At 40.4% G+C, this 72089-nt stretch overlaps 3 protein-coding genes across 4 annotated transcripts; 2 read left to right on the top strand and 1 right to left on the bottom strand.

Moving 5' to 3' along the window:
* The first annotated feature begins 32360 nt into the window (after positions 1–32360).
* On the top strand, positions 32361–43485 carry exoc1 (exocyst complex component 1). Of its 2 annotated transcripts, XM_030772500.1 has the most exons (19): positions 32361–32434; positions 33018–33149; positions 33415–33545; positions 33707–33866; positions 34581–34768; positions 34885–35112; positions 35365–35497; positions 35761–35870; positions 37475–37624; positions 38108–38216; positions 39158–39202; positions 40179–40342; positions 40454–40555; positions 40814–40890; positions 41021–41249; positions 41488–41671; positions 42064–42263; positions 42519–42713; positions 42956–43485. In XM_030772500.1, exons 2-19 carry the CDS (start codon positions 33026–33028, stop codon positions 43106–43108), a joined length of 2682 nt encoding a protein of 893 aa, XP_030628360.1. In that variant the 5' UTR covers positions 32361–32434; positions 33018–33025; the 3' UTR covers positions 43109–43485. The 2 variants fall into 2 exon arrangements, with proteins under 2 accessions (XP_030628360.1, XP_030628361.1); XM_030772501.1 differs by lacking the exon at positions 39158–39202.
* A 667-nt stretch (positions 43486–44152) lies between these two features.
* On the top strand, positions 44153–46499 carry chst14 (carbohydrate (N-acetylgalactosamine 4-0) sulfotransferase 14). The gene is made up of 2 exons (XM_030772916.1): positions 44153–44437; positions 45672–46499. The coding sequence occupies exons 1-2, from the start codon at positions 44153–44155 to the stop codon at positions 46497–46499; spliced, it is 1113 nt and encodes a 370-aa protein (XP_030628776.1).
* A 2495-nt stretch (positions 46500–48994) lies between these two features.
* cep135 (centrosomal protein 135) lies at positions 48995–58699 on the bottom strand. Its single transcript, XM_030772770.1, has 24 exons — positions 58587–58699; positions 58028–58218; positions 57784–57951; positions 57288–57432; positions 57074–57158; positions 56759–56887; positions 56270–56485; positions 56012–56077; positions 55391–55541; positions 55001–55233; positions 54717–54872; positions 54231–54374; positions 53961–54038; positions 53593–53744; positions 53317–53432; positions 53066–53220; positions 52819–52874; positions 52458–52626; positions 52135–52245; positions 51146–51331; positions 50702–50911; positions 50271–50473; positions 49502–49606; positions 48995–49154 (listed from the first exon to the last, which is right to left on the bottom strand). The coding sequence occupies exons 1-24, from the start codon at positions 58697–58699 to the stop codon at positions 48995–48997; spliced, it is 3498 nt and encodes a 1165-aa protein (XP_030628630.1).
* Positions 58700–72089: the final 13390 nt, after the last annotated feature.

Genomic DNA, 72089 nt, shown 5'->3' with positions numbered 1-72089 from the left:
CTTTACAGCCAGAGAGCAGCATGTTAAGAAGTCAAGAAAAATCGGATAAAGAAATAACACAAATTCCACGTTAGCGTGCCGAGCAATTCCACCGAGAGATATGTGAAAACATCAAGCTGTTTATATCTTACGAGCATTTATCAGTAAGCCAACTAGCCCTTGACCTTTTCAATTAATAAAAGTCTAAATAGTTCTCATTCTTGACTTTAAGGTCAGCTGCCACACAGGAGAGTGCATAAGAGCTAAGTGTACACAACTGCTAAAAATCAGTTAGTTGAAACACTTTACAAAATGCAAACAGTCATGGTCCCTATAATCATCCTGTACAAAAAGGAGACTCTTCCTCAATCTGTGATGTGGTTTTTTTTTCCCTTAAAATATCTTTTAATTTTTTCTGTGCAAACCAACAGATATTGTTGTTTGTTTGTCCAGAAAAACTCAAGCAACACAATCATCGTATCCAATGAACAACTGTCAACTCTGCTTGTTCTGACAGATCACCAGTGGTCACAGTACATTTAAACTGAGGAATCAGATTGTACTGGGTCTTATGCACTTCCAGTATGCTAGAACTGAATGCCAGTATGTCCTAAAAAGGTACAAGCAAAGCCAACAGTGAGACACTGAATAAATTACTAAAGGATGTCAGGAAACCTTGTCATACATAATATTAACTTAGCAAGTACAAGCAGAGGGCATTAAAAACTCTTGTACATTAATCCAATGTCTCAAGAGCAGAAATTTGTGAAACAAAGCAGGACCTCTGTAGAATAAGGATTTGTTTAGCTCTGTAAGACCATGACAAAGACATTACAGCAGAAGCTAGCAGCAAAACTGTGTTACTCTGATGTCTCTCTAACTATAATACCAATACACAATCTTTTTTTTTTTTTTTGTAACCCTGGGCATATAGCCATGAGCCACGCATATGAAATTAGGTACACAGCAACATTCTCAGCTCAGGAAGCAAAGTCATGAGAAAACATATAAACTATGCTTGACATAGATAGTGGCTTTGTGATAAAGGATCAGTCAAGTAACCAGAGTGCTGTGGGTCTGATGTGACAAAGAAAATAAGTACACGTTAGCGACCCTGAAGAGGACTAAATATAAATTAATCCTAAATGTAAACTGAGCCACGCTGAAATCAATCACTTTTAAAACACACTGGCTATATTTACACAGAGACAGTCAATGGGGGGGGGGGGGGGACAGAGCCGTTCGTTTTAAAGAACTCATGAGCATTCTTCCCTCCAGTCTCAAACCAAAGAAAATAGACGTTCAAAACGCAACCAGATGGAAAAGGGGTGGATTTGGGCGGTGAGGTTGGATGTTATCTGGTCCAGGACTAGTCACACCTGCCCACGCATCCAACCAACAGTCACGAACCCCTCTGGGTTTTCAAATGGATGGATCCCCCAGCGGGGTTGGCGGCAGCGTCCCTCTGAAACTGACATAGCCCATTTGAGACGCCGTCTGGCCACAGCTACTGTTTCATCTCAAAAGGGAGGGAAAGGGATTTAAAAGTTAGACCCTCTGACTGTGGAAACATTCTCAGGCTGCAGAATTCTGCCTTGCCAGAGTAGCGTACCTATTGGATGGGTCGACATTTGGTTTATATGACCGAGTGTTCTATATGCGGAGACTTTATGTGCGTGATATTAGAGATGAAGGTGACTTGGTTTAGAGACCACACCAAGACTAACCCTCCTGCACTGTACACTGCTTTACACTGAATGGATTATCCTACATGTTGGTCCACACAATATGCACCAAATCAAAATCATGTAGCGATTTTTGGTGACAAAACTCATTGGCCAGAGAAAAACAACTGCAGAGCACTTATTTAAGAGCACTAAATTCTTTACAGAAGCTCCACCAGTTTAATCATAATGTATGAAATGCTTAAACACAACATCACCTTCTTTTTTTTCCCCCCACACAACGGGTTCTAGACGTTACACTGACAAAAATCAAATGAGTAACATTCTCCCTCACTATATTCACTGACTCATGTTCTACATTACATTTTTGATCAGTTATGACAAAATACACCAAAACACCCATATCCTGGAAAAATGCATTGAGATTTCTCTCCAACTGTACCAAAGCGTTTCTTTGTTGGTCTGGGGTTTTTTTTTTTTAGTTTTTTTAGTTTTTTTAGTTACTGGCCTCAGCTGTTTGGAGCAGTGGATTACGCATGCAAAAGGAACCAACTCAAAACAAAATTTCATTTCACTGATCACAGAGATATGGTGAAAATAATAAAGAGTAACAGGGCAATTAATAACCAATAGGATTAAACTCTATAAACCATCTGTGATAAACACCAGCGTCGGTTTCAAACGCCTGCAGTAATGTGGGCACAGGACCATCCAACTCAGGCAATTAAAGGATGGCTGATTTGTTTCAGAGAACTCCTTCAGTGACCCTTGGACTTTAAGATACAGTCTTCACAGAAAGGAGACACAGAAGACCTGATACACTTGCAACTCTCAGGGCCTTTTATTAGATACCCATTGACAGAAATTGCTTACAGTTCAAAAGGTAACAGCAAAAGGTCCAGTTTGGAGAGGACTAAAACAGAGAGAGTAGTACAGTACAGCAGTGCGCATGGACAGAGATGGAAAGACAGAATACTGGGATATCCTCCTCAGCGTCGCGACCTTAAATCAATGTGCTATCCAATTCTATCTGAAGGACATTAAGGCAGCGAGAGAGAGCTTTGCTTAAACATTTGCTGGCTTCCATCTCTCAGCAACTCAGCCAATTTGCTCCTGCAATGCAAACTCCCTTCTAAAACCGAAAATGTGAAATACAATACAAGTACAGTCTTACGTGTCTTTTAAACTTCCTCCTCTAAGAACTCAAGACATCAAACCTCAACTAAGATGAACACTGGTAAAGAAAAAGTGAGGTATGAAGAAATGAGCCGGATATCCTATAAACATTCTGTTGTCTGACACAAAGTATGACTCAAGAGGATATGAACCAGGTCTATCACCGTTCATCTATCTCAAGATGACCAGCGAATCAAAACAAAAGTTTCCCTTAACAAAAGGGTCATAATTGTGTTTATTCACAACAAAACTGAAGTTTATATTTCTCCTTTTAACACTTTAAAACTTTTCTTTCTCAGTGAAAATAACAGCTTTAAGAAAAAAAAAGTAGGGTTTTTGTTTGCCACATTAAACCATAAGAGATACAAGAACAGCCTATTCCATCTGGTCACAAATAAATTTCAAAATGGCAGAAATCCTCTTCAAATCAGGACATGCTTAGAATTTTCAGTGAGGGTTTTGTTAAAAAATACTTAATTGACAATATTTAAAAATACCATTTCCAATAAAAAAAAATTCCATTACACATTATCGAAACATAAGTCTGTAATGATTCATCTTAAGGGAACCTGAATTCTGTCATGAACTCACACCACTATCAACAATAGACTATCCTTCATTAAAATGAGTCACAGTTCTTATGAAACAAAAAGGGGAAAATATAGTAAGATAGTAGGTTCATGTTCATGTGACAGGAAGCACCTATAAAAAGTAGAGAAAATTCTCTCAAAATAAGATTTCTCATTCATAATCGACACAGTGCCTCTCTAAAATGTATTATCAGACACAATATTTTTAGTATATCAGTCTGACTAACCACAGCCCTATTTTTCATTGGTCAAGTGTAAGCTGTGAAGGTCTCCTAGAGAGTGTCTCTTCAGGCCTGAGATACGGCGGCTGTCTACTTTACTTCTAACAAAGTAGCACCAGAATATCAGTGCTGTGGTGCTGCTTTGTAAAGACTATTCCCTGTGGATGTCGGGCTCTCACAAGAACCACTCAGTCCCCGGGACCAACCCATCCAACTTTAGCAGAGTACAACTTATTGCCCATGACATTTTTCCCAGTATTTTAGAGGCCTGTTCTGAGAAAGAAAAGTACAATTTGAACAAATAAAGTGTAGAGCATGTAGTGAATATAGCACTGTCAAAGTAACAGGAACATACTCCATGCCAATGTTGATTTTGGAAACAATTTACAGTATCTGCAATAGTGTAGAACAACAAATATACAGCTACACAGGACAATTAAAAACCCTGCTCACTCAGAGTAAAGCATACAATCTAACTAACTGTCATCTCTTTAAATTTGTTCATTTCCTCTCCAAATGTTAAAAAATAACTCACTGCTTGAGACACTCTGTGGTGTTCAATGTCCTTTATACAAAAGAATGAATGGAATACCCAATTTCATTTCTTTCCTTCTCTTTCTCTCAGTGTCTGTCACATACATGCTATGGCCTTCACCTAGCCGTGACTACATCAGTCATTCTAACCAGGGCCAACTCCACTCAACCCCTCTGTTAATGTCACGGCTCATAATGCACCGTCTATATGTGCAAAATAGTCATGTTTCCGCCACGAACTTTCCGGGGAAGAAAACCCATTGCTTAGCAGTGAGGTCGTTGCTGGCTGTTACTCTGTGGGCAAAATGGCTGTCTAAGATATTGTTGGCAAGTCAAGCTCCAACAGGCCAAAGGTTTACTGTACACCGTTTCTTTATAGCTCACATACCAGGAGGACCTATATCAGCTTTGTCTAAAAGATGACTCCTTTGTATTACAAAGATGCATTTCAAACAGTTTACTACTAAGGTTACCACTTACGACACATACTCTATTTAGCTCTAGCATTCAGCTCTGACTTTAAACTAGAGGCAAACATATTTTTGTTGAACTTGTAATTGACATCAGTGCCATGTCTTCAGTGTGTCCACATGCCACACAGCCCCGTGATTATTTCATATGTTGACGCCAGCAGGTCCATTAAATGCTAGGCTGTTGTATGTTGCTTAAAGAAATGACCTCTTCTGGGCAAGTGGATAAGAGCACCATAGTAAGTCCCTGACTTTCAAAGATATCTGACAATTATCAAAACAGGCACAGACTGAACTCATCATTACTCTAGGGAAGAGCTCTAAACTATGAACACAGTAGGATAAGTTTAACACCACTTTGTCAAGGGAACAGCTCCTGAGTCTTCAGTGTGAAACGTGGGATGTCAGCGGGATACAGAGAGGGGACGGTTTCTTAAGAGCCATCGGATGAATCATTTAGAGCTTTTTAATTCCTAGTATAACAGGATTCAGCTTCCCACTAAAAGAGTTTGTTATTTCTTTGCCAATTTAAATTCGACAAATGCAAACAGAAAACATCCTGTGTTTTCAACATGTCTTTTTATGGCGCGCGTGCTTACTCTTGGCCAACATAAATTTACACGTGAGTATGCAAGCTGCCTACTGATAAGAGCGGAATTCAGCTCAATAACATCTCATACTGACCGTTTGTTGAATATTGCATTGAGATTCCACTGATCTTAAACTTCCGCTAAAAACATTATCCGTATCGAAAGCAATAAATGACTCTATCTACCCTTGCGGATTAAAATTTTGCAAATTACCAAACAGGCATAACAAGTGATAAGATTCTGTAAATATGAGTGGGGCATTTTATGGCGGTGTTTTCTAAGAAAACCAAAATTATATGGCTTACCGGCCACTTTATGATGCATAATGGTCCGACAGAATAGCATTAGGCACATTGATTGTGAATGAGTTAACAGCCTGTAGCCTTCGCGGTAGGAGTCTCCCTTAAAACAAAAACAATCCTTATCTACACCGTGTGCATACTCAGATTAACAACTGGTATCATACATTGCCCCAAATAAATGAATGAATACACTTTCCCCTAAAATTTTAATCAAAACGGCAAATAACTGGTAATATCACAGTCCAGTGGCTCTACCTTATTATTACATTTGTCACCCTCCACACCATCAATAACTAATAATACCTGGCGCTGTGCTAATGTCAAAAGTGTCACCTCCCGGCAAAGCCATTGCAGTTTCGTAGCAAACTCTTGGTCGCTGCTAACATCTTGCTCATTATCATTCAGGAAAAAGTATATTATTCCTGACTAAAACAGCCCACCCTGCCACAGGTTGCTTAGCGGAGTCGCAGCAAAATGGTCGGGTTAAATTGGATTTCGTTTCCACCGCAGAGGCGAAATCCCTGCGAAAGCTTACGTTTACAAGGTATAGAAAAACGACCGAACAGGATCACTGTCAGAAGCAAGAATTTTTGCGAGTACAGAATTAACCGATAACGACCTTAATAGACGCAAGCAAATGAATAATATAACCAAAAGAAGCGCAACTTGGCTGTCAAACAAAATGCGCACCGAAACCAAATGCGTGTTTCACTACTCAAACCAAGGGTCACTGCTTTCTGGGAGAGCTAAATATAGCTACAAAGTTTAGAATACCAACTAACAAATACTATGCATTGATACCGAAAAAACATCGCGGGCATAAGAGCCGTATGAGCTTTCAATAGGTTACAAGCATTTGGCGGCGCAATATGCTACACTCCCCTGTCTCACTCCTCTAGAACGAATGTGGGTCACCGGGCCTTTGGATTCTTCCCTAGCAAGCATAAGAAAAAACACTGCCGTATTCATATTTCAAAACGGTCGCAATTACAATAAAAACTTAACCACAAAAATGTGTTTCCCTCAACCAATATAATCATTTCGTACAGGAATGAATTAAAGCCTTACCTTTCTATTCCGCCGTTTTGCGAGGATTTTCCTGCTTCTTGTTTTGATGAACACGGTTGCGTTGGATTGGTCTGGAGTTAGAAAAACAGCAGGGCCTACCTCGGGCTTCCCACGGGCATGCGCAGTCGCAATGAACCAGTAGCCCACACAGTCTGGCAGAACTACACAAGCATAGCGTGCGGCACAGCACAAACGAAACTGACATCGAATGTAGCTAGAAGAAGGAACTTCTGTTCAATTCCTGGATTTTAATTGTGAAACTGGAATGCATTTGTTAGGAATAGTAAATGTCAAGCGCCGACAGTAACAACGAAATGTTACAAAAGCACGTCTAAATTGCCCTGCATTCGTAGAATTTAATGGCCATATTATACATTAGTGTCCCAAACAAAGTGATTTAGAACTACATTTTCTCTAATCAGTCACTCATTTATCGTGTTTTTAAATGCTGCATGTAGCCGGTTAATTTCTAATTGTTACACTGCCACGAGCTTCGTTTCATCGACAACTTCATTAATTATCTCTGTTTTTTTCTTTCCTTCTTGTAAGCAGTGTATTTTCTGTAGATTTTTGTTATACAAATGCTCCCAATCTTTGGCCTTCATGTGTCGCTCATTTCTTTGGCAGGATTCCAATTAGGTCAAATATGCACGACAACCAACCTTGAAAGTAAGAGTGGGCGCGGGAAATTGAGAGGCGGGGCGAATGTGATTGATAGTTGACTTGTCCTATTATTTGGCGGTGCGTGCGCACGATAGGGTTTAAGTTTGCTGTATACCTTTATTGGGACATACATGGCGTCGTCTTCTATAAATATCAGTGGCCTCAGCGTTGAAAAAGTACAGCATGCTCTTTTACTGTGACGAAGCCTTATCCCGAGCTGAAATGATGGGCCGCACTCAGCCTATGCACTAAATAATGTTAAAACTGAGTTTAATTGAGAGAGAAATTTACGGTAGAAAAAATAGCTTTTGTTACCATTATAATGTCAGAGTTCTCGAGCCACAGATGTAGAACGGGGCAAAGAGCGTTTCCTGGCTGATAAAGAGACCACAGTGAGTGTGTCATCTTGAAAATGAAAGCGTAGCCTATACTTTGCAAATTTTTCACAGAGCCGTATTTCCTGAAGTAGTACATATCGCATATATTCATTTTTTTTAAACTTCATTCATTTTTTTTTACTTCAAGTGTGATACGAACCAAACAAGCGCGACTCTTAGGGTTGTGCTCGTTCCAAGAAAAAACATTATGAATTGTAATACATTGCCCGCAGGTAACACGGTAGCAGAGGCATATGAGATATTGATCACACTCGACTAAACACACGTTCATTGAAAAGAGTCATTAAAAAAACTATAGTTATTTTGTGGCTTAAACTTATCTTCCTTGTTGCAATGACATGTTTTGTATGTGTAGTGTTTAGGTTTCACACGGAAAGCGTAAGGACACTCAGCGAAGGAATGTTGAAAAAAAACATAGATTGTGTGGTAGTGACCTCTAGTGGTGACAGTTTCGATTTAAACTAATCTCTCTCTAGATGGTAACGTAAAATACACGTAGAGATGACGACTGTACGGAAAGTTTACACACGGTGTAGTTTGCAGGTGGTATATTATGGGCTATAGTTCTTTCAAGCCAAGTGTACAACTTTTCACCACCTTCAACACTGACCACGAGATGGCGACGTGGCAAAACACTAAACTGTGTCATCTTAGTTTTTAAGCGACGGAGGGATCATCTCACGAAGTGAACGTAAGACTTGAGACACGCAATACGTCTCTCATCTCTAAAATTGATCTGTGTGACGTATGATATTATGCGGACACCAACCCTTCATTTTGCTTTTCATTATAAAAAACAATGCAGTATCATTTACCTCGCAACTTTTGCTTCACTATACATGAGGTATTGCTCCAGCAGCTTCCAGCTGTGGAAAAATACCCCTTAATACCATATTGCTACCAAGATATTATACTTGCAGTCTCTGTGTGAAGAGCTTTCCAACACAAAGACACACTGCAACAGGTGACAGGACATGTTTTCCACTTCACCACTTATCTCTCACACTAGGGCTGATTCCTTCCAGGGTTTTTTCACACCCCTCCAGTCTCTTCTTTCATTCTCCGCTGACCCCTCACTAATCCCCCGCCCCCGCCCCCGCCCCCGCCCCACGCACACACCATCATCTCCTCAGACTCAGAGAGTGGACTAATCTGTTCTGAGATCCTCTGCACCCCCTGGTTCTTTCTCTGAGAATATAAAGCCAGAAGGGCAGAAGTGCATCAGGGGCCACTCTCCAGATAACCCATGTCCTCTGTGTCACCCGTTATGAAAACAGTCTTCTGCGTCTTCTACCTGGTGTCTCCTACAGTTTCCAGAGTAAGGTTTTTCAAACGTAATGTCTGTTTTCATGTTTCCCTACCATTTAAACCCAAATCATTCAAAACCAAACAGTAATTGTTGCGCAGAATTAAGTTAAAGGACAGGATTTTAAGTAACTGGGATTTTTTTTTTCCAGGAGGAAGTGCCCATGCGACATTCTGTCTGTTGGTCTTAGTAATTAAATAAAACTGAGGGAGAAAGGAAGTCCAGTCTCAATGATAGCCTTTCAACCCATCTGTAGCCGCCATCCTGCCTTGTGCATTCTCTCTCTCTCTCTCTCACACACACACACACACACACACACACACATAATCTAACTCACCCTGTGTATACACTCATGTCACAGCACATATCCCTAAAAACTGTTGTTTTCCTCATTTGCTGAGGCAGAAAACACTTATGAAAAAGAGCACACACCATCGCAGGAACACATATATCAACACAAGTTTTCATGTCAGGGTAAAACATCAATACACATGCACTTATACTTTATGTTAAATCACAACTTAAGTGTAATTTATTAAGCATTCAGGTTTTCATTTATTTTCTGTGCAACGTTTTGTCCATGTATTTATTATTTTTATTTGTATTTGAAATAAAGGCATAATTTAGAAACACTTAATGCAGAATAAATAGGATTATTTCAAAGGTTGATGTCCAGCTGCTGAAAATCACACTAGTACAATGATGAACCATTTTATAATGCTTTTAATTTGAGAGACACAGCACAGTTGCACAAACAAGACCTTTTGGGCAAAAAAAGAGTTTATTTGGATTTTCTGTGTACATTCAACATCACTATACGTTGGTGGGAGAGGTCTGTGAGGGACGTCTGGATCTCTTTAGGATGGATATGACATGTCAGGTTATGGGTCACAATAGAACAGCGGATCTGAGAGTTCGAGACTGTATCGAGACACAGAAATAAAGAAGTTCTGTTAACTTTTTCTCAAAGCTGCAACAGAGTGTCTCAAACTCGGACCGCTATAACTACAGAAAAATATGATATGAACCTGTTCTTGAACTTTTTAAGAAATGAAGACATTAGTTCATTATATGCTTACTGTATCATTATCTAAAGCGTGTCATCCAGCACTGTGCTGTTTATTTTAATGTCTTAGTGAGGGGGTGCTGATGGTGTGTCTCTACTATATCTTGAACAAAAGTTGATCTGATGAACAAAATCAGATACCTGTTCATTTTTTCTTCATTTTACACAAATTCTGAAGATCTTCTTCCATTCCTAGGCTGCAAGAAAGAAGAATACAAGACAGAATGCTATACGTCTTTTGATTCTTGCACCATATTACTATTTGATAGTAGCATATACAACTATAAAATGTATTTCTTATACCCCTTTCTTGCAACATCCCTAAAAGCAGTGTGCGGTTTTGCAGAATAAAAGGTCACGTGATGAAATGTGTATATAGATTACGCAGATGCACAGTTTTTATTTGTCTTCTAGGTAGGAAGTTAACTTACTCGATAGAGGAAGTAGCCTCTGCTTTGGATCCCTCCAGGTCCCTCCAGGTCCCCCTGCAGAGAAAGAGTGTCAGCTTAGCCAAAGTGTGTGAGAGAAACACCTCTTATTTTTCCATGCCTAGGATATGTGGCCTAACAATTATGTGACATGTGGTACAACAGCTTGCATCATAGAAAATGTACTGGTATTACAAATAATCTTAAGGCTGAGGATCAAAACATGAAAATTCATTTAAGGGGAGGTTCCCCCCTCTCTGCTTTTTCTGTACGGCACCTCTCCATTTTGTGTGTTGTGAAGATGTCAGTCCTCACCGTTAACTGTTTGATTACAGTACAAATCACATGATCGCTAACTTGCACATCACTGTCATTCTTCTGAGGCGCCACGGTTCATAGAATTTAAGATTTGTTGTAAGCTATACACATTCGTCTTGAAAATTAATCTGAGTTTTAGCTAGGTAAATAATAAACCACACTAACCAAAGGCTACCAAGATTAATTAAATCAAACCAACAGAAACCACCAGCTCTTTGTGGTTGACTGCATAAACAGAGAGCATTTTACATGGGGCATGCAATGAGTGCTTTCAATACTGAGAGACTCATTAGATCCCTATGCGCTCTGTCTCTTTGAGTAAATGGTACAAACACATTCCACATTTCTCCTGACTATTCCTGTGAGCTTCTGTGACTGCATTAGTCCAAGTACAGAGTGGAGTGCACAATTATTAGACAGTGTTGCATGGCAGACTGGGCTGCACTCATGGAGCATGTGACCTGGCTTAGTGTTGGAGTTGTACTGTGCTTTTCTGATCACCTGGACTAATTTTAGTCTGTAATTACCTACCAAATGGAAAAGAACAGCTAATGCAGACTGCAGTGAGGTGCAACGTGTGTTTTGGCCGAAGAAACGCACACAAGTGAACGCAGACGAAGCTATGCACACACACACTCATACACGCAGGAAATGTATTCTTTAGACTTAATTCACCATATCATAAAGACTTTCAGTATTCATACACACACAAGGAAACTAAAAGTGGACAGACAATTTGGCCAAAAGTGAAAAGATGCTAAATTGTACAGTTCATAATAATGTAGCTTCACAATAAATAGTTGATGCTACAAAGAAATAATTAAAGAAGAGTTTGTCAGTTTTAATTTTTGTCCTATTTTTAGATTTTTGGAGCATTTATGTGCCTCGATGTTCTGCTCATTTTTTAGTATTCCCATTTCATCATTTCAGTTTTGAATGTGCAAATCTGCATTCAATTTAATGTTGATAGATAGATAGATAGATAGATAGATAGATAGATAGATAGATAGAGTCTTAGATAGATAGAATCTGAGATAAATAATTGGTCTTATAGATATAAAACTACATAAATTCTCTCTCTCTCTCTCTCTCTCTCTCTCTCTTTTACTCATGCACAGTTTTATGTGTGCACAGACAATCATAAACACACACATACACTTTCATAAAGACTATAATTGCTCTTATATATTTGTATGTGTGGTGGGAGTGGTAGGTGCTCCAGTGCTCCTGCGGTAATCTGCAGTGGAACAAGACCACCTGCTGTTCAGGTGAGTACAATATGACAGATCCAACACACAGACTCTCACACACACACACACAGGAGCAGTCATGAATCATTTGTCCATTACCTCACAGTGCAAACCAGCTTCAAGACAACAAACTAGCTATGTAAGTTCAGCTGAAGAAGTTGAATAAATGAAATTATCACATAAATGTATCCACAGATGACAGTATTGAGAACAATACAAAACTCTTTTCCTTTAGCTATCCATCTCTTAATCCATTATTTTGCATCATACTGTGAGCACTTTGATGAGTGCTACTACACATCATGACATCACAATGCTGTTGTACTGGCTACAAAACTTAGACTACATCATAATAAGTGACATAAGTTGTATGTTCATCAGTGTTATATCATAAAGATTCACACTGACACACGGTGACATTCTTATGTCTGACTTTGTGATGTAATGTCATTATTACATCACAGAACTGTGAGATGAAGAAGTGGGAGCATGGACGGAGTTATGATATACTATATGTATAAAAGGATACATCCGTTGGTTTTTAACAGGATGACTAAGGATGTGAAGATGCAGAGGATACATACATTTACTGCCACTCTTCTGTTTCTTCTGGTATGGAGTTGAGGAATGAGCTGCAGGAGGGGGTGCAATACAGTGGACTAACACACAACACATATAAACAGAGAGGAACATAGAGACAGACATGGAGATAAATGAGACCCATGAACAACTACCCCATATTCAGAGGGGCAGGGCTCACAAAGAGGACTCTTCACACATACCCACACACACAAATAGCCTATACAGCGTCAGTCGTTTCTCAGTTTACCCAAAAACAGTCACACTTACACACTCAAAAACACACACACATGCACACACAGTCCTCAGTGTGTCCCCGTGTTCATTTTGCACGCTCGGTGCATCGATGTTAAGAGAAACACAAAGTACTTCCAGGGTTCACTTGCAGGCCGCGGTGGAAGCATATTTTCTATGACATATGTACAGCATGCACGATGGAGAAGACTGTGTGAGTGTGTAATAAGCTTTATGATGCGTCTGAATTTATGAGGATTTGTATATAACTGTGTTCATACAAGTCCTTTGATGCAGCATACAGTAAGTCAGGGTATTGGCATGTACTCTGCTGAATTCTGCATCCTGTCTCGTCTGTGTCTGCCATGTTATGATTTCACTATGCCTGTGTGTGCAGTGCTATAAGGCAAACCCTCAGAGTGGCAGCTTAGGATTGGGTTTTATGGTTGTTGTTTTTTTTTTTTTTTTTTACCAACAAATTAAAATTAATAGGAACATTTGTATATGCTACTGACATATGGAATTTAGAAAAGTACAAACATAACATGATATTAGAAATGTGTTACTGCATCTATGTATAGAGTACAGTATGTGCAGAAAAATAAAAGGGTATAGACAACAGGCTTCGATCCACAGACAGCAACAACACAAAAGTGTTATGTCAGCATGTAGCCACTTAATATGCAAATGAAGTCAAATCTACGTAACTGAAGATAAGTAGTTGCCTGCTAAGCTAAGCGTTTGATTTTTTTTTTGTGCACAGAATTATTCAGCTGTCACTGGTGGGCAAGATGAAAGTCAGGAATTCACAAGACAATTGAACTACTTAAAACAACAATCAGCAATGAGTAATGTAGAAAAGGCTTTTAGGGTGGAGGTGGGGGGGATCAAAAGATTTATGGGTTAAAAAATTGTTCCTTTTTTATTTTATATGTTGTAATTCAGCGGTTCTGCTAATGGGAGTACTAGCATGTCAATTGAAGGGTGGTGATTGAATTCCATCTTGTGAAAGGAACTTTCATCTAAATGAGTAACCACGGCAACACAATCACTGTTGAAAGAGAGTGGAAGCTCGCAACCAAAAGGCACTTGAAGACACCTGAAGTGACACAATTGGCCAGACTGTTTGGTTCAGTTTCTGAGGCTAAAATGCAGAAATTTCAGTATTAGTAGAGTTCAGAATCTACTCACTTACAACTCTCCCCTTTAACAGTGCTGTACAAACAGTCATGCAAAACAGAAAACATGCAAAAGCTAGAGGCACTGAATTGCAGTGGAAGTTGACCCCAGAAGCACATTCAGAGTCAGTAAACATTTTAGATGATGTCTTGTCAAGGATGTAACAAAAAAATGTTATTTCAGCACCTAGGAGCAACTCCTACAGCAAGCCTTCAAGCAGTGAATGAGAGAGAGAGAGCAAAGTAGTGATACAGTGATACACAGTAGTGTATGCATGTACGCCTTCAGAGTATGTGACTGTGTGAGTGCAAGTGTGTCAGTGCATGTGTGTGTGTGTGTGTGTGTGTGTGTGTGCATGCAAGTAAGCATGAATTATGTAAATGAGAAAAAGCATGCCATATACTGTAGCTAAGCTATTACAAATGTTATAATAACTGTTTCAATTTCAGTGTTTGGCAAAATGATTTCATGAGTACAGTAGGACCAGAACAAAGCGTCAAAGCAACCTCCTAAAAAAAGTGACTTAAGAGGGTTCAATGCCAAGTAACGTGCCGAGACCGTGCCATTCAACACTACAGCTTTGTCGTTTTGTGTATTCAGTGCCACACAGTACATCAAGTGAGCTTTCAAGCAGACCTACCGTTCTGTCTGATACTCCAGCACCACTGGGCTTTGTGTAATGGAACAAAAACTATACACACACATTTATACATATGTATAAGTGCAATGTAAACACACATTCCCATACAGACATATACGCAAGAATACAAACAGATTATTAAACACATGGAAACCATAGAAACGTGTGATCCAATGTGCACACATAGATATAGACAATGTTAGCGTAATCTCTTCTGTAAGAGTTGTGTACAGCGTATGCTTCAGTGAAAAAACTGAAACGACTCACCCTTTTACTGTTCTCTCGAGCTGTGAAGTCCTGTACAGGCACAAAAACAAATGCTTTATTTCAGCTGGTCTGGTATAAGCTTCACTCACCACTTGAAATGACCTATATTACGCAAAAGGACCTGAAATCAGTCGGTATAACCATTAGCATAGTCTTTACGCAGAGAGGGTGACATGTCTTATCTTGCAGCACTTTCCTGGAACTCAGTTAGTGCTTTTACATAGGGAGCATATCACAAAGTGTCTAACCACTTATGACCTGTGACTCTGTACTATGGCCTGACTACAAAGTATAATTATTAGAGACTGTAAAATGCAAAATAAATAAATAAACATTTCACATTTCAACCAAGAGACAGAACTCACCTGAGACTTTTGCAGTGCACCCAACATCAAGAAACAGATATCTCCAAGAACATCAGATGCCTAAAGCAGAGACAGAAAGAAAGAAAGAAAGAAAGAAAGAAAGAAAGAAAGAAAGAAAGAAAGAAAGAAAGAAAGAAAGAAAGAAAGAAAATTGAAAAGACAATGATTTCTGTTGTTGAGTTGAAGGAAACTAAGTAAACTGAATAAATGTATAAATGTCTTGGATATCATGAAGCACTTCAGGTGTCAGCCTGCTCACCTTAGAGGACTGATCTGAAGAGAGGTAGAGTGAACAAACATCTTCTATCTATAAGAAAGGATAAAGAGTAATTTTAAGCAATTTAAATGTTTTGTATTTAAAGTCATCTTAATATTGTGAATGTGCTTTTGGGGGCATCACCTGGGCTAGCAAGTGGTCCTGTTCTGCTGCGGGTTGCTTCAGTAACACTGGAGCACCTGTCAGTTCCCCAAAACAGATAAATATGTAATTAAAGGCATATTACATTAAGCTAAATATTGCACTGCCCTAATACAACGTAATAATCACTGTGAAACCAACTTAAACATCTGACAACAGAACGCATGGCTTCTGAAACTCCACACTCATCACACCACTGCAACTGCTGGGTGACCCTGTAAGACAGTTATATCCAAATATACTACAACAAATTATGTTTCTTCTTAACATGGTTGAAAATGGCATTTCAGTACTTATATTATATTATATTATATTATATTACCGCTTGAAATGTTTACATTTTTCCAGCATTATGTTCTAATCTTGAAAGAGTTCTCTTAATAATAACTTGCTGCATTTCACTGACGGTGATAGTTCAGATTCAACACTAAATGTCCTGAGTCAGAAGCATGAGTATTTGTAACATTCCTTTAGCTGGCTCAGATTTTACCCTCACCCTTCTCCCAGTGTTTCTACCTATAGGAACACTAAGGTTAGTGTTTTGGAATTCAGCAATCGCAGCAGAAGGAACGCATCAAATCATCATCGAAAAGATGATCTAAAGAAATCACAGTGAAAAAAATCATTCACGAACCCGTTCTTTAACTGAACTGGAACCCTTCATGTATGCTGATAGTACTAGGATGTACAAAGTTTAATGGCACATTTAACAGCTTGAGATAAACAGATGAAATACAACATTGACATCATTTCCGATGTGACGCTAAAAGACTCAACGCTCTTCTTTGGGTTCTTAATTAAATCAAAGCCGTAATAAATGGAATTATTTGATGGTGACATGAACAGAATTGATGTCTTTTGAGATTGAGCTAAATACTTTTTGACACTTTTCTCTGAAGCCTAGAGAGAGTTCACTGTCTCATAGGGATGTAGTCCTGAGCTCCACTCTCTCAGGCTCATCCTTTCTGCTTGAACGATTCTACACTCACGGTATCGGCCACGGGCAGAGAATCACAGCACCGTGTGTGAGAATACACAGACTTTGTCCTCTATCTTGACCTCTAATATCTGAAACTGAGAAATGTTTAAATAAATAAATATATGACATTTTAACACAAAATAGCTAATAGTAAAAGTCATCATCATTTCTTATTCAGTTTTTATCAGAATATATGAAAAACTGAACATATTTGGAGACATTTAACTTCTGAGATATTTTCCCCACTTTTTTCAAAGATGTGTTAAAGTGTGTGTCCTTATGTGTTTGACTAATATGGGACGTCATGAATTTTGATTAAATTACTTAAGCACCAAACTGCCCCCTATTTACTCTCATCACAACTGACTCCGTTTGACGACCGCAGTTGTAAGACATAAGGACTGTCATAACCAACCTATTTCCAATGACATCATAATCAGATGGCTGTCTGAGATATCATACTGGGCTCCTGTATGGAATGACATTAAAGCTAGAACTCTGTTGATGACAGAGTTCTGTGTATGATAAACTATAAACATGATCCTAATCAGGGTCTGGCTCCTAATTCACACCTCCCTCCTATTTGCAAACACACATGCACACACAGACTAAACTTTCAACACCCACCACTTCGGTATTTCAGTGAGCTACATTAACACATCATGAAACAATTTATGTTTACTTGATAAAATGGTAAGACAGTGAGAAGAAAACGCTATGCAATGCACACACCCACACCCACACCCGCTTTTAAATTACTTTAACACAACTATTCACAAACTCCACACAAATCAGCAATATAATAAATTGTCTCAGAAAACACCATTTAAGGAAAGTTCAGTAGCCAGCCTCGGACAGGAAAAAAATGCGCTACTCCATCAGTCGCTTACACGACGCGCTCTTAACATGCATAGTTAACGATACACAAAGTACAGCATCTGCAGCATACGACGGCAGATCACTCAAAGTGCTGTACCCACAAAATCCCACATTCAAGGGGCATTCGTAACATCCTAATGGCCTTCTCAGGACAGCTATCTGATACATGCAGTTTCTGTCGTGAAAACGAAACAAAGCTGAATGGTCTTTTACAATCAGATTTCGATGTAGGCTGTATCATCTTTCCACCGCCTCTTCTCACGACATGTTCATATGGGTTTTATGCCAATCAGAACTTTTGTACAGAAAAAATATCCGAAATAAGTCCAGTATTAATCAAATATTTGTTCAATGTACTATTTAAGCGTATGTGGGGCAGATGAAAACAGACTTCAACAAACAATGTTTTGTGAGGTTGTTAGCTTTGTTTAAAATTGAAAGTAGACATAATTGGCTGAGCATGTCTTTTCCAGTGCGGAACCTATCTGCAGTTCTCATCTTCAGTATGTCTGTGTGGCGGAGGTTTCTAGGTCTCAATGCAGCAATTTCACAACAGCACACTTGTTTCAAATGTTTTCAGCATTTTTAGTAAAAATGCAGCCACGCTTCAATAAGTCTCAGTACATTTTCCAAGAAGTATGTGGCTCTGCATGAGCGAAAACCTTTAAATATTCGACTCATTCTTCACTTCTCTGACCTCATTTAAAAATCCCAGATGTTAATGTAGATCGCATCAAATGATGAATTAAGTGGCCTGTAACGCATGTCTTCATAAGTAAACTGAATTGTTTGCTTAGCCTAAAGCGGTCTCATTTAATCTTACAAAACTTGCTCCTTAGATAGGCAGATGGTTCTTTCACTGCTCAACATCTGTACTATTTTTCATCACCAGCTGAAGTCTAAAAGTGTTTTAACTTGGTTAATACACCCACAGGAGCATTCAACACTGATTTTAATCACTCCGCTCATAGCATATTGTTTTCTCGATGTTTCATACACTTCCTTCCAGCTCAATCAAAACTGCTATCATACATATTTGAAACACGAGGAAGACCAAATTATTTTTTTCTCAGTGTTTCATACAATGCCCTACAGTTCAGACAAACTGCTAGCACGCAAAGACAGGTAAATCCCCTCTTCTCATAATTTCTTACAAAGTCAAAACTACAAGACGACAACACCAACAGTTTGAAATGCTTTTTTCTCTGACTTACTTATGCAGACGGGGATCACTGAGATGAGGAGAACTGCGAGCGCGAGTGTCACGCTGTTTGACTGGTTCATGGTGCCGGGGTGAACGCTTCTCGCGCTGTGGGCGATACCGTTTTGGCATAGATTGTTCTTCATGGTTATTTGCAAGTCTCTTCCCCAGCTAGGCGTCCCGGTGGCTTACCCGTTTTCTTGTGTCTCTTTGAGATCTGACGTTGTAACGTGAGAATTTTAAGCCTCAGAGGTCACACCCTCTCCTCTACTTCAACTTTGCCGAAATGCGTCACTATAGTTTGACTACTCATAAACTTCCGATTCATATTTTCATAAACCAAAAAGCGTATCGTGATGTCATGACTCCAAAACATTGGTTTGCCCTTCATTAAACGTGGCCAAGAGGCTGGATATCCGAGAAGAAAACTGACGCATTGAGATTGAACTTGAATGCACCACTTGTAGTGTGTTCCTAAAATTGATGGAGGGGCTTTTGCTTTATATGTGTACAACTCTATTTGTAAAAACGAAGTTTGTAAACAGCAAAATAATGTTAAATAAAACCGACGCACCCGCACACAAAATCAGCGTTTCAAATACAGCGCAGAATTGGGTGCGATTGAAAAACAGTCACAGAGTACAGTGTATCATTTGATTTTGCCCGTGGAGAACAATCTTATCTTGGTCATAACCAAGGTTAATTTTAAGAATATGATTAGACTATGGTCCGAGGGAAAAGTATGAATATAAAATATCTTGGTACAAAAACAAACTTCCTCGGCCTGTTCATTGTAAGAATTGGTGCGACAGCACGTAAAAGGATGATGTGATTTCAGAACCTATGGTATGTGAACAGCGCCCGAGCTTAATTCATGGTCGCTGCGCCAGTGTCATGCTCTAAGCGAACACAGCCGGTTACTTCAGATGGTCTGACGCTGTATGGTATATTATGAAAACCATACTAAATCTGGAAGACCATTTGATGTTCTTTTCCCAGTTGGATTTCAGTTTTTTTGTTTGTTTTATATCGTGTTTTTTTTTTTTTTTTTGGACAAATGTTCCAAAGTGTTGGTGTATCGTGCTGGTGTATCGAGTCCTCTCCTGTTGACTGAACAAAATCACTCTTTTGAATCATGGAACTCACTTAATGTCCACCCTCTTCCAGTCATTTTTGGGTTTCCATTTTCTCAGACAGCAAATGGGAAAATCTATATGTATTATATCAGTTGGTCACTGCCTACTGATTTGCAAAAAGGAGAAGAGCATTCAGCACTGCTCTTTTCATTGTCTCTTTCATGTCATGTAAAAACCATATTTTAAAAGGCTGTATTAGTATGATTTATTAAAGACACTACAAAACTAATCATACTTGCAATACTTTTCTGGAGTATTCCTTGATGAATAGTGATTGCACAGTCTCACTACTGATGACACAGTTGCTGTAATTTAATTAAAACCTCTTGGTAGTGAATACAACAGAAACATGTCTGGTTGCTATTAGTAACATATTGTAAGAGCAGATTATTGGCCTGCCATAACATGTCAGTGATCATAAACTGAGATACACAGAAGAAAAAATGAGTAAGATCTTGAAGATGCAAAAAGTACCACGTGGTACAAAATTTAAACCCCATGATGGTTATTAGATTACATACAACAGCACCCAAAGGTCATGAGAGTACCGTGGCACTGTAATGCCACAGACAAATTTTTTCATTTGTTTTGATTTGTTTTGTACTACGAGGATTTGAGGGGGGGGGGCATCGTGCTTCTCTGCTTCTGTTGCAGGCGGCACATATTACATATGAAAAGAAATATATATAAGAAATATGAAAACATTGGCCCATTCGGACAGAATGTAGTTTTCCAATGTGTTATATACAGCTCAAATCCAGGAAACTGACTTGAAAAGATATGTTGACTTATTGACTGATGCACACAGACAGTTAAATATGTAGACAAATGAAAAAAAAAACAGAGAGAGAGAGAGAGAGAGAGAGAGAAGGGAAGGAGAGAGAAAGAAATGGGATGAACATATATCATTTTCCCTGAACTGATCAAAGAGCTCTCAGATACTCTGATTTATTTGGTGTCAGTGTAATTTGCCTGAGACTTATCTACAGCACATTTATTCTAAAACAAGTCACAGATGCTGCTCTGAAGTCTTTTTATCCATTGTCTTTCTTTAGTTTCCTATTGTGGGTCTGTTAGGCCAAGCAACATTATCACTTATTTCTCTGTATATTTACTCGACATGTAATTACAAGCTCATACTTCAGTTTTTAAAGAGAATGTTTGCAACTCTGCAAACACAAGGCTGAACAAGATTTGCCATTTCCCCTTATTTAAACGTAACTTCGAGAATTGGCTAAAACCCAGAGCAACATGGTTCAACAGTAACATTAACTCACCCAACATTTTACAGACTAAATCAGATTTCATTTTCGACATTATGAACTTTAAACATTTTCATGTCCTAAGTCCTTCCAAGGGTGCCAAGACCATTTTGTTTTGAAAAGCATTACTGCCGTTGGTGTGGAGTACAGTCCATTGAGTCCTCGATCTGTTTTGCGTCATAGGTACTTCCCCCGGCCTCTGTTCCTGGAAAAGACCAACCCCACTCTGAAACAATCTGATGTGTTTTGGTCACTCTGGAGTAAGTTCACTTCTGTCTGTTTTAAGCAAATTTACCAAAGCACTAAATGAAATTAAAGGCTGTATCTTTCCTTAATCACGCCCTAACACTGATTAATGCTCTCAGACAAGTCTCGTTTTTGACATTTCTACCCTGTCTGATGCGTCGTAACATTGGTTTGTCAGATTGATGCATTTGATTTGGGCAGAAAAAGGACAGAGTGTTCATTCTTCAATAATGGCATGTCATTCCGTGATGCCATGTACAAGTCACACATGAAACATCACACATGAAGGAATTAACATTTTGTAGTTTAGAAAGCGACAATCACAGGGCAGTATGAAATTATATCTCACGAAAATATGATTTAAACGATCCATCATTTCACAGGTGAATGTTGTTGACAAGCAGGCTCGACTGTCTCCCTGCAATGAGCTAACAGGTATTTTTCAGAAAATACCAACTGAGATTAAATATTAGTATACAAATTAAATTAAATAAATAAATAAAATCTCTACCATTATCAACGTTCTCCTTACCAGAAATTATTAGCTTTTACACAATAATTTGCTCAGAGGTATCTAACAGCGACATACAAAATGAGCCACCCTACCTTGTGACATAACACTTTCATTAAAATTACAAATAAGTGCTAAAAAGAGGAAGATGTATTATGAGGAAATAAAAAAAAACAATCATCTGTAATCTGTTTAATTTCATTCCAGGGACAACTGATGTAGAAATCTTTTCCCATGAGTTTTGTGCAGACAAAGCTAATTCTCCTGCATTACTGTCAATGTAATAAGTCCTCATTATGAAAATGTCAAGTGTTTTATACCCATGAGTTTCATCCCACAAACCTCTGTCTGTGGAAATTCATATGTAGGATAATCCCTACAGCTGGTGTGTGTATGTGCGTAAGTAAGAGACAGACATAGAGACACACAGTGATAGAGAGAGAGAGAGAGAGAGAGAGAGAGAGAGAGAGAGAGAGAGAGAGAGAGAGAGAGAGAGAGAGAGAAATTGATTATGTAGAGCTATGTAGTATGAGAAAATGATTATGGCTATGAATGACAGAAAGAAAAAAATCAACAAGTGCTCTGTCTGGTGTCTGGTGTGTGTGTGTGAGAGAGAGAGAGAGTAAGTGTGTGTGTATCAACCAGGTAAGTATAAAAGCACAATTTACATCAGCTCCTACTGCATAATTGTTGTGTGTTTCTGTGTGTATCAGTGCTCTCTGTCATGCTACTGCTCCAAATGACGCACTTGGGGGACGGAGATGTGATACACAGATACACAGCACCACTGGGAAATATCTTCTAAATATCAAATGAATAAATAATCTGAGAATATCCTTTACAAGAAGGTTATTGCCTGAGTCGTGAAGAAGGCTATTGGATGATTGTGTTGATTTAGGGAGTTCAGGGTGACTAATGAATCTCTGTACAACCGACGTATCTTCAACTTTGTCCTCATACCATCCTTTGACTTACAAGATTGATCTCTTCAATCTTTCAAACTTGAGTAAAGACAAACGTTTTGAGAGTTAAAGTATCATCAAGAACAGATGAAGATGATGGTTAAGCTTAAAAAACTCAACAAAATTAGTATATCTTTTAAACGACATAATACCTGTGATATAGCAGAGCACGTTTTGTCATAACAATGAGTTTTGCATCATGATCCAAACTCACAGGAAAAACCTCACAGTGTTTCCTGTGTCTTCCTATAAACAGCAGCAGTAGTCACCATGTCAGGCAAGGGGGGATTATCGGTTTATTACAGTACGGGGAGAGAGAGAGGCCGTCATCTGTTTCTTATTTTACATCAAAAAACTTCCAACGAAACAAACACGAAAATGCACTGACACTTGACCACCGTGTTTTATTCCTTGTTTCCATCCATGCCTCCCCAGCTCTATCGATTCAATGATGTGGGAAAATAGAGATGTTCCAACTGACAAAGTGGACAGACCTCTTGACTGGCTACACTGGGAACTGTATCAGGCCCGTCTAAATGCAAAAGACAGAAGGTGGGGGGGTGGGGGGAGTCATGTCTAGGAATGACTTGTTTTCAAATTCATAATGTACATGACATTTTGAGAGAGTTGCTTTTGTATATTAGCATCTGTTCAGATGTTGACCTCAGAATGACCACAGACTGACGGCGAGTAGGCGCGGGAGAGCGATGCTGTTAGAAGTACTAACTGGCTCTGCTGGTCCACACCCTGCCATTTTCTCATCTTCCGCTTTCTTGGTCTCTCTTCTTAATTATTGGGATATGGCTGATAATAAAATTCAGTGATTAAGATTACAGCAGTATCTAAAGCAGCTTATTACATTGGTGTACATTCTCACTAAACTTCAACTTGAACCCCTCAACCCATGCATCTGAACTTAAACCTCATTCTTGTGTCTAAAATGGCTGTTTAACTTCAGTAAAAGTTAATCTCAGTACGTAGGTTTACTTTTATTATGTTATTTACTTTTATTTTATTTCCTACTTCAAGGCAGAATGTTGTGAGTGTTGAAGTAGGGAATAAATCGCTTTGAAGGTAGCTGTTGTTTAAGAGTGTTTTTTTTTTGTTGTTGTTGTTGTCGTTGGTGGTATTTCTGTTCTAACCCCAGTTGGCTTCTAAGTAAGTAGAGGCTTCCGCAAACCATTGGCAATATGGGAGAGCAAATGAGTCAGTGATGCATTGACCAGTTAATTAAAAGTGGGCTGACTCATTCAGCAAGTTCCTCTCAGCATAATTTCTTCCAATACTCATTCATCCACATGCCCACAACATTCATGGGTGGAGTCAAAATCATTTCTCATTCTGTGATGTGATTCATGGAATGTCGACGCTTGTCATGCTTAATATAGAACATATGTTTGACAAGTTGGAGAGCCTTTGAATGAAAGCCTCTTGAATATGGACCTGTTTGAAGATCTTTTTGTGGTCACACTGACAGAATTTGCTTTCTCACTACACAGTACACCACCACCTTATCCTGACTTGGCTCAAGTTTTTCTGCAGTAATCAAACATACAAACATTAGATAAAGCATCACTGATTCATGGCAGTAGACACTTTTGCATATTATTTCTGTGTTCTTTGTCTTACTGTGACATTCAGTGTTTGAGTTTTGTGAATATACCACTCTAAATCATGTTACCAACAACAGCAGAAAAACCCTTAGGGCAATACTGAAAACATGTTTCAAATGTAAATACAGACAGTGCGGTTGTATAGTGCTTTTTTCATTGTAATACTTATCATTATACCTTTTTATTATATCTATAACATAATGTGTGAAAGACGTTAGCCTCCTCCATCATGAAAGTACATCAGGGTGGGAGACAGTGGCTGTTCTGTGAAACAGTGAACTTGATTAAGAGTGACATGGACATGTAAAACACCATTCAATATCCCTCCAAGTGCCATTTCCATCTGATAATTTGATTCACGCTTAAGAAAATCAAACAATGGGCAAAACATTACTTTTCAAATATATAAAACCTCAAATAAAACCTCAAGATAAATTTTTTACCTCTCTTACCTATCTGTCAACAGTTTAGGAAGATGAAGGGAACAAGGAAGAAATATAGCTCTGACAACTCATTCCTGAAATCTTGTAGAGGAGGATAATTAACCTTATCAATATGGCAAGTCACTGACATTATTTCATTTCAAGATCAGACAAATCAGGAAAAAAATCAATGATCACAGTGCAGTGGTATACAAGGAAGCAGCTGTCCAGAGAGCCATAACCAGCTCTGTGCAATTATCTTGCTTTTCCATACTTCTGTAGGCATTACAAAGGCAATGCTTTCCTGAGAAAATGAATACTGATATTTCAAACTGGTAGTTAGAGCCATTGTTGTTTTTCTGAGAGATTGGTTTTATTGAATTCTCTCTGGTTTAGTCTCAAGATGTTAACAAATGCTACAGCAGCGATTTCAATCTCATTATACATGTTCTATCATTCTTACATAAACAGAATTCCAAGACTGTCTCCTGTAAGCACAAGACACTGTCATTATAACAATAACAAGAAAAGCAATATATAACAAGCTGTTCAAATGTCCTTATCATGGTGCGGAAAAAGGGACCTCAGAGATGAAAGAGATGAAATGTATCAAATGTAACCCTGCAATGTAACACTGCAACTTCATATACTATTAAATGGCAGCTAAATAAATTGTCTCTTTTACACTTAAATTACACGTATTGTTTGGAGGTCAAGCCAGTACTTGGTTTTGCACTGTAATGACACAAACTGACGTGTCTGAGAGAAGCAAAGCCTGTCAAACTGCTAGCCTACAAAACTGCACTTAGTAATGGTCCTTTCAACCAGTCTAAAAAGGATGCTCTGATTATTAACAATACAGAAAAATATGTCCTATACTTTACAACTTATGAGTTTCTCATATACTAGCCTATGTGGCATTTCTCACACCACCTCATATTCTATTTTAGCCTATTGATTGAATGCCCTGTTAACACCTGTTACTGAGAAAATGGAGAAAGTGTTGTTTTAGCGTTCTGTAAGCGTTAGTTGTATAAACGTTAGTTAGTAACGCTTACAGGTCATTTCTTAAATTCAAGTTGTTTGAAATCAAATCCGTGATCAACTCAGCTGTAACAGGTTTTCTCCCCAGAAAACAATGGATTTTTAATAAATCAATGCAATCTTTCTCATTTTAAGGCAGAGGCCACAAGCGTACATAATTATGCTACTGTCCATATTTCACCGTTAGTAACTTTCCACACGCATTTGATTTACTGCTCAGAAAACTGCTTACCAGCAATTTTCTTCTCCATTAATAACGCTTCAGGAATATTAAAATTCTGCTTTGATTTTTTCTGCTAAGGGGCAATGTCAGGGGTTCTATTTTACTCTCTCTGAGCTTTAGCGCATTAACTCGGGTCCAGGAGGCATCTTTAGAATTGCGTAACTGACGCGAAGTGACAAGTGTCACAGTGCACAGCATCATACAGTGTTTCCTGTACTTACGTCAGTGCCTTAGATTGCATCGGAGTCTACGCTTCATCAAAGCGGTAGTCAAAACAGACCTGGTTATTTTCAAAATTGATTCAATATGTTGCTTACCCTATGCTATTCACAGAGATTCCTCTGCATCCAAAAACGTGACTGTGCCATCTGTTTGCAGCAGAGTTTAACGAAGCGAAGCAGAATGCAGAGGATTTTGTGACAAACAACTGTAAATTTGAAACAGAAAATAAACCATCTGGCTGATAGTTTGGCATCACTGTAACATGTACAACACTGTAAGTCGCCTATTATGTTTTAGGTGATTACATTTGTTTATAAAAGAAAAAAACAAAACAAAACAAACTCTGCTAAACATAGACTCACATTAAGGCATTGCACATTCACCGATAGAATCCAATGGAATCGAAGTATACTGTGTACTTCACATTACAATAGATGGCCAAGTAAAAGAAACATCTCACATTGAGCTACCTTATATTCTGCAATTCTGCAGTGTCCTAATGTTTATGTACAGCTATGTTCAACACAACCTGGAATCCGGTCTAATTAACCTCGGTATCAAACTTCGGTGTTTGATATTTTCACTGTTATTTTCACTGTTAATCAACCTGTGTTGAACTAAAATGAGGTCCCGCTGTAACTTCTGCAAAGTTATTACATCAGAAGATTCTATTATCACAAAGAGAGTCATACACATCTAAACAAACTCCTGTTATCAAGCTGCTTCGAAGTGCCACTCCGCTTATAGCTTGTATAGTCAAACAGCACCTTTAAGCACGTGGAGAGGACACAACAGGCCTCTGAATGACAGTAATTTTCGAAGAGGAGGGTCCTTGTACCACTAGTAACACTTGAATAAGAGTAAGCTTCAAATAATAAAAACTAATCATAGCCGAGTCCCTATGTACCGGTAAAAATCTATCAAAATCTCCAAGGCATCAGGTCCCATCATCCCGAAGTTGTGGACGTCGTTGTATACGGGTTGGAGGGTACTCATCATTTCAGAACATAAAAGCCCACTACATGTTCCTCTGTCGGGGTAGCAGACAAAAAAAAAATTCGTGGTCTAAAGAGAACCTTTGAAAATTAAGGTAGTTAGGAAATATATTGTTATACACAACCGAATTAGGTAAATACCAGCTTAATCCCCCTCCCTCTCTCCTACATCTTCACACACTCATGCATGTATGTGTACTTGAGAGACAACTCTTGACGAGGCAAAATAAGAATGGGTGTTCATTAGGCGTATATATATGCTCATCTTTATGTTATTTGAGTTACATATACACATGTAACTACATTTATTTAACTATGTTCATATTCCGACTTTTGAACGTTGATATTACCAATGTTTAACTCGAATGTGAATATAGAAATGTCAGCCGACACAGCGCATCGATTTATCACCTGATGGTCTCGAGCGTTTGAGATTTTCTTTACTGAAGATGAACTGTTATCAGCGATGTGAATGTCACTGTTGATTACGTAGACTGTGCACTCTCTTGCGACGCAACAGCTCCGGTGCCCAAAACCTTTTAATGGAAAGATGATGTACGCGTGCGTTTGCCACAACCTGACGTGGGAAGCTTTCCGCCTCTGATGGTTACTGGTTCCCGGAGGCCTTCGCTTAGCACCAGAATTCATTTACGCTGTTCCGGCCTTTTCCATAACAGTGATTTGGGCATGTTTTAACTGGTTGGTTAAGAATGCGTTATCACACGTTGCCGCAGGGCAGGTGTTGTTATGCATTGATTGCAATTAAAACCGCCAAGATCACAAGTCTTGTGTCAACCTTTCGCCTCATCGACAGAATGTCTTCGCGTACACGGTCTAGATATCCCTTTGACATTCCCGCTGACAGACAGTTGTAAATTAGGCAAAGAAAGAGGGGTAGACGGAACAAATCTGGCTTTACACACCTGTAGATGAATGTTAAAATATTAGTAGTAGTTTGTTCATCTTACCAGGATAGAACGTTCCCACAAAAAACGGATGGGAAAGGTTACTTTTATTGTGTCTGTTCGGATTTTTCAGCGCAAACAGCGATTCACCTGTAATAATAGGGTATTTTGTTGTTTTAAGGGGCGCAGTCCCACTGTTTGCTTTCGAACTGCAGTGAGCGGCCATTCAGTCCGTAGTTGCCAATACTAAATATTGACGTCGAAAATCCAGTAGGCCTAATATAATTTGCTCAGCCCTTTGAGGCTCTCAAGTCCAGTGGATTTTGGAATTGGATGGCAAGGCATAAGCCACGAGGCGCACAGGCGGGCATAAAATTTATATTCAAATCCTACTACAAAGCAGCCCAGGAAAATTGACTTGTAGTTAATAACCACAGATTACTAAATTACACCTGGGTGTATTTTCTGCATAGAAAGAGGCGCACGTTATTATTACTAATAGGCCTAGTGATAACAATCTAATTGACTCAGTCAACAAAGCATGCAGCCATCTTTAAAATAGTGTAGATTCGAAATGAATACCCAGATAACAACGTATCTTTTGAGCCGCCTTGTTTGATATAACAGAGCTGTGCTACCGTCAAAAGTATGAGACACAACAGGCACAGATACCGGAGTGAGGTTCATGAAAAGTTTCTGTTGTTGCTTACATAAAATGAAACCGTTGGTGAAAAGAGAAAGGTAAACCTCTTACATACAGCTGATAGATGCGAAGTCTTGAAATTTTAGGTAGGCATGAGGGTGACACGTCAAGAACTCCAAGAGGACTCAAGAAAGATCAAAATGTTGGCTGCACAGCGACATTCTCTTAAGCTTATATTTTACTACATCTTCTGAGGGAAATAATAACAGTACAATTCAGTATTTGATTAAAGTTAATGTAAACTCCAAATTTAGCGTTAGTGGGGAAGATTACTATTGTATTTACGTATTGACAAATAGCGCCACTCAGTGTCTGAAGGGAGTCAGTGTACACATGTCTTGCCAAGAGGGTATATACGTTGAGAGATATCTTATTAACGTGCAAGCGAAGTGTAAAATTTCCAAATCTATCATAGCATCAAAGGCATTGTAAGCTTTATCGTATAACTATTCGTTACTTTGCACTTTGCCAAACCATCTATGATTAATCTGGTACGATACATAAGCGATTATCATGCTTACTGATATACTCCATAATCACGCAATGGTTTTTGAGGCTTGCTGGTCAGCGCATGTCTGCAGACAGCAGCTCAGAACATCAACCTGTAAAATCCACTCTTCAAGAAGAGACAAATCGGCAATGTTAACATATCGACGTGGAATTCTACATTAATGTATTACCGTTATATATTGAAGGATGTTTAGTTAATATTTTAGGGGGGAAAGAAGGAATTGAAGAAAACCACAATGTCGCGAATTCAAAAGTACGGATGATAATGTAGAGGTCAGAAAGTTTGTTCAGATGCAAAACGGTGTAATGATCGAGTCCTGTTTGAGTCTCCTGTGGGACAGGTCTACCGGAGTGAAAACCAGCAGCTGGAATTAAATGTTGCTGTATTTAAATCTGGAGTAAAGCTTCCCTGTGTACAGGAATAAGAAGGCGCTTTCACTCGGATGTCCACGTAAACAGATGACCAGGGTAAACACCGGTGTGGGGCTAAACTAAAAAATGATATGTTGCTACAAGCTTACTCGCAGCTATTTTAATCTTGTTTATCTGACATTCCGACGGCACTGTTGTTCCACTTCACGAGGCCTTTTAAAGCAACATGTCAAAGCAACATTTTATACAGCTGTTACCAACATGCACTGTGTAGGCGTTTATTTTGAGTTTTGCCGAATATACAATCTTATATTTTCCACCCAGACGTTGTTAGGCCCATAGTATATTGTCGACTACTTTGTTCTGCCACAGTTTACAGGACTTGCAGTGCTAAACCAAATTTCCGAACATTACATTTTTTCCGATCCTCATTTTTGTCCATTGCTTCAGTCAAACGTTTAGTCAAACAGCTGAACGTTAATTGGTCTGAAAGATAATTTTCTACTTTCAATTTTCGTGTTTTTCCCCACGAGCTTTGGTTTGTTTATAGGGTCTACTGTGTATCGGTTCAGCTGAGGAGCATGCCGCACAATTAACATCCTCTTCAAACTCGGATGAATCGTTCGTCCTTGTTTATCCCTCAAAACAGTCAAAACTGACTTATATATTCACTATATTCACTAGTATATATATATATATATATATATATATATATATATATATATATATATATATACTAGTACATTTTAAAATTCTGTAACTTTTGAAATATCTCTGAAAATTCCATCGAGCGACACGTTTTCCAAATGTACACTAAGTAGAGTGTCCGGGTACTGAAATTTTATTTTAAAAGAAAACAAACTTCATGTGTGTAATATCAAATGACATATTACACAAATGAGCACAAACAAACACAAAGATAATTTATTTACAGGCTTACTTTCATCTGGGCAGATAAAATCAGAGTACATTAAGGGAGCTATCAGCCTCAACATGTCAAGCTATTTGTGGCTTGCTCAACAGCTGACCTCAGTACTGACATTACACGTTTTCCTACCACCATAACTCAGTTTGTTCAAATGGCAGTAATACTGGCACTGATATGGATGGCTTTTCAGACTCTGTCTCTCCCATCGCTGGTTCTCTGGTCATGCTTTTTTGATGGCACTTAAATCCTGATACCCGTCCTTCGACTCTTGGCTGTCTCCGTGGAGATGGAGTTTCTCCCTCATGAACTTCTCCCTCTCAATGACAATGAGTCCCTGACTGCAGGTGTTTGCCTGAGAGGCCCAGGGAGATGATGGTGAATTTAAGCGATGAAGAAGGATGCAGAGGAGTGTGAGTATTAGTCTGGGAATGGGTGAAATGGTCTGCTGCTTGCACACTGATATGCCAGCTGACTTTCAAAATGTTAAAAAAAAAAAAAAAATAGAAATGCTCATAAGTATTGGTTCTTTGAAATAATGAAAAATAGGCTGATGAAATACGTACAAGAAGACAGTTGTCAAAAGAAGCTAATTTGTCACAAAATAGGCTCATTTGTCAACAAGCTTTGCTTAGAAATTCATAAGTATGTTTCACACATCCATCATTAAGTCTATCGTGCTCCTTTAGGAATTTGTCATCTTACGACATCCATTACTCGCCATTTTTCTGAATTCCCATCTAAATTTTTAGCCATTGTTAAAGTCTATCTCAACCACTGCAGTTGTTGGACTATGCAAGGCAGCCACACATGTTTTGATTAAAGTGAATTCTGTGAACATTTGAGTGGTTGCCTGGAGGTGAGAAAAGGCTTCCCAGTGGTGCTGGAAAGGTCACCCTCACACTTGTTACTCGTGTTGGAGACAAGAACCTAATGGACAGTCACTTTTGTTCTTTGTCACCATCATGAATACTCGTACTGCTGAAAGGTGATGTCCAAGTAATAGCATGCTTAATGATGTTACTTATAAACTGAAACTATTTATAATAAGCCTGCTAATGAGTAAACTAGCGAGGGAAAAAATAGAGTTAAAAACAGAGTAACTGAATTACTAACACATCCTCTTCTAGGCTCTAAGCTTTCATAAGAGACGCAGGATTGTCATGCTGATTTCACTGAAATATTTTATTGTTTTACACTCACCCTTCCTTTATTATTGAGGTCTGTCTTCACTTAAAACTTCAATTCACACTCATGACACTGGCTACATTATCAGAATTTTTATTCAGGTTACCATGCTTTTAATCTGACACTTTCAAAGAATGAACCGCAGGTATAATCGACAAAAATGATCAATCAGCTCTTGGTCAAAGCAGATCGGCTCTGCCCACACTATTGCTGTAGCGTCATGGCCACAGGAACGTCATGTGATAACACCGTCTCTTCCGGAAACAGGGTGCTGCCAATGGGCCGGGTCACTGCTGGAAATTCTGAATTGTGAATTTGTATTTGACAGACTGTTTGCATGGATCGGCACGGCGATTAAGAGGGAAACGTCTAAAACAGAGCAGTTACGCATATATTGGATCACATTTAAGGTACGTTTGTGGAAGTGATCCCAGTGCTCAGTAAACTATTCAGTGGCCTTTGCCGAGGAGTAACGTCTGCTAGCTAAGCTAGCTTGCTAGGTTTACAACTTTAAGTATAGCGCTGGATAGCAAAGTTCTTTTGCTTGCTCTGGAATGTCTTTTGTAAAATGGATATTGAAGGACTTGGTCACAGTCAGCTGGTCGCTCAGTAACAGCATCAAACTACTGCAAATGGTGCATTGTTGTTGTCTGTTGTAGTCTGGTGGCTAGTTAGGTGATCTATTTAACACGATAAAGCACTTACAATTGAAGGTCTGGCAGATACTATCCGTTTAGTCAGAGGCATAATGTTGCAAGACATATACAGAAACATGAACTGAATGATCTTATTAATTATTAATAACCATATAAGCGCAGACAAATGTAAACCTTTGTCAGCCGCCCTCACATCATACGAGACTTCCGATGATCTTTGCGGCTTTGCAGTGCCTTGTACAATTCAGATGAGATACGCTTTGTGTTGAAGTGTCATTGTGTTTTTGTTTAACTCTGATGTTCTCTGTTTTTTTTATTTTTCTTTTAATATTTGAAGTTGGCAAAATGACTGCCATCAAGCATGCTCTGCAGCGAGACATTTTCACTCCAAATGATGAGCGTCTGCTCAGTATTGTCAACGTCTGTAAGGCAGGGAAGAAGAAGAAGAACTGCTTCCTCTGTGCCACAGGTGAGGGGTTGCATTTGTGGTACTAAAGTGTTTCTTGTATGGATAAATATAGATGTTATTTTCTTTCTGCCTCCGCGTGTTGTCTATAGTTTCTGTGGAAAGATGTGGCATGTTCATACTGAAATTTTGTGTGTGTGTTACAACTGTTGAGAACATTTTACGTTCAAACCTACCACTGTAGATGACAAATCGTCCCTGTATTCTAGCAGACAGTAACCCTATAAGTGTGCACTCATGTGAATGTCTTCTGTTTTCTCATCTCCAGTGACCACTGAGCGACCTGTTCAGGTAAAAGTGGTGAAAGTGAAGAAGTCAGACAAAGGGGATTTTTACAAGCGCCAGATGGCCTGGGAACTCAGAGACCTTACTGAGGTGGATGCTAAAGATGCAAATAAGGTTAGAGGTCATACTATAAAAGGTCACAAAATGACCCCAGTTTTCAGTCTGTATAGTGAATTTGAACGTACTTTTTTTTTTTTTAATTTTTTCATTCTTTTTCATTTTTTTATCCTCAAGTACCAAACTTACTCCATCTAATTTGCCCTTCATTCTTGTAGGAGAATCCAGAGTTTGACTTACATTTTGAGAAGGTATATCGCTGGGTTGCAAGCAGCACAGCTGAGAAGAATGCCTTCATTTCCTGTATCTGGAAGCTCAATCAGCGCTACCTAAGGAAGAAGGTGGAGTTTGTCAATGTCAGCTCCCAACTGCTGGAAGGTACAAAATATTTATCATGCCCACTACTGCATCCACAGGCATGGCTTTAAAGAGCATGTGCTGCTCCTGGTCTTGGCTCTCTTCTACTGCACTGGAATTTGGGGGTGAGGCAGGGTGGGAGGGGGTATGGGGTAATACTCGTGTATTAGAAATGATCTTGAACACTTAGACATGTAGAAATATAGCTTTGCACTTATAGAGCGTATACCTTCAAAATGCAAATGGACTGTAGACTCTTAATAACTGCTAGCGGTACCTCTGCAAGTTTTCCCCTGGTGGCTTATGGTTTTAATATCTGTGTGGCTTTCTAACACTTAATCTCTGTTCTGTACCTTTCTCTCTAAATCTCTCATTGGCCAGAGCTCCCTAAAGCTGAAGGTTGGTACTGTAATTCTGATTCCTTTCCTCTCTTTCAGTTCACTTCCTCCATTTCCCCCTTTTCTGTTTTCTAATTCCTGAATTACAGTGTGTGGGATTATGTTCATATGATTAAAACATTTGGCAGTGGAATCTTTTAAAACCATGTCACATCTCGTTCAAGTGCGCAGGGAAAGAGAGTGTGTGTGTGTGTGTGTGTGTGTATTTTTAGGTTCTGGACCAAAGTACATGTGTCTCAAGGTCCATACGTGTGAACTGTGCATATGTGATGTCTGTGAGGTGCATGCATTGTTTTCAGGTATTACATGCATCTCATCTCATGTCTTTCATCCTCAGAGTCAGTGCCCAGCGGTGAGAGTCAGAGTGTTGCCGGGGGCGACGAGGATGCTCTGGACGACTACCAGGAGCTGAACGCTCGCGAGGAGCAGGATATCGAAAGCATGATGGAAGTGTGTGAATACGCCATCTCCAACGCTGAAGCCTTCGCTGAAAAACTTTCCCGTGAGCTGCAGGTCCTCGATGGGGTGAGTAAACGCAAAGGGCCAAAGGAAACCCATCATTATAACGTCAGCCACTTAGAAATATTTTATCAATACCGTTATAGACATAATTCTGAAATCGTTTCATCTCCCTGTCTCAGGCAAACATCCAGTCGATCATGGCGTCAGAAAAGCAGGTGAATATCCTGATGCAGTTGCTGGATGAGGCACTGGCTGAGGTGGATACCATAGAGGGAAAGCTGTGTAGCTATGAGGAGATGCTTCAGAGCGTTAAGGAACAGATGGACCAGATCTCCCAGAGCAACCGTCTCATTCAGATCAGCAACACCAACAACGGCAAATTACTGGACGAGATCCAGTTTCTGGTGGTGAGTGGGACAAGAAACATTTGAAACGATGATGTTGTTACATTTTAGTCTGGTTTTGTGGTGGTTTAGAAAAAGTGAATAAAATAACTAGCAATACACTAGCACAGCATTTCTCAAACTATGGGCTGCGGACTGGCGCCGGTCCGTGTTGAGGAACCGGCTGGTCCGCTGAGCCCGGCCGCTGCACCAGTCAAATTATGCTCAGTGCTTCCAAGATGCTTAAAATGATATGTCTGTACTCTCTGACCGTAGAATTACATGGACCTGTCTAAAGGACACATCAGAGCCCTGCAGGAGGGAGACCTTACCTCCCCTAAAGGCATTGAGGCTTGTATTAATGCAGCTGAAGCTCTGCTACAGTGCATGAATGTAGCTCTCAGACCAGGTGGGTGGGAGTGTTCCATGTATTAAAAGTGTTTGTGCGTGCATGTATGTAAAAGCAAAAAAGAGAAAAAGAAAGAAGTGTTAGAAACTTAGACCTGTGCGTGGGTGAATGTACACAGTATCCCAAAGCCGGTGGACAAGGGTTGCATAAATCATGGGTTTAAAGGACTACCCTAGAGACAAAGAAAATGATCATTAATTCTAATAAACCTAGTATTTGACTCTCATGAAGCAACTTTTTCTTCACTCTGCTCTTTGCCGTAGGACATGACAAACTGTTGGCAGTGAGACAACAGCAGAATTTGTTTGCTGAGCTGAGAGACATGTTTGCACGACGTCTGACTAACCATCTCAACAACGTATTTGTCCACCAGGTAACAGGTTACATTCACATGCATATTGATCAGGTATGATGAAGGTTTGCGCTCATAATTTTGGTTAGTTTAGGTCATTCCCACATTCACCTTAAGTGCTTTATATTTAACAACTATTGGCAGATTACCACAAAGCAGGTGAGAAACTGAAAACCAGCAGTGAGTGGGTAACACACAGCTAACGTATTGTGGTTTTATCATGCTGACAGCTTATTTCTGCTAGTGTTCTGAATCTCCCTTGAGCAAAGGTAGTGATTATTTCACCATGGCATAGTTGTGTCCTTTAGATCTTGATTTTGTTTGAGGTTAGTACTACTGGTTTCTCTTATCTTCTTTCTTATTCGGCTGTTTTCCTGATCTTTCTTTCCCTTTCCGCACCTGTTTTGACTGGCTGCTTGTCAGCTCTCTGTGTCACCACACTCCGCTCTGTTCTCTGTTTCACTGTCAGTTCAACCACTTCAGTCACTTCAAAATGACCATCCCTCAATTCTATAGGTCGTCCTGTCTGTCACTCCCTGTGAGTACTCCCTATCAGCACCCCTATTTTGATCAGCCCACTCTAACCAAACCAATGACTTCACTTCATCCTTCTCACAGCCACATCTGTGTTCATCAAATGCCCTTTTTTGGTGTAGGAACCCCTGAAAGGCATGGCTAACATTGATAATGACATGTAATCTTCGTTCATCTGAGAATTCACCAATGGCCCTTTAACTCACATCCACCATTGCTTATCCTTCAGATAATCAACATGTGCCCCCCCCCCCCCCCCTGACTTTTGGATGAGGGTTGGGGTGGGGGGAGGTACAGGGGTGCTTTGCTGCACTCTTTTGCTCCGTGTTTGAAAACAACAGCATTTTCTGTGCCTTGGCTGTGCTGTACTGGATTTTTACATGTTCCTGGATGCAGTGATGAAGAAAACTGCCTGACTGCTGCTTGGCCTGTGTTTTTTTTTGGCATGCTCTGTGCTTTTGAGACTCTTTCTTAACTGCTCCGTACGTGCTCTGAGTAGGAGACAGAGGAGAAAAAATAAACGTAATAATCAGGAGGCGCGACCTTGCTGACCTTTTCGACCTGAATGAGTCAGAAGATTTCAGCATGTCAGTCTAGATGGCAGAGACTTCAAGTCTGAGAAAACAGAGGGTTGACTGCTTGTAAATAATAACCGCACTATTTATGAGCAGCTCCTGGGAAAAGGATCGTGTCTGACTGCCTGTGTTTGTGAGATTTTTTGGGGGTTGAAATGATAACTTTCATTACCGGCATCCCTCAGTTCAACTCTGATTCATGCTTGAACTCCAGCTCGTATGAATGTGAGAGTAACAGCATATCCTTCCTTTATGAAGTTACTGATGATGTTGATGAGGGTCAGAGGACTGGATGTGTCATGAGTGGAGAATTTGCAAACAAAGAAAGTAACTTTATGAAATGCTAGTCCTACTTTTTGGTGATATGCTGTTTTTTTTTAGGCCTCCGTATACATGCATGCCAGGTGTGTGCGTCCGTGTGTGTGTGTGTGTGCGTCCGTGTGTGTGTGTGTGTGTGTGTGTGCGTGTGTGTGTGTGCGTGTTTGACTGATGCTCTGATTCTCTGTGCTCTCTCAGGGTCATGATCAGAGCTCCACTCTGGCTCAGCACACAGCAGAGCTGACCCTGCCCAAACACAGCCCACTGCACAGAGACCTGCTCCGCTACGCCAAGCTCATGGAGTGGCTCAAAAACACGCAGAGAGAAAAGTACGAGGGTCTCTCAAGGGTGAGTGTTCTTTTGTTTGTTTTGGTTTTTTTTAAGCTGTCAACAACATCATCGTTAGTATCATCACTTACACTGTTATCCTCATTAAAACATCCATCACCACTGTAATCACAAGCATCTCTACAATATGAACACCTCCATGTTCTACATGATATAAATACAATTACGTTACAATTTTTAACAGTCGTGAAAACTGTCTGCAGAGTGACCTTAAATGCAGCCCAGATACCCCCGTGATCATTAGACTCACCATCATTATACTGCATAAGGGCCGTCCTTATCGCCATTCTCCTTATTAACAACCACATTAACCAACACTGTCATTAGAGTCATCACAGTAATCATCAAACTGTCCTCTCAGTTACCACCATACACCACCCCAAGTCCATCATCACCCTTACCATTATTCTCCTCATTAAGGCGAGGTATTACCACATTCTCCGATGATTTTTAATGACTCTGTTTTACTCTTTTCTTTATCAGACCTATGTGGATTACATGGCAAGATTATATGAAAGAGAAATTAAAGATTTCTTTGAGATGGCAAAAATCAAAATGGCAGGCACTACCAAGGAGGGGAAAGGAAAGTTCGGTAAGACCTCTAAAGGCTGTGCACTGGTATTGGTTTTGTCGTTACGTGAATGAAAGTGGAAGTGAATATTGTCTTTTCGGTTTGCGTCTGGCTTTTAAATAGATATTCTCAGTGCGTTGTCTATGCTTGTGTCAGATTTATGATAGCGTATGTGTTATGTATGAGTTTGGTTTTTTTTGGTGTAACATTAATGCTAGTCTTTGTGTGCTCTAAAGTGAACTGTGAGAACATTGCTTGTGTCCAGTGATGGCCTGATGTCTGTCTCATGTTTATTGTCTGTATTGTTGTCTGTAACATCACCTGCTGCCACCCAGTGGTGAGGCCCTGACATGTGCTGCACCGCTCTGTATGCTTCATTTGTGCAACACTCACCCACATCTGTGTCAGGCTCATTTTTTAACACTCTCACTGTATTTTAAACTCAAAATACCTGGAATTATTGCTTTTATCTACACATTTAATGAATATATTTTAGATATATAGAAAAAATAGGAATATGGAAATACACCACAAGCCATGTTATGCTAATACTTCACTATTCAGAGTAACTCTCAAGGCTGGAATATTACTCACTCTTTAGTTTTATCTCTAAGGGTCTTAGTGCCAGAGTATTATTCCTGTTAGTGATTTTTTATGTCAAACAAATTTCTGTCTCTCTGTCTCCCTCTGCTGGTGAGCTATGGAATGGCAGGAGGGAGGTCTGCTTCCTGTGTTTAGTATTTCACTCAAAGCTTGAAAACAAAATCACAGGCATTTTGTTTTCATTTAAAAACTGAGCCCAAACTCTGTGACTGCAGTGCATGTCAGTGATCTTTGACCCATAACTGCTAACATGCCACCTCCACACAAACACACACACACACACACACCTCTCTCATGCTGCATGTTGTGAGCCTAACCAGTCTCTGTCTCTGATGCCTGCCTTTCTAACCGGCTGCCAGCAACGCTTCCACGGAAAGAGAGTGCTCTCAAACAAGAGACGGAAAGTAAGTACTCCTACCACACGCAACTCACTGTTTATCCCTCAGTCCCTCACTCCAAACTAAACCTCTCACCACTCACTGCAAGGGTCTCGTTTGACCCTGCCCAGACCCCCGAAACAATTCTCTTTCGAATCTCTTTTTAAAAGTTACTTTTTCTATCTACTCTCCTATTCTCTGTAAATTAACGACTGTGAGCGCAGAATTTCAAAGCACACACAGACATGTGTATCTATAGGAAAATGTAGTGGGACCTATCGGGATTATACAGCACACTGCATAGCGTGGATGTAACCAAAAGTCTGCTTTACTCAGGTAGTGTGAGGACTTCCATATAAAGGTTGTACCCAGAAGCTGGTTTTAACCAAACACTAAAGAAAAAAAAAATCCATGAAAAGGCCTGCCCTTAATTTCAGCAACAACAATCTTCTTCCGACATGACTATGCTCACACCAGGCGTGCCTATCACATGTGTCGCTCATGTTTCATTCTCTCAGAGATCATGTGACCAGCTCCTCATGATCAGTCTGACCCGTGTCAATCTTCCCTCACAAACGTCCTGCTACATAGGAGCCGCCTGACGGATGTCCGTACGGACATTTGATCAGGCTCCGCTTAAGACTGTCATACTTTTGTTTTTGTTTTTTTGTTTGTTTGTTGTTGTTTTTTTTTAATCCAGTGAAATGTTATTGATAAAGTTTGCTTGTTGTGAGGTCTTGTCAGTTAGCTAATTCGCTTATTTAATATTATGTGTTTACTTTGGTTACATAGGGACAAAAATAAACCGCAGTGACCTAGTGCGACACTGGAAAATAAATCTCTCGACGCCAGTCTGAGTCGATTGCGTACGATAATAGATTTTGATAGGGGATGGATGGATCATTTCACAGTTTGCAGTTTATCTTGCCTTTTGCGTTAATGTGCAGTGGGTCGTTCATATGTGACTGGAGCGATTATCTGAGTGTTCTCCATAATGCCTCAGGTCTGCACGGCAGCTCAGGAAAGCTGACTGGCTCCACCTCCAGCCTGAATAAGCTGGCCGTGGGCGGGTCCAGCAGCAGACGCTCCCAGTCCTCCTCCTTGCTGGACATGGGCAACATGTCTGCCTCCGACCTGGACGTGGCAGACCGGACCAAGTTTGACAAGGTGACTAGGCACAGGTGTTTGTATTTTCGAGCAGGTTTCTAGTCCTTTTGTGTGTCTCCGATGTGCTGGAGGTACCTGGTGTGTGTTTGACCTGTTTTTTTGTGTTTGTAGATCTTTGAGCAGGTCCTCAGCGAGTTGGAGCCTTCGTGTTTGGCAGAACAAGACTTCATCATCAAGTTTTTCAAACTTCAACAAAATCCCACCCCAGCACAGGTTTGTGTGTGTACATTCGCATAGTCTGAAGTTGTATGTGTGCGTACAGTTGTATGAGAAGCAGCTCTGTTATAATGAGTTATATTTAAACTGAATTGACTTCAGTTGGATCAGATTATTGTGGAAAAACGTGCAATGAAATAATGCAACAATGCCCCGCTTCTCTTTATATTTTTAGAGACGTTGTTCTTTTGTAAGTTGACGTTAATTGAGATGTGTCAGCTTGCCTGGTAAGTGGTAAAACATTTCTCTCTTCAGGGAGAGGGGGAAGATTCAGATGGACCTGTTAAAACCAGACCCTCGACCAATGAGCACAGACACTCCATATCATCAGAGTGAGTGACAACTCATCTTTTCCTAATAGAAATTTTGCCTGTATTTCTGTTCCTCTCTGACTGATTGCTTTACACTTCCTTATTTCTCTCCATACCCCCTTCTTTACTTTTTTATTTCTCTCTCCTTCAGGAAGGACATGGTTCGACTGATGATGAATAAAATCTTCCAGAGTATTGAGACAGAGCTGAACAGCCTCATCGCTCTGGGAGACAAGATTGACAGTTTTCACTCTCTGTACATGCTGGTGAAGATGAGTCACCATGTGTGGACAGCCGAGAATGTGGACCCGGCCTCCTACCTTAGCACCACTCTAGGAAACGTGCTGGTTACAGTCAAGAGAAACTTTGATAAGTGCATTGTAAGCATTACATATCCATGTCCCTGAGGTTCCCATGAAATAATGATTTCTAATGCCGATAGTTAGGCAGTTAAGTCGTACAAGTTGTACAAAAAAGAAAGAAAGCCTGGTTGATAAAGTCTTTCTATATGGATAAAGCAGAACACCATATTTTTATGTGAGTTGCAAAGAGATTCATTCATGATGGAGACTGTACATGTGCCTTAGCTTATGGTCTGTGCCTTCATGTCTTCTGAAGTCTGGTCAGATCAAGCAGATGGAGGAGGTGAAGATTTCGAAGAAGAGTAAGGTGGGTATCCTGCCCTTTGTCACTGGCTTTGAGGAGTTCGCGGAGCTGGCAGAGACCATATTCCGGAATGCGGAACGGCGAGGAGACCTGGACAAGGCCTACGTTAAGCTCATCAGAGCAGTCTTCATGAACGGTGAGACTTCTGGGATTTGTAGTCCTTTACAGTATCAATAACGATCTGTTGCCGCTAGCCTGCTTTTATGTACACCACACATACTGAATGTGTTGATTTTTGATATATAGGTCTCAGTGGTGTTCAGGTTGAGAATAACAGGATACATAGATGTCTGTTTCAGAACAGTTAGTCTGTTAAATATTTCATCTCTCTCTATTTTCACTGTTCTGTAAAAATTCCACATTGCATATCAGTCATGCATTAATTAAGAATTTTGCTGATTGGAATTCAGCATCTGTCACATATCCACAAAAAAACATCACACCTTCCCATCAGATCCTTTACGTGTGGAAGTATGTGTGGTCTCTGACTTTTCGCTGTGTTTATGTTTCTCCATGTGTGGGGAACAGTGGAGAAAGTGGCCAGTGAGAGTCAGAAGACACCGCGGGACGTTGTGATGATGGAGAACTTTCACCACATCTTCTCCACTCTGTCACGTCTCAAGATCTCGTGCCTGGAGGCCGAGCGCCGTGAGGCCAAACACAAATACACTGATCATTTACAGGCCTATGTCATCAACTCCCTGGGCCAGCCACTGGAGAAACTCAACGTAAGAGACAAAACAGGGGACTTTAAGCATAGTCCAGCTCCCTTTTAACTCTTCTGCTCAGTCTAGTTGATACACAGTCCTAAGTGGATTGACTTTGGGACAGACTGTAAAAAACAGAAAGTGATGAATGAGGAAGGCTGTCATTTTTGATGAGGTTGTGGAGAGAAGATCGATAATGGAGTTACAATGCAAGGTCAACCTCAGAGTTAAGTGTGGTCGCATGTGTAAGTTCTTGTTTGTCTTTGTGTGATGCAGCACTTCTTTGAGGGGGTGGAAGCTCGCGTGGCCCAGGGTGTACGAGAAGAGGAGGTGAGTTACCAGCTGGCGTTCAACAAACAAGAGCTACGCAAAGTCATCAAAGAGTATCCAGGCAAGGAGGTGAAGAAAGGCTTGGACAACTTGTACAAGAAAGTGGACAAGCATTTGTGTGAAGAGGAAAGTCTGCTACAGGTGAGAGAGAGGAAGAAACGGCAGCCTTTAAAATATTTAATGGTCTTAAAACTATTGTTAATACTTCATGGTCCGTTTCATGGATCCGTAATTGTTTCCCATGTGTTGATTAAAATTGCAGAACACCATCTTAGATGTGGGTAGGATTTCATATTTATGGTGTCCGGTCTGAGCGTTGATTGACATAAGACTGACAAATTAGATTGGCCTCAGTATTTTAATATCTTAATTCCCTCCAATAGGTGGTTTGGCACTCCATGCAGGATGAGTTCATCCGACAGTACAAACACTTTGAGGGTCTGATTGGTCGCTGCTACCCAGGCTCTGGGATCACCATGGACTTCACTATCCAGGACATACTGGAGTATTTCTCCAGCATAGCCCAGTCCCACTAAAACCAAACACATGTGTGTTCACAGATAAACTCTACAGTGACAGTCACTACACAGTCACAGTTGCACAGACCAGTTAGAGACAGTGAGAGCTGAAAAGCTTTAATAAAAAGCTCTTTACTACATTCATTATCATGACATTATTAAACCCATATAGCTACAGACAACCAAACTAAACTCCACTCTTGGGCAGTATGACTCAATGTTACGCGCAATTAAATGAATGAACCACAAAGGGAAAGAGCAAGTCAGAGATTGAGAATGTCTGTGCCTAACCCCGTTTGCACAATGTCACATTGTTACTGATTGTCTTGGAATTTCACGTGGGTGGTTAAATCTCTGTGTATGTTTGTTATTCATTGTTTGTTTTTTTTCCTACTTTTTTGTCTCCTCAGATTGATATCTCTATTTATGTGCACAATCCTGCTGTGGGCACTTGTCTAATGTAACTGAATGCCAAATGTAAAATAAAATTAAGAACTGTTTTTGCTTTAACTGTCTTTCCTCTGTACCATATTTGAAACTAGCATCATCAACAAACTAGGTGGTACATCCAGAGTTTCAAAATATAGAAAGAAAAAAAACCGTTGCAAATAGACATATTTTGAAAAAGATTCTAAGTTAACTGATTTTTGTAACCCAGTTGACTTTGCGAAGAATAAACCTCAATAACTGTTAATGCTGAGACGATTAAACACGTTAGCAGTGCGCAAACGTCGAAAGACAGGATTCTGAAAAAAAAAAAAAAAAAATCTGATGCTAAGGAAACTGCTGTGGAGACTCTTCCAGGCCCTTGCGCCCATGTTAACGGATTCCAATGTTCCAATGGAACTCCGGCATCCTTATTTCCCCACCCCTGAGTGGGACAACTGTGTTCAGTAACTACATTTCCCACAATGCGCTAGTACAGTGAAAATGCGATGAAAAAACTGAAATTGCTGAGAAGTTGGTCAGGGGATAGAAGTAATGGGTAAGTGTTAACTTGCTGTCTCTGTTCGCATCTATACGCAAACAATTTACAGAGAAAACATTTAACAAAAGGCAAATATGCCGCCGCGTAAGCAAAATTATGCCTTAAAGACCGCCAACGCGGCGAGAAGCGGTTCAGTGATTAACTTCAGACCGCCAGTGAGTTCGATCTCACTGCGTCGGAACTCTGCCGTCCTTCCCTCGGTGCTCACTTTCGCAGTTATCGTGGCATCCGGAGGCCTGTTGCTCATGATAGAAAAGGGGATGTTGAATAGTATGGAGACTCCACCACCTCGAGCCAACGGAAAGAAACTAGACAACCAGGTCAGACATCTCGATCCAGCTGTGGACGTGGAATCACAGGTAATAAGTAAACCTCGGTGCGAATTTAAAGTTTACGCAACTTTAACTTCGATTCACGAGTTGTTTTTTTTTACCTTCTGAAACAGTAGCCTATGTTTTTAAAGAGCTACCGATTCTTGATTGATGCTGATAACTTACATCTCGCACATTCAGTCTCTCTTGCAAGCTGATCTTTGGAATGCGTGGCACATCAAAGCAAGGAATTTTCCCCATGTGCAGATGTTGTGACTTGCACATCTCCGGAATCTTTGTTATTTTTGTCAAAAGTGAACGTTCAAAGTTCTTTCCTCAAAGTGGTTAAGACACTTAAACTGGAACACTAACAGTGCAGGCTACTTAAAGTTGAATCTTTAATAACATGGGTTCTCAATGCATTGCAATTCCAAAATATTTGTATCCAGCATCAGTTGCCATATGCAGTATGTGTCAGCTGGTTATTTATTTTAGAGATTTTTTTCAGGATTTTAGACGTTTCAGAATAAACCATTAGTTTCATACCACAGATCCAACTGAAACACAACAAAAATGAAACAATGTTTCAGTATATGGACACTTCAAATTCCTCTTTTGAACTAATTATTGACACCGTCTAGCAACATTTTCTGACCAAAAAAAAAAAAAAAAGAAAATAATTGGCAAATTATTTGATCTGGAAAAAACATCATTGGAAGCCTGGTCACAGATTGCATTTGTAAATTTTGAAGTGCAGAGCACTTCATTGTGATTATTTACTGAGAATGTGTCAACTGTGGAATGTGCAGAGTAAACATTTTTTATGTGGATGGATATTTATGTGTGGCTTTATTTGCCATGAAGTTACTTCGTTTCAACACAAACATGTTTTCTGTATATGTTACAAACACTGGCTTCCATTTTAAACACTGAAAATATGTTTAAAAAGGAGCGTATGTCTGCGATTTCCCACAAAGAAAAAATAAATAAATTATAAATAAACTAGAGTAATTAAGGTTCATGAAAAAGCCTGTTGAACGAATTCCAGATATCGGAAAGGTCATTCGTTTCTCTGCTTCTCGGGACAACTTTCTTGAATAGTGTAATATTAAACTTAGAGACTTCTCTGATCTACCATGTACTTGACTTTTACATTAAAATCTGGTCTGACGTCGACCCTCAGACATCAAGGTTTGTCCACGCCAGGTGATAAAGATCCAACATAGCTTGGAGAGGTTTAACTTAGATGGGAGAAGATAACATATCCCCCTTTTCTCTCTAGTTCCTACAGGAGGTCCGTAACCGAACCATAAGGACTGTATGTGGACAGAAGAACATGCCACACAGCGTGTGGTCTCTGAGCCCCTTACAGCGAAAGACTTTACTCCAGCACATTTTGGTTAATGATGAGCATCGCTTTCTTTACTGCTACGTGCCCAAGGTCGCGTGCTCCAACTGGAAACGGGTGCTCAAAGTCCTGAGTGGTGCTCTAGCCAATGTAGACGTCAAGGTGAAAATGGATCACCGCGCCGATCTCGTCTTTCTCTCCGACTTCCCTCCAGAGGAGATTCGCTATCGTTTGCAGCACTACTTCAAATTCCTCTTCGTACGTGAGCCGATGGCCCGCCTGCTTTCGGCCTATCGCAACAAATTTGGTGAGATTGAAGCCTACCAACGCAAGTACGGCGTCGAGATTATACGGCGCTACCGGAAAGGTCATGCTAAGGATGTTGCCAGTGCAGGAGATGATGTGACCTTCACCGAGTTCGTGCGTTACCTGCTCGACGAGGATCCGGAGCGCATGAACGAACACTGGATGCCTATTTATAACTTATGTCAGCCCTGTGCCATAGGCTATGACTTCATTGGCTCGTACGAGCGCCTGGAGAGTGATGCAGCCTATGTTTTGGAACGTGTTGGTGCACCGCCGCACGTGCGTTTCCCTGAACGCCAAACTTGGTACAAGCCAGTAACCAAGGAGACATTGCATTATTACCTGTGCAGCGTGCCTCAGAAACTGCTCAGAGAACTTTTGCCCAAGTACATTCTAGACTTTTCTCTTTTCAGCTACCCACTTCCCAACACCACAGCTGAACACTGTAGACACTGACAGATTTTGTTTTATACTTAAGTTTAGTATTTTTGACTGTTACACTTCCTCTTGTGCATTTCACCCCCCCCCCCCTTTTCAGATACATTTTTTTTTAGTTCTGCAACTATTTTTGTACAGACTTTGGGATATATTTGAACACAGGAACTTGATGTCAGTGTATTGGAGAGTTATTTAAGAGGTAACCACTATTTAAACTGGAAGTACTGTATGTCCTTAGACAGAGCGTTCTACTAAACAATCAAGATTCACATCCTTTAGTGGACCAATAATTCAACACATTGTGCTGGGCACAAAACTGTGATTGCAATTTTTATATCAGTATAATATTAAAAGTCTAATGCAACATAAGGAGAACTTTTCATTTCTAATTGTATAATGTTAAAATTCTGAAGTTATATGTAGCGTACACCCTACCTTCTGAGATGATCTTGTCGGTGAGATGCTTTTACATTTTCTGTCTTGATACCTGTGTGGAGGCACAGTGTGTCTGCTGTGCTGAAGTTTACGGTGTCCAAGAGAATGATACCATTCATGAAGTTAAATCCACAAAAAAAACTTTGAATTGCTGTAATTTGGCTTCACTGCATAAATACAGGTACTGACATGTCCAAAGTTCTGCTTGGCTCAGATCATTCCTGTCTTTAAATGATTACTAACAGTCTAAAGAACTAACTGTCTAAGTCTGCAAGACTTGACACAAAACAGCTTTGGGTTATCTGCTCAATATAAACAAAGAGAAAACAAACAAACAAAAAACAGCTGTGTAACCATTGCTTAAAAACAAAATAAGAATACCAGATTCAGTGTATCTTCTCCTGTGGATCACTGGCACTATAGATGCACAGTTCTATACTATATTTCATTTGTTTTTATGTGTGCCCACACTGGCTCCAAAGCACAGTTTACTTTAAGAGGAAACAGGTGAAGTGTTTCAGAGGTCCAATGACAGCGCACAGCTGATGCTTGAGGGGTTCTTAATCAAACGATACAAAACTTGTGAGCTCAGCATTATGGTCACTTCAGTGATTACCATAGAGACTCCAGACAAACAAGTTCTGGTCTTATTACATGGGAGAGACTGTCTATATGGGTAGTCACTTTAGACATAAGCCAAATCATTGGTACAAAACAGGCAACACTTCTCAAGTCCAGTCTGGGGCAACAAATTTTCCTCTTTGAATCAAGACTGGAAACAAACCCTTGAATCAACACAAGTCACAGAGTAACACTGAACCCCTGAATGTAGCTACTGAAGTAGAGAGTTACATCTCCTCAGTGAATCTCATGGAAACCTAGAACATTAAAAATAAAGCTTTCACCACTTCTATGCCCAGGTATGTGTCTTTTGAAAAAGCAGTCAATTTACTGAAACTGGACACTTTTATTAACATTAATAAATTAATTATCCATGTAAACAAGTCAGTCATTGATGACACACTGACAAATCACAGAATGAAAAAACACATTTGACAACAAACTGGAAAAAGGTTAAGATCATTGCTTCATGGATATATCCACATTGCATGACAATATCTATTTATTTGGAGATGTATATAGCTTGCTTTCGTCCATAACAAATTCATTTCCTTCAAGTAATGCAAACCATAATTCAACTAAAATAATGTGCGTGAGTGATTGGCTTTGGTGTTAGAAGCAATGACATGATTTGACCTTTTCTATTCCAAAAAACTTCAAGTGAGGGCAGAAGACTCTTCTAAGAAGTACACCTAAGAAAAAAAAAATCAATTTGTCATTGATTAAGTAAAGCTCTCACAGAATGTAATGACAGGCAAATTAAATGCAAAATATATTTGCATCTTTACATTTTTCATTTGCACAGAAACAACCAGACATGTTGGATAAAATACATTTTTAGTACATGAAACATATGAAAAAGCATAAGTTTGGTTAATGCCTAACATCTTTTCCAAAGCATGTAATCACCACAAATGTCAGTGTTTCCATTACCTCTGAGCGCTGACTCTTCTCTAATCTTTAAAGCTCACACTTCTGTAGACAAAAAGACAGACAGGCATGCATAAACGTCTAGCGTTTTCTCACAGGTTTACAGTGGGGACAAGTGAGTGAAGTCACATGCTCCTGTCTCCTGCTAAAATACTGATTTAAATTACAGCATAAGAAAATACAAAACATTTATGGGTCTGTGCTTAAGGCACACATGAAGGTTTTAAGGACTCTCCAAACTAAAGGTACAGTATGTCTGAGAAAAGTGAAACTATTCCTCCCAGTTTGACTCTGCTTGTCTAAAGCACTCTCTGACTCTCAAACACTCTTAAACCCAACTTCACACATCACAGATAAACATAAAGGAGTAAAATATGTAAGCGGTTTGCAACAGTGAGGGAAAAAAAAAAAAAAAAAACGATGAAGAGATGATTATCAAATGTCTGCCACCACCAATCTCAGAATGCCCCTCAGGTCTAACTGAAGTGTGCCCAGGTTGCTTGTTTGACTGCACTGATGTGGAGCTCTCACTTGTCTGGTGACTTGTCAGCAGAACGTTCTGGTGTGCGGAGGATGGATCGCTCAGGTGAGAGAGGACGCGGGCTGTGGGAGGCACTGAGAGGGGAGGAGCTACGAAGAGAGGAGAAAGAAACGCCCTGTCTGCGCATCTCCTGAACCGCCCTCTCCCTGAGTAAGAGAGAGAAAGAGAGAAAGAGAGAGACAGCTGTAGGTCATTTACATAGCTTATGAGTTCTGATCTCAACATTGAAACAAGAAAGATCAGTCGGTAGAAATATGACGTGAAGCATTTGACAGTGTAAACTCAGCAGATTGCTAAATCAGCTGGTGTGCTGCTTACAGGAGTACTGTCAGCCTGGTCAACCGGAAATAACAGTACAACACAGACGCTCTAGACCTCTTATGCAATTAATGCCACGGGCAGTCAATGAACCCTCCAGTGAACAGCACCACTTTGGGGCCCACAAAGTTTTTTTCTTTTCTTTCACTGAGTGTATAGATCAGATTTGTCTCACCTTTCAAATCGCTCAGAGGTCAGTTGTCGTTTTAACACATCCATCTCTGTCTGGAGCTGAGAGACTTTTCCCCGCAGCTGAGAGACCTCTCGGGCATGACTGGCCCTGTTATACACAGCGTAACACAATACCACACGCCATTATCATCTATGATCACACTGCTCCTTCATTCAGGACCTTATGATTGAGAGCGGCACGTAATATGTAGTGTAATATACGTGATAGGCAAGTTTACAAAGTCTACAAACACAAATACTCAACTATCCAAATCAAACCAAAGGAAGGTACTGCTTTAAAGATCCTGCAGACAAACTCACAGCTTAAGTATTTGAGCTTAACTTCTGCTTTGCTTAAAATAACAACTTCATTATTCTTTTGAAACTGCAGTGACTAAAAGGTGGTTGTGTAATGGCACCTCCATATTGGGCAATGTATGTCAGAATGTCATTTTTGCCTAGTACAGAGATTCATGTCTCCTGTGTTTCATATGTAAGTAGTCATCAGCACATTACTGAGCTGATAAAGGATCTCTGATATGATGTAGGATGCTGAGTGTGACAGAAAAGATAAACTCACTGCAATGAAGCTATAAAATAGGTTTTGTTGTGAGATCTAATCTCAAACTATCTGATACGCATATGTTTTGTGCAGGTTTAGAGTGTTTGTTATGCATATATACATGCATAACACACACAATGTATGGAAATCATAACATATGAAACATGACTTAAATATGGGACTTGATCAGCTTTTCCCTTTTCTCTCTTACGTTTTGCTGTCTGCAAGGGCAAGTCGCTCTTTCAGGACTTTGAGTTCAGACTCTCTCTCGCTGGCACTTAGGTGTGTTTGGAACTCCTTCTGTCGATTGGTGGAGAGCAGCGTCTCCAGGTTACGCACTGTGAGTCTCTCACTGGCCAACTGCTTCTTCAGCAGCTCCATCTCTGAGCGCACATCCTCCAACTCACCAGTGACCTAATAACAGGCCCGTAAAATAAGGTCAGATCAACTGATGTGTTTACAGGCTGCGTTTATGGATACCTAGTGGGCTTTTTTATAAAATGATTTGGCTATCTGATTAAAGAATAGAATGTAAGACAGGAATACTTTAATCTGAGACATTTTGCTCTGTGCGGAGTACACCACAGGTCTAAGTCTGAAGAACACTTGTGCTTGTCTGTCTGTGTTTTTAGGGTTTCTCACCCTCTCCAGGTCCATGCTCTTGGCTGTCAGCTGCCGCGCTGTGAGCTCTTTGCCGGAGTCCAGTTTGACACAGAGCTCTCTGACGGAAGTCAGGTCGGCCAGCACGGCAGCTTTCTCCGCCCTGGCGTCCTGTAACTCCTCCTCCAGACGCGACACTGCCCGCGCCAGAGACGACGCCTGGGCCTCGTACGCCTGCAGGGCGCTCATGTGCTGAGAGAAGCAGTGAAAGAGGCTTAAGCATACACGAGGAGGATGACAGACGGCAGTTTAGAAACACGTTTTGGCCCTGTTCTCTCTTACGCAGGGTCAAAAGTTCTTTTAACCTTTGCTCTCCAGGGCCTTGACATTTCACTTAAGCGTCCATCTGCCTAAACCGTCTTAGAATCACTGGAAGAAAACTAACTTGTGGTGTTTAATCTGCTCCTTTCCATTTCTCTCTCTCACCTCCTGAATCTCTCTCTCCTGGTGACCCACTCTTTCGCGGAGGTGTCTGCGCTCCGTGTCAGAGGAGAGCAGCTCCAGTCTGATGGAGTTGTTGAGTCCCTCTACCTGCTGCAGTTTCAGCTCCCTTTCCTCGGCCTCAGAGTGGGCGGAGCGAAACCTCTCCAGCATCTCCCTGTTCTCCTGATCCTACAGAGACACAAGGCAGCACCAGCCTGCATCACAGCCGACACCTTCTTCAACTCCAGGTACAGCCACAGAGCAAGTTTTGAACATATTTTGGTTTTGCTTTAGCCGAAACCATACTAAAGAGAAAACAACTAGTCTACATATGTATGGAACGATTTTAAGAATGTTAACACTAGAACTGTCAGACTTTTCCCCCCTGAACTGCACAGAGTCTCAATGTCACAAAGACAAAGAAAACTGTCTAGTGCACTGGTGATTTTAGTTTAGCATGGTGTGTAGGGGCAGCCTTGTCTGTCATTACTATGACAGATGTTAATCCACCTGTAGTCGGCAATAGCAAAGGTCTTGAGTGTCAAAGTTAAAGTCAGACACTCCCTCAGACTCCAGTTTATTCGAACTCTACAGTATTTTCATCTGCCTTTGTGTAGCATTGTTAATGACTCTGCACCGTGACAATCACATCCACCTTAAGACAAACTATATGCCAATTTTATCTTTCCATGAAAAACAATCAGATTACCTACAATTCTTTATTCACATTCATGATGTAACGTGCACAATTTTATTCAAAATATTCATGAAACAAAAGAGGAGAGATATTGATTTGTGTATGTAGAGCATTAGGGTAAAGGATGCTTTGTGTGGAAAACCCTATTCCACTATCATTTTTGAATAGCTAAATTTTAACTTGACAGATTAGAGTTACACAGAAAGGACCAGTTGAACTAGAACGTCATATTAAACACATATGCACGGGTTTGTCGCTGTGTGTATGACAAAAGGTTAATGCAGAGTGCGCTTACCTTGGCACCCAACAGGTTCTCAATTCTGGCCACCTCTGAGATGTAGGAGTGAACTCTTAACTTCAGCTCATCCCTCTCACGTAAGGCCTCCTCCATCTCGGCATGCACCGCCTGCCCAGCACAGCACGGGTTAGGTTAGGTGTGTTTGCTTCCATATGCTTCTCATTGGTCATGGGTGTCTCTGAAGTATGGTCTGGCGAGTGGAAATGTGAATCTCCACATGGTTCTCAATAGTCTTGGTCACTGATGTCTAAATGATTGCATCTGTATTTGTGTGTGCATGCATGTGTGTGTGTGTGTGTGTACTCCTGTTGTTTATATACCTGGTTCTCTCTGGTCATGGTGGCCAGGTCATCCTGTAATCTGCGGTTTTCTCTCAGTGCGATCTCTCTGTCCCTGTTGACGGAGGAGAGCTCCCCCTGTGATGAGTCCAGCTGTCTGCGCAGACTGGCAATCTCTTGCTCACGGCTGTTCAGCGCCCCCTTCAGCTGACTACAGGTAATACACAAACAATCACACATCCATTCCAAGTTGACACAATCTACTTCCTCATTTCCAATGAAATACACATGTACAGGTCTGTTTGTATTTGAGCACAGATACATTTACATTTCTTATATCATTAAGATACACACGTTTACCATATACCACACATATACCAAACTTTCACACAAATTCCCTTACCTGAGAGATTTTTCAAGTTCTGTAATGTTGACCCTCACTTCTGAGAGGGTCTTCTCCTACAGAGAGAGACACACGAAGTCAGCCAAAAACTACCATAACGGTGTTTACGAGGAAACCAGTGACGGCACGCGTCAGGTTCAGATACAACCAGAATCACGCGTGTGATTTTAACTTTTGGTACGATTATTAGATAAGACACCTCTATGTGCTGGATGATATCGTCTTATTTGTGGTGGCCATGCCGTACCTTCTTGTGCAGTTCCTCTTGGAGCAGAACCACGCTCTCTGTCTTTTGATCTACTGCGTCTTGGAGAGCGTCTTTCTCCCGGTCCAGAGACGCCACCACCTTCTGCAGCACTGCCACCTCATCGCTCTGACTGGCACCCTGCCGACTGAGCTCTCCTGCACAAAACACACACACACACACATGCAAGTACATGAATACTAACACACACACACTGCCTCGGGTCACAGTGAAGACCGCTGCGTTTGTCTTACCAATTCGCTCCTCCAGTTTGTCTATCTGTTTGTGCGCAGCGTGTAATTCACTGGTCTTCACGGACAGTCTGTGCTGAACTTCAGAGAGAGAATGCTCCATCTGCTCCTGCAGAAGTCTGGGTAAACACAACACGCGCAGCAAATCACTGTATTTGTGAAGCGATTTCACTGACTAATGAAGTTACCAGTCACTAATTGGGTTGGTTTATCATCTCCTGCTGAGTGGGTTTCCCTCTGTCGATAAAAATCAGACAGAAAACACACAGGAGTACACACCTGAGTGCACTGCTCTCTGCCTTCTGCTGAGCGGTCTCCTCCGCGTTCTGGACCATTGCTGCAGATCGAACCTTCAGCTCCTCCTCTACAGCCACACGACTCTCCTTCAACACGGCCACCTGGACACGCAGGTCAGCCTTCTCCCTCTCCAACTGCACCATAGCACACACACGCGCACGTCCATGCACACGCACGCGCACACACACACACACACGCACACGCACACGCAAATGCAGGGTTAGCTCATTCTCCACATAACCCTCCCTTAACACTAACGTTTTAGCACTACTGCAGTCACCACTAAGACTGCTAATAGCAGAACACCAGAGGAATTCCTAGCAGTTTAGTTTTTGTGTGTGTTACTATACCATCTGAATGGTGTTCTCCAGGTCTAAGATCCTGATCTCCTCCTGTTCTCTGTCTGTCAGAGCTGAGGTCTGGGCCAACTGCAGAGGACAGAGTAGACTGATGCAGTTACAAACACTGAACACAGTATAAGTTGGCTGAGCATCACACATAAGAATATGCAGCTGGAGTAATGAGAGTAAAATGTTAGAGAGAGACAGAATTAGATTCTGTTTCCAAGACAATTCTTCTAATCTTTTCTGAACACTCTCTTCCTCTGAAAACACACACACCTTGAGTCTCTCTCTGAGAGCATCCCTCTCTGATGTTATTCTGTGCAGGTCAGCCTCTGCTTGTTCTCTCTCTTCCCTCAGCCTCTGCTGCAGGGCAGGAGAAGAGTCCAGCTCATCATGCATTCTCCTCAGTTCCTCCTGAGCCTACACACACACACACACACACACAGTGACATGTACACAGAACCATACAGGTCATCCCAAACAAAAAGTGACCAAAAATTCATGACATTCTGAAATTATAACACAGTATGTCAATGGAGCTCAAACAGGCTGGTCAGGTAAGATGACTTTCAACATTCAATAAACTTACACTCACACACACACACACACACACACACACACACACAGGCATTCAGGTTACAGAGAAACAAAGTCTGGACTACACATTCAGTAGGTTTATTATCCTCCAGAAAGGCTCTTTAAACCACATCTTAATTCTTAACCAGGACAACATTATGTATCCTTAATAACACAGTCTCTTACCTGTTGATACTGTGTATTTAGTTGGTCTCTCTCAGCAGTTAGGATTTTTACTCTGGTCTGGATGTCTTCCATGTGCCTCTCAAAGCCTGACAGAACAGCCTGTAGTTCATCTCTCTCTTTCACAGTGCGAGAGAGCTCAGAGTCCCCACTGTCTCCCTGTGCATGGGATTTCGGGTGTTAATTTACCAGAACTTACCTGTGTGTGCATAAGTGATGCACATGTTTGCGTGAGTGTACAGGTGTGTATGTGGTGTCTGAGTACATTCTGTCACACAGTCCCTTACCCTGCCATGCCAGGCAGTTCTGCCCCTCGGGCTCCGCCCCCTGGATGGGCTGACACTGGGGCTTCTGTCAGCTCCTCTCCTGGCCTTACGGTAACGCTCCGCCTCTTGTCTATAATAGTCACGTTCTTCCTCCAAACTCTTCACAAAGGCATCGAGACGTGATGGTGAAAGATCTTTCCCACATATTCCGTGTTGTACCCGCATGCGCTCCAACTCCAAAACCATCTCTTTATCTAGGACAACAACCACAACCACCAAATAATTAATTATCAACAACTACGACAACACTTTAAAACCCCATAATCTTCATATGTAAGCTCTCTTTTTTTCACAGCCATACTATACGAGGGTCACTGTGATTTCTGATTCAAGCACATTTCTGATTCTTACCAGCCTGAGTCATTTTCTCAATTTTGTCCTGAAGTCTGTTCTTTTCCTCCTCTAGGAAATTCATCAATCCCTCCATCTTTTCGTTCTGCTCCTTGACCTCGGCCAGCTGATCCCTAAGGCGGTCCTTCTCATGGTCTCCCTCAGCCACGGACTGAATCACCCAATCAAAAAACGCTTTAATATATGGACTGACTCGTAAAAACACTCAGTGAAACACACAGCGAAATACGCTAAAGCTCAGGGTAATGTCTTAAAATAGCCAATCAGAGGATTAAGGCTCTTGGATACATCTTCCTACAACCAATCCCAGGAAACAAAGGCTCAGCCAACTCAGAGTAGCTATACTTATACATTCAACAGACAATGTATATGGATCAAACTCTGTTTAAATCCCACTACAATCTCAAACTTAAACTCCACAAATATAGGGGTAATGTTCAGAATGTTCAATTAAATGACTGTCAGACATATATCAAATTTGGATGTAACATGTGCACACATTCCAAAAAATCCCACTGTTAAGGATCATCTTGGTGAACTCTTGAGATCAGCACTTTCTCATATTGTTTACCATGACATGATTTGGACAACAGAACACAGGTAAACAGCCGGGGTACATACCTGTCTCATTTGGCCGATGACATGCTCTAAGTCTTCTATCTCTCTGTGCTGCCTCTGAATCTCTTTCTGACAGGATAAAGAGAGTGGATTATGAACAAGGCAAGGGGTTGACATTTCCGATGAGCGTTACAACTATTATAATTTTTGATTGGTTTCATTTCTTCTTTCCCATTGTGGAAACAGCATGCATCACCTTCCAAGCACCACCTTCCAATCCACCTTTTCCCTAATGCCCTCCTCCCCACACTCTGTCCTCACCTTAGCCTCCTGTAGCTCCATATCAGCTGTCTCCAGGACCATCTCTTTGTCTCTCTCTAGCTGCTGAGCGAGTTGATCTATCTGGGTGAGTTCCTGACACAGTTCCTGGTTCCTGGCACTGAGGTCAGCCACTTCAGTAGAGGCGTTCTGCCTCTTCTGCTGCAGGCTCTCAACTTTCTGCTCCAATGATCTATTTGTCTCCTGCAGATATTCAATCTAAGAGAGCACAGTAAGAGAACTGTCACTGCTTGGGTCTACACAGTGATCCATCAAAGTAAGATTAGTCATAAATCCTCTAAAACCCTAAAGATTAATATGGAAAAGGCCGCAAAATAGAAAAAAAAATAAATCAGATGGTGGTGCTAATTTGGCCAGGAGGAAGGATGTATAAGTAGCATTTACAGAAGTATGTCATTAATGATTCATGAACATGAAAGACTATACAACAGTAAGCATTCACAGTATAACCTGTGATATAGCAGTCAGTACCTGTAGATTCAGATGAGCAATGAGTTTCTCATTACTGACGTTCTGAGCTTCCAAAGAAATTACATCATGAGGCCGGCCTCCATCGAGTGCTCGATTCAAACGCTCAATCTCTTTGTCTCTCTCCTCCACCTGCCAAGGCCAAAAAACAGCCAAACTGGTAAAACACATTCACACTGTGTCCTCTGGTGTGTGAATCATTTCTCATATGTAGAAGCAAAATCTACTGTGTTGCAGAATGTTCTAAACATAGGTCCAGAGCTCAACGTTAAGCAGAGCGTTTGATTTCTCTGTCAACTTTAATCAGGTTCCATTTACCTGTGTGTTGAGGTGACGGATTCCTCCATCGGCTCTATCCAAGTCTAGTTTCAATCGGGTAACTTCTTGTTGCAGCTCCTGAATCCTGTACCAAAACATGAAACAAGTTCAGTCACCACAGTCATCCGTCATGCAAAACAAACTTGTACAGGATTTTATTTGATCTGCTTGGAAAAACTGGCGATGGGGAATATTTTGGCAGTGTTTTGCCCACCTGTCATCAGCCACCTGCAGAAGGTCAGCAATGTACGGTTCATCGGGCTGGGGCACAGCTGGTGGGGCGGGGCCATGAGAGGGAGGAAGGAGCTCATCTATTTGCATCCTCTGTCGTCTGAATGGGATAGAGCGCTTCTTGCCGCCTGTCCAAATAAACCATCCAAATGCACACAAACATAGCTCTGTCTGAATCTATCCAATTAGAAAATTAATTTCCAAAAAAAGTGTTCATTATTTATACAAGAACAAATATACATTAAAACATCCGGAAGTATGTAAGATCTAAAGTGTGATCTGACCAGGTGAACTTTAGTTAGGAATTGGTCTAATAAAAGCAAGACAAATAACCAGTCACTATGAGTGTTATATGACTTCTGCACATATGAGAATACAAAGATTCTGTTCTGCCTGCCCTCACTGATCTGAGAGTAGATCCTTTAGAAATGATTGGGAAATGATCATTCCTAAAAGCCTGTTGTCTATTGACCTCTCACCTGGTGTCTGTACCACTGCTTGCATGTTCTTCTCCTGCAGCTGCTGGATGCGCTCAGACTTGGTTTTGCTCTCTTTCTCCAAGGCTCTGATCTTGTGCACATACTGATTGTTGAGGAACTTCAGGTCTGAGGTCTCATGGTCCAACTTCCTGATGTAAGCCTTCAGTTCTAACAGTAAGAGACTAATGTGGTATGTGTGACTGTTGGATGCCTTAAAACACAGTATATATATGACCCACCATACCTCTGCTAATACGATCCTTCTCCTCCCTGAGTTTCAGAAGCCCCAGATGCAGCTCATTGTTTTCTTTGACTAGTCTGGCATTTTCCGTCTTGTATGGTTCCAGGAGGGCATCAAGATTTCGACTTTCCTTCTCTGTCTTACCAGCAGAGAGCTTGGCATTACGGAGACTCTCTGTGGTATGAACAAGGTCACTAGAAAAAGTGAACAGGAGAAGTTTATGTTTCCCTTGTAATGAGACAAGCCAAACTGTCTTATAAAGGAACAAAAGTTATATTTGTAGGTTACAAAGGTGTGTATCCAACAGCCAAAACAAGGGCCTGAACAAAACGTTATTTTATTCCTATAACTGTATGACACACCAAAAACTTAATGGGCTGTGGTGCCAGTGAAAGGTATGAAGGTTTTCAAGAAGAGACTATAAATATAAATAGCGCTGTAGACTTCGTTTCGCCTATTTCATCTCTTGTGCTGTGATTTATCTGTGAACTATACAAATAAACAAACGACAATATTATAAACCACTTTTGTCAAAATACCGTTGGTGGCTATGACGAGTTACCTGAAGAGTTTCTCCACCAGTGGCAAGGTTTCAATCCCCAAAGGCTGTCTGTATCCCAACTGATCTAAACGTTTCCGTAGATTTATAAACTTCCTCTCTGCATTGGTGCTCATGGTCTTTCACCTCTGGATTTCAGTCCGTTAATGCGTTTAAAGGAGGCTGTCGCATCAGGTTACCGAGCTACGCCACACAAGCAGGTTTTTCTGTTTATACAGAGACATGAAAAACGTAGCATCGTACAACCTGAGAAAGAGCCTGACTTGCAGCAAGCAATCTTAGCTTACTTAGACCGCTGGATTGCAGTGACAGCTCTACGCTTTGATATCAACTAAGGAGAGTGATAACGAATCTTCCAAAACTTGTTTTCCAAGCGCAGCTGGCAAGATGTGCTCTAACCATCTATATTAATACGAAATTGCACCAGCTAAGTTAACTCTAGATGGGTATTGTAACGGTTTATGTCACGGACTCTAGGACCAAGTAGTGTTTTATAGCATATGCGATTTATGTGATTCACTGATTATCTTTTAATCTCACAGTTACATGGGAAGAACACAAACAATGTCTAGGTTAGAAACGGTACTTAATGTCCAAATCATCGGCATTGTTACAAATCAAAATTGTCATTCAACGTCAGACGTAAAAATGTGAGCTTTGCTTAAAACTCTGTTCAGCTGTTAGCTTGAAATACAAAGACATGAGGCCAGAGTGGTTAGAAATGCTACTTACAGTTACAAACAGAAGTCATCTGAGCTGGCAAGACATTTTCGCTCATTACATAGGCTGTCTGAGCGACTTGTCAACTCGGCAATTATACTAGGTTAGCTTGTTTGTTAGCCGCATGTAGCTATCTACGACACATCATTCCATTCATGTTCAGCAAAACTATATCAGCAGAGATTGTTTGGGCAAGAGACTTTCGCGACAACAACGTGATTCGGACAATAATAAGATATGTTTTGATGAATAAGTAACGTAAAGGGAATATAAAAAATGCGAATCTCTAGCCAGCCCCGCTAATCACCCTGGTTAACTAGTTAGCTTATTTTCCCCCTCCCATTGTGGTAAGTCTTCCGGCGGTAAGCTGTTTGAAAATGGCGCCGAAGAAAAACGTCTCCATGGAAACAGGGGGGCTGGGATAGTATCAGGGATCATTTTTACCCTGTAAGCGCACTTTCCCTTAATGCACATCTTCATAGCGTTGTTTCTAAATGCTTTTGAAAGTCTTCTTACGAAAGTCATTCAAAGTACTGAACGTTTAAAAACTTTCCTAAAACAGTTTAAAAGACAGCTTTTCTTGTAGAAAATGCATGGGATAGAACGCCATCTCGTGGAGTTTCAGCATCCATTTAAAAATGTTGGAATGAGCTTTCGATTAGGCAAAACTCCATAGAAATCATATAGAAAGAAATCCTTTCTTTATCACATGTCAGTATGACAGGAAAGTAACCTGTCGACCTATCATTGCACTTTATCACAAAAATCAACTTCAATTGGTCTATTTCTGTGCCAACTAATGCTTTTTATTAGTCTTACAGACTTGGATGTACAGATTCTTTTGATTTAACAAGTATTGAATTGTACAGTAGGCCTACTGTGAAGTGAAATAAGAAACCTTGCTTTAACTTTGAACATTTTGCTATTCATTTTACATGGCCTGAGCTTTAGATATCACCATGGAAAGGCTCATCATTCTTTTTTCTTTAAATTAGATAAAGCTGTGATAAAGCTTTTTTTTGTTTATCGAGTGATGAGAGCAAAAGGGATGAATGTCTTGTTTTTATTAAATGCGCTACAACTCCAGTAATTTGGATCAAAAGGTGATTGTGAATTAAATGCAGAAGTACAGCCTTAAATTGAAATCACATAAGATATTCATAGTTTTTTTCTCACCTGGATTACGACAAGGTTACTTATCAAAACACAATGCTGTGCTCCTGTGAAAATGTTGAAGTGACTGCTTAACATATTGTTACAGCAAAAGCTGTGAATCGACGGGGGGGGGGGGGGGGGGGGGGGGGGGGGGCAGCGACCAAGAAGGCGAATTGACAGCAATTGGCTCATTTGTAAACAGAAAATCTTTGCAGTTGATCGTCAAATGAAGCTCATCTTTTTCAAATCTGAAAAATGTATGTTCAGTAGGATATCACAAACTCTTAAACAAAGATTGGACTCGTCCAAGTAACAGGACCTCTCAAAGATGACGTGTGTAACCTCATTATTGAATTATTTATAGTTAGGCTATTCTGTAAATCTAATTTGGCCCATGTGATACTTTTTGTAATTAAACAATGCAAAGTGAAATGTTTTATATGACAGAGTAAATTATATCACAGCAATTTCCATTAAGAAAATATTAGGGAATGTGATGAAAACCAACTAGACAGCTCATCAAGGCAAATGAAATATCAATCCTGTCAGTCTTGACAGCCAGTAACACAGCTGAAATTATTCTCGTGAGCATTAATATGGAAGCCTTTACGACTGATACTTTTTCAGTTCTAATCAATAGACAGTGCTCAGACGGTGTATTGAGCGCGTTATATAAAATCATTCATGTGATAATGACACAATTCTTGTCTTTGTTTAGAAACAGAAGACAGTGACAATGAAGAGTGTCAGCCTAGGACGGAGTAGTAATTATCTTGTTCAAAACGTGGCCTCAGCCACACCCTCCAAGCTCACGTTCAGCTGTGCTGGACGCGGCGCCTCTCCCTGGCAATGTGCGCGTTGTGCGCCTTCATGTGAACGTGTCCGGATCCGTCGTGGGCAGAGAGCGAGGGAGGGCGAGCACTCGCAGCATCAGCAGCACACACAAAGAGGTCGGAGAGCTCGCGTGTTGAGACGTGAATGGGAGATAAAGGAGCGCCGCGAGACATCATAAAAGACGCCTTGTAACTGATGCCAGCTCACTAGGACCGCTATAAAGTAGGTAGGAGCTCTTCCTTGGAATCAAATCAGTATTAAAGACGGCATGAATGGCTTTGTTTGTGATACTGACCTTGTCATAGCCTTGTATTCCTTTATAAAGCAAAGGCGAATGCCATTCTCCACAGATGTGAGCACAGCTGGTGACTGGATGATCGATATGATGCATTGCATTTCATTATGAATTTCATAGCTCGTATCTTATAACTGTTACTGTATAGAGAACGCCACTGATAACGTTTACATCATCATATTGCTATGTCTGTTGAGAATACGCCTTGTGCTCTTTGCTCATTCCACACCTTTCTTTTGATTAGCCTGTCTCTGTGTGCCAGTCATTTTTTCAAAGCCTTAAATCAGTGTAATGGATCTTAGCAGTCTAAAAAAAAACCCTAATCACATCTATGAATAGACAACGAATTATGCTATTGTTAAACTACACAATGGCTTTTGGTTCCAAGGTTCTGGTGCAGGTAATATGTTGTGCTCCTAGCTATACTGTCGACACCTCATGCTCTCACGGGTTCCGCTGCATTTTCATTCACACTGTGGTTTAGTTGTGTACAATAACGCATGGTGTTGTGCAAACGATCCAAAGGATTGCATGCGCGATTTCCACGAAAGATGTGAATACGTGACCACGGTCAGTACTCATTTCCGAATAACCATATTCCAACATCTGTTGTCAAATTTAACATAAAGTTTAGGTTTCGACGATGGAATAACAGCTGCAATTAAGACGTAGTGGGGAAAAAGGAGATCACCGTCTTTTGTGTCGTATAGCAGCAAACTGGCCCACTCTTGGCCACAACAAATTCTTGAACTCATACACTGACACAGGCCTGAAGTGTATACTCTTTTGAAATATGTGCTGAATTAGTGCCGCGTCGCATTTGAAATACAGTGTAGTGTGATTTAAGAGGTGGCACAACAGTGGCCTAATTTATGTACAATAAATTTTATCAGTGGTTGATATGAAACATGCTGGAGAGTAGCCCACTATCAATATCAGGTATGACTCTGTTCAGGGTCAGTGTTGGACCTTAGATAAATAGATAGATAGATGGATAGATAGATAGGGATGATTGGATTTAGAGAGTGAACATGGTTTGAAATGAACAGAAAACACATTTTTTAGACAGTGTGTGTAATTTTGCTGTAATCCCTCATTAGTCTCCCTCTTAAATGATCAGGGTTATTGTCCTTATTTGTCTATGTGATCCTTTTGAATCTCTGCCAGCACTTATACAAAATCTGTCTCAGGTACAAAAACATTGATTTTCATGCAGAAGTATCATATTGTTTTTCCAGATTAAAAGATTTAGTCAATAGACCTTCAGCTGTACGTAATGTAATGCCATGATGGCTTACTAAAATATCCTGTAGGCGACATGTAGGAAATAATGTGTTTGTACTGGAGGAAATGACAGGGCATGGGTATGGTTTGCAGAAATATTCAGCGGTACTCGTTTATTTGAACAGATCAAAAAACTTGCTTCTTGCATCTTCATTTCTGAGGTACAGTGTCACATGGTACAGAAACGTCACTTGAAAGAGATGTTTTCTTGTTGTTGTTGTGAGAACCTTTCTCACTATCTGTATGTACCTTTACAGAGTTAGACTGAGTCAAAGGAAAGTGGAGGAACAGGGCTCCCAGAGCACAGCCCTAATGTCAATAATTGACGAAGTGGAAGATTAATATTAATATATGAAAAGTGCTGCATCAATACAGGTTGCCCAGTCAAGGGGAAAGGCTCATTGCCTTTGACCCTATAAGCGTCTGCTTTTGTCAAGGACGGAGGCTGAAGTTTCAGATGGTGAACGAGTTAGGATTTGGTAGGGTTAGGATTGGCTTCAAAACACCACTCTCAGTGAGGCTAATTTTCCATTCAGTGTACTCTGAACTCTGCTATGGGAGTGAATATATGTTCTATATGTCCCTTATAGATTTATGCTGGACAGCTGTTTGGTGTTTCTCTAACTGTAAATGATACAGACGATAGGGATTTTTAACTCTTGGGTTCTAAATCTGATGATTTAGAACACAGGCAAATGTCATTATAGTTTGCCCCTCCAGCTCTGTCTGCAAGACACCCGCTACATTAGAGTAGAATATGACATGGATTCCCAAGAGGAAAATTCATATTACTTCTGTCTGCAGTTAATCAAATGTACAGGCACAGAGGCACTGAAGTATGTTGTCATTACTTGGGACCTAGACCACTCAGCTTTCAAACAGAGCTGATGTAAAACACATAAAGGAAATACAGTAGTCTGTATTGTCTTAATAGCCATCATTCCTGAATACAAATGTTAGCATGAATCAAGACAAATAAAGTACACACTTTACATGTAAAATAAACACGTTTTTCCTGAAATGACATGACAAGCAGACACACTTGGTTTAGAATGTCCACTCTGAGGGCTGTCTAAGGAGAACTGATGGTTGGTGAAATGTTATTAGCTTCTTGAAATGTGCTCACAGAGCAAGGAATGACTGATTAGATGGACTTTATAGCCAGGCTGTATGTGTGTGAAAAGGGCAGGCATGGCCGTGCAGAACACATCTTCACTAGCATAAAGATCAGTCAATACATCAGTGGCCAGTATGGACACATTTAGGATTCAGAAGCAGAGGCCTGTCACAAATACACGCAGACATCAGAAGCAGAGCCATTTAGAGTGTATTATGCGTTTTATAACAGCTGCACGCAAGACATAGACACATGCTCAATCACTGATTTAATCAACAAATATTACTGTTGTGCTCATCTGATTATTTGGAGGGATCGTCACGTGATCATTTTCACCCTGAAAGACTTGTCTTAATACTTTTCGATTTTTCCAAAGAGGTGGACCATTAAATCAGATATTGTATTCAGCTGAATGGTCAGAAAAAGCAGCTCAGACTGAGACGTCTAAGATGAGAGCTTGTGTGCACAGCAGGACAAATGCAAGCGTGCTGAGACCAGTGCAGAGTAAGACAACTCAATCACTGATATGAATCTGAACAAACCATTCACAATCAGAGTGGCCCCTGTCAGCAGGGACATCTGGACACGTCTGTCTGCAGAGCAGAATGAGAGAGAGAGAGAGAGTGTTTGTCAGTAAGGGGCAGAAAGGATAGAAAGATATATTTGCAGGACATAGAGAAAGGCACAGCGAAAGGGAGGAAAAAAGAGACGCTGTTGCTGTGTGTTGCTGTGTCAGAAAGTCTAACTGAGAGTGACGGGGGGGAGAGAGGGAAAGACATGAAAGAAAGGAATAAAAGGGGGACGAAGCCTGCCTGCTGTGTGTAAAAGGAGAAGGGAACAGATGAAGAAAGGAAAGTGTGATGGAGAAGGTAGGGAGAGAGAATATGTTAGAGGATTTAAAGAGAGATGTGTGACATTCATAAGAGAAGTGAGGGACATGAGGAGAGAGAGAAAAATAGGAAGAGGGTGAAAGATGATGGAGGAAGAGTGTGAGTATGTCTGAGTGTGACTGAAATGAGGACAAGATGTCATGTGGTGCTCGTTTTTCGGAGTGTGAAGTGTGTGATTAACAGTGTATCTCTCGGGGACAGAGACGCAGAGGACAGCCGATCAGAATGGTCAGGCTGTAGTGACTGTGTTGTGCTGCACTGTGGCACGTGAATCCAAATGCGTCATGTGTTTACAACAGACTGGAAGCAAGTGAAAGAACAGGGGCAGAGAATGAGAGAGAGAGAGAGAGACAGAGAGAGAATTTGTGTAACACTCAATGAAATTACTTGACTTGATTCAATCTAATTTTACTTTTGTTTTAATCAAAGCATCTTGACTGACCTCAAGTCATTAATTGTACTAGATCAGGGATAGAAAGTCAAGCCTTTCCTTAAAAACAAATTATTACAAGCAGTTGTGATGATGTACCCTGCCCTTAGAAATAAAAATTGATGTGTCTCAGATTTCACTGAAACCACATCGTCATGTTCAACAGAAAATTGCTAACATTAACAGAATTTATTTAATTCAAAGATCTTGTACAGTCAAGTGAGAGAAAAAGCATCCTGATAACTTCTCAAGCAGATATATAACGTGACACCTACAGTCTTTGCTTAAATTCTGCAGAACAGAAGACAAAATAATAGAAAAACTGTCATCAACATAACTGTCATCAACATATTTCTCATACATCTGCGTCATTTATCCCTCAGTGTTTTTTTATTCCATTACCATATGCTTAAATCAAGCTTAGGATGGAACCAACCCAAAGCCAAATTTTAGAACCACAGAATTAGACAGTTTGCAGTATGTATACAGTCTGATTTGGTTGAAAAGGAGCGTACTTCACATGTTGTATGAGTATATACAGCAATGAACCGTTCTTGGTTGAATAGCTTATGACATCTGCATAAAGAATTTACAGAACTCTGTGTACAGTGCCAAACATTTCATGTGTGTAATGTTTATTTCTTTGTCAGAGGGAAAACACTGAGTTGATGAAGCATTTCGGTCACTTATGCATTATACACAATGGATTTTTGAACTCTTTATGCAGCACTCACTATATCTAACAACATATGCATTTTCATCATATCTAAATACTAATTATTGTTCTAATAGCAAAGTGTGCTTAGGTACATTGTGTGACCCAAGAACTGTGCATTACATCGCTGAACAGATTCTTGTATGTCATTTACAAATTTCACATGTCCTTTCATCCCAAAAATACTTAGACATAACATAGCAGTTTTTTGGGGATGGGTTGCATGCACCTTTATTCATCAAATAAACAACATATTAATTAAATAGGGTTAAAATGAATGTTGACAACTGTTCCATGTTTTATGCCATGGTAAAAAAAAAATCATGTATTTAAGTCTATTTCATCTGTTGACTTTCACCAGACAAAACTAAGCCTTCCATTTTACATTTAAACTCTGAGAGAGGTTATGTGGTCCCACATAGACCTGTCAAACTTTATTAAGTCTCTCTCTCTCTCTCTCTGAATTGCTTACCACGGGCAGGTTCACTGTGTATGTTGTGTTGAAAGTCCTTAAGGAAGAACATTCAGTGGAAATAGCTTTGTGGCAACACACTATAAGTGTGACTGTGGACAATGGCCCTTGACCTGAGTATTAAACTGTTTTAGCTGTGTGATGTTTGGTGCTTGAGTCTGATTGCTCTCTGATTTCCCCTGCATCTGATTTGTGGGAGTCTCTATTATTAAACATGTCTGTATGCTGCCAGAATTTGACCAGAGGGAATGGCTCTGCTCTTTGATGCTTGGCACAGCTGGGGAGAAGCCAGCCTCCTACACAAGCAGATTCACAATCTAGTATTAAAACTGGTGTGGAGTCAAGCTTCAAAAATAACACAGAGAAAATTAAAAATTACTGTGGAAAGCCAAATAGAGCGCTGATTACAAAGGATGTAACTGCAGTACAAACAACTGTTGGGGAGAAACACACACTCCCTCTTCTTCTTCTTCTTCTTCTTCTTCTTCTTCTTCTTCTTCCTCTTCCTCTTCCTCTTTCTTCTTCTTCTTCTTCTTCTTCTTCTTCTTCTTCTTCTTCTTCTTCCTCTTCCTCTTTCTTCTTCTTCTTCTTCTTATTGTCATCATTATTATCATCACCATCAACATCATTTTTGTTGTCATTGTGTTCATCGTTGCCGTTGCTGTCGATGTTGTTGTCGCTATAGCATTTGATATCATGTTCTATTGGCCAAGCATCCATTTAAAGACTTGGTATCAAGAACTAATTAGAGGACTTATTTATAAATTTATACACAATATTCATTATATCTAAAGATCTGTGCTCTCTTACTACATTGTAAAGTGACAGTTTAGAAAGGGACTGTTGTGAAAGTGAAAAAGGACCAAAATGCTTATAGTCCAACAAAACTGTTGTGTTAATGTCATGACATCTCTACAACCCCTCTGAGAACAGTCTGCAATGAGACTGATACAGCTGCATGTGGATCTAGTATACGAAACTACAACAACCATATAGCCCCTGAGATTCCAGTAGTTATTATATTACAATTACTCATAAGAGAAAGCTTTAGCTACGTATTACACCATCCACCTGAGACTGCACAGGACATTATGAAAAAGCTGAGGAGAGGAATTTCAATCTCTCTCAGTCATTTTGAGTCCCTAATGGACTGCAGCACTTGATACACACTTTAATCCTTGTGTGATCGGATACATATGAGATGGTACTGGAGCTTTTCTAAAACTTAATATTTTGATATAAGGCAGAGACAAAATATAGGAAAACGAATTTATATTATATGAATCATAGTATTAACATTTTCCCAAATACAAAAACAGATCTCATTAAGCAAGTGAACTTTGTAAATCAACTGACCAAAATTCTTATAGCACATAACTGATCTGAAGCCCTTGTTCAACCAAAGATCTTAACATAGGATGAAGAAATGGTTTCAGCAGAGTACCACACACACACGCGCGCACGCGCACACACACATAGACTTACAGTTTCTCAACAATGATTGCCCTTGTGTGTATCAGTTTGAAATGATCAATGCCACTCTGTTCCCTCTGCATCGCCTAACCGGCCGTTGAACAAAGTGCCATTTTGTTAGAAGAAACAGAGATAGCTGTATAAATGCCCATACTACCTCACTGTCATCACCCACTCTCTCTCTCTCTCTCTCATTCACTCACTCATTTCCCTCTTCCTTTCTTGCATTCAAACTTAAATGTGCACATGTGTAACGATTTGATTTAAGTTACATTCATAATCGTCATTCTGCCATTGTTCTCCACTAATAAACACAGGCATTAATGAGTTTTATAGTGTTGAATTTGCTTACATGCATATCATGTTGCAGTCAATGCATGCATGCTTGCACTCTTACGCACATAGTGTAGTACACCAGACATATATGCACACGCGCACACACACACAGTTTCCCAGTGTGAGTCCTCACTGCACATGCGTCAAATGACACCTGATTCCAGGTACTGCCCCAGTTCCACAGTGACAGCAGGTAGGTGGAACATCCACACACACACATACACACACACACACTCACAGATATTTACACACACTCGCGGGCTCCATCTCATCAAGACAAAAGTACGACAAGGTAAGCTTTCATTCTTATACAGAGTGATTGCAGTGAAACTTTGACAATGCATAATCGAGCAGTCATTGTCACATGATGATGGCTAAACACAATTACAGAACAGTGAGCTTGTGTTTAGAATTCTCCCCTTATCTTGTGTCGAGCTGCCATCTTTACACTGGCTACTCTCATGCTTCTTACCTCAGAGCATTATGTGTAAATAAACAATGAATGCAATTCTGGGTAACATAGCTTTGTTTCTAAAGAAAACAAACACTCATGTTTTATGCTATTTCACATTATTTATCTGTATGATGTGATGCAGTAATTATGCAATGAAAAAACAGATAGAGTTATATTAAGTGTACTGCATCTCAAAAATGTTGGTCTTGTCAAGGTGTGTGTGTGTGTGTGTGTGTGTGTGTGTGTGTGTGTGTGTGTGTGTGTGTTTCCATGTGTGGAAACTGTAACCTCAGTCACATCGTCCCTAACCCATAAGTCACACCTTAGCCCTCTCTCTGTTTTCTTCAGGTCCACTCCCTTTTTTCCTTTTCATTTTTGTATCTCAGCTGTCTGCTCTTAACTGTCATGACCAAATCTTTTATGGTATTTCAGAGGTCATTTTGAGGACTCATGCACCAGAACATCGAGTCAAAGGGGTGATGTATTTTTTAATAAAAGTAAATAATAGATAAAAATATTAAAAAATATATATATATATAACAACAGTTCTAGTTTTTTTAATTGCTGTTCAACTTAATGTAATGGTTGGACACCAGTATGTAGGATTTTAGAATATTTTGCGTGGTACAGAGAGTGGGAAGTGGAAGGAGATGAAGAAATGGAAAAACAAGAAAGCTAATCATCCATTGCCTGAGCTTAATTAGTCATCCCTGCTATTCTGCACTCGTCTGTTGTAGTCTTCAAATTGGGACACATGGCCCATAAGTGCAGTTATGGAGTCAGTGTCTCTTGGTAGTCCATAATAAAGAGCTGGAGAGGACCAGGTCTTACAGGTAACTCTGAGCCCACCTGCAATGCAGGCTTCATCATCGCTTTCGTGCCAATCATCATAGTGTTTACCCCCATCGGTTGTCATGGCTTCTGATCATTTGCATAACCAATAAGTACCATATGGAAATGTTCTTATAGAGAATATAGAGGCAAATTAAAGCAATCTAATTAAAGTACATCTAATTAAATGGTTGTGTTTATTTTTTCCTAAGCCGCAAGGTGGAGCAATCAAACTCTTCTGAGAAAAAGATAAGTGAAAGGCAAGGTGCTGAAGGGCGTGTCCATGTTTCCTAAGGTTTTCCTGCAGTGGTGTGCAGCTCTTTCAAGCTGTGCAGCTGAACTAGGTAAAGGTGTGTTTTACTATGACGTGAGTACTGGCAGTAAAGTGAACCACCCTCTAAAGCTATTGGTCATCCCATTTCACTAAGGTTCAGTTTATTACTTCATATCATGAAAATATTTTATGACAGTCGTCTACCTCATCAGGCTACGACTGTTAGCTACGTAATGTTATGCCACTAGCAAGCCTTCATGTAAATGCAACTAGCTATGCTATTTAGCGCTGGCTAAATATGCTAAGCCTCCATGACACTGAGTTGCCCATTTGGAGAAAGGTCATTTGCTATTTCAGCTGTCTTCTGTGTTATCAGTCTGAGCTGAAGTGTAGTCTAGAACAGAGCTTTTCAGCTCAGACGCTTGAGTCCAGAACTCCTGCTGGCTTGTGTTTCTACCTTTCTTTGTGTGTTACTGATTACCTGCACACCACAATTACTTCTCTTTGGGGAAGCCAGCCCCTAATTAGAAGGTTCTGGAGAAACCTGGCAGGATTTCAGGACGCGGCAGCTCTGTGCTATGGCATTATAGCAGAACACCGATGGGTGATCTTTGTGATTTTATTTTGAAATCAGTATAAATTTGTTATGTATTTATAGTCATCTTTGCTATGTTCACAGGGGTGGTACAAGTTCTGAGTTCTCTCTCTCCAGTTATGGTGTCATTCCAGACTTAATTGCAGTGCTTCCTAGCTGCTGATGACTTGGTTCATGTCTTCATGACACTACAGTATTGCCTTTCTCTCAAATGCTCTTTGCTAAAGGAACTTTAGTAGAAACAGACTTGTGGAAATTGGACTTCAACCATAATATTGGAAAACTACAATACTAAGCAGTACCACCACCCTGGCACAGTGCCATGATAGTACTATTCAGAAAGGGAATACCATTATCTTGTTACATCACTACCAGTTTTTACTGTGCACTTGTATGCCATAAAGTTGTATTGTTTTATGCTAAAGTACCTTAATACAGCAGTAACACAGGACAGTGCATGTTCAGTGTTGCTTCAGTATTTGACCGTAGTACTTAATAAACATTTAGAGTAACGGCTTAGATAGTGTATGAGTCATCTACAACAACACAGTGATCTAGCTAACACTGAATATTACTATGTGAAGCAATACAAGGTATCACCAATTCTGCTATGCTTCTGTACTACAGATCAATACTGTGCAATAGCACTAATTCATCATAATTCTTTGCTACTGTACTTATTAACATCAGAGCATTAGGACACTGCAGTACAGTTGCTCAGGGACAGCATGTTACAGGAATCAACACAGCAATTACCCGGGAATACTGTGCTCACCACCACACCTCTGGCATAGTACGATGTCACATCTGTAGTACTGTGCTGTGGCACTGCAGTATGCACTGCCAGCTTTGAGTTTAAGCACTGAGATTTATCAATTTTCTGTTTAAAGTGGCTCTGTCCTCCAGAGCTGCCTGCAGCTGCTGTGTTGTCAGATGCATTTTCCGTCTGTCTCCACCTGCAAAGCACATTTCTGTTGCTCGTGCTTCAGTCATTCCATCAGGCTCTGTCCAGACACCAGTCAGTCCTCAGCACCTTCATCTGTGCACGCGCACACACACACACACATACACATGTACACACACACAAACAAATACACACACACTCTTTTCCTATCTGTTTACTCTTTCTCTCCTTTTTTCATCTGTAGCTCAGTTGTTGTGCCTAGTTGTATTGATCTCTGTCATACATGCACACACACACACACACACACACGTCAGCATGCCCAGACCCAGACATGCAGTCAAGCTGGATCAGACCGTGAAACATTCTCATCAGGATGCTTTGATAGCCTTCTGAGGACACTGTCACCACTCAGACAGAAAAACAAACACTGATAATGACGTGATTCCATCAACACGGCTTTCATTGTTTCATAGAAAACAAAGCTCGCATGTGACTGTCGTGCCAGAAGGTGTCCGGCTGTTGAAAATGCCATTTGGATAGAGTATCAGTGGAATTTGAATGTATTGATGCATGGTGTGTCGGCATTTCGAATGTTGGCATTTTGAGCTCTAGTGCTTTTGTGGTTGGCATGGAAACAGATTACACTTGAGTCCCTTTGATGCGAAATTGAGGAAACTCTTTGTGGAGAGATTGACACCTTTAGCCCTAACAAGAAACACCCCTGTGT

This window comes from Chanos chanos, chromosome 4 (assembly GCF_902362185.1).
Source record: "Chanos chanos chromosome 4, fChaCha1.1, whole genome shotgun sequence".
Classification (NCBI taxonomy): Eukaryota; Metazoa; Chordata; class Actinopteri; order Gonorynchiformes; family Chanidae; genus Chanos; species Chanos chanos.
This window is presented reverse-complemented; position numbering and strand designations above follow the sequence as displayed.

Bases quoted from the DNA above. Each gene is read 5' to 3' on its own strand.
- exoc1 (XM_030772500.1), top strand. From the start codon at position 33,026: ATGACTGCCATCAAGCATGCTCTGCAGCGAGACATTTTCACTCCAAAT. The intron at 35,498-35,760 runs GTGGGTGGGAGT...TCTTTGCCGTAG, and splicing joins GAATGTAGCTCTCAGACCAG to GACATGACAAACTGTTGGCA. The intron at 39,203-40,178 runs GTAAGTACTCCT...ATAATGCCTCAG, and splicing joins TCTCAAACAAGAGACGGAAA to GTCTGCACGGCAGCTCAGGA.
- chst14 (XM_030772916.1), top strand. From the start codon at position 44,153: ATGCCGCCGCGTAAGCAAAATTATGCCTTAAAGACCGCCAACGCGGCG. The intron at 44,438-45,671 runs GTAATAAGTAAA...TTTTCTCTCTAG, and splicing joins CTGTGGACGTGGAATCACAG to TTCCTACAGGAGGTCCGTAA.
- cep135 (XM_030772770.1), bottom strand. From the start codon at position 58,699: ATGAGCACCAATGCAGAGAGGAAGTTTATAAATCTACGGAAACGTTTA. The intron at 54,873-55,000 runs GTAAGGGACTGT...TCCCATGCACAG, and splicing joins GAACTGCCTGGCATGGCAGG to GGAGACAGTGGGGACTCTGA. The intron at 49,607-50,270 runs GTAAGAGAGAAA...TGTGTATAACAG, and splicing joins GCCCTTGCAGACAGCAAAAC to GGCCAGTCATGCCCGAGAGG.